At 44.6% G+C, this 72,089-nt stretch overlaps 1 pseudogene; it reads right to left on the bottom strand.

The window, feature by feature from the left end:
• Positions 1 to 31,652: 31,652 nt before the first annotated feature.
• On the bottom strand, positions 31,653 to 34,807 carry LOC123142495 (pentatricopeptide repeat-containing protein At4g01990, mitochondrial-like; annotated as a pseudogene).
• Between the last annotated feature and the right edge of the window lie 37,282 nt (positions 34,808 to 72,089).

Genomic DNA, 72,089 nt, shown 5'->3' with positions numbered 1-72,089 from the left:
CTTACGGATGGCATTGGTAGATAATTTTTACCAACTTGGAGGGTAATTTTAATAACGGACGACCAGAAGCGATAGCCGCTTTATCAGTAGGTAAAGATTTGATTAGCTTATAATCATCATTTCAAACGAATTAGAATTCTGCACTATCTAACAGTCGCAGGCGTGTCATCGAGCAAGTAAAAGCTGATAGTTCACATTCAGGCCGCCCAACTCGCTAGCCATATCCAGTTAGTGGCACGTACCCCCTGTTAATTTTTTAGTAATTCTATGCCCTCTAGTTTGCTTCACTCAACTGATAGCGTCAAACTAATTTCTGATAAAGAAAAACAGAACTTGGGTTGATGTAACTGAAACCATTATTAGTCGTGGCCGTTCTAGTCCCGGCCTCCCATGTTTTCAGTCCGTTACTGCATCGGCTGGGTAACACAAAAACATTCTTTCTCAAGATCATTAGTCATGGCGGTTCTTCGAAAAGAACCTAATGTGATCAATCTAATCCATTCATGTCTAAGTCGAAATGGAGTAGCTACGAGGTTGCATTGCTGCATGAAGAAGAGGTAGGATCGATACAGGGTGGACATGCATCGGCACTGGCGGCGGTTAGAAGGACGTATGCGACCGGGACACCGGGTGCTCGCTCCCGCACTTGTCGAAGCTCTGGCAAGGATGCGTATCTTATCTTCCACAGCTTCCGGTACCGGTCGTAGTATTGATGGACATTAATAGCGCGCGTACATATGCAGGAGAGACCTAAAGCTGTCAGATGCCACCATGATGCAGCTCTTGCACGCCAGGAAGCAGCAGGATATCATCAGTGTGATTTGAGCCAATAAATCCGAAGCCTTTTTTTCCCTCAAAGGCAGCTACAAATAATTATACCCCCTTCTATTACTCGGTGTATAAATAAGATATACCATGGGTTGGGCTTGTGCTACCGCGTTCAACGCAAATTCTAAAATGTGCCGAAGCACATCTCCTGCTCACCCACTCAAAAGATAGTAGTGTTGGAGTGGTGGTAGTGGCCCGTGGTGGTGTTTGTGAGCTCTACATCCATCATACAAACCAAAAGAGAAGCCCGATGCATTTCTTTGAGCCTTTTTTTTCTGCTTTGGGTATTGAGCTGCAACTCTTTGTCGTCAAAGAGTCTTTTTCCGCGTAGGAGTCAGAGGTACCGGAAAAATATGTCACAAAGACATGTACCACGGATCTATTGCGCAGCATTGTTTTGACACGGCTATCTCGTCTCGCACTGAATCTGTAGGTTTGGGTTCGGAGAGTATCTGGTCCTATGAGAGCACCTAAGGTCAGGTGCTCCAGGAGCTCCCCGGCTGTTAGATCTCAGATCCAAAGGCCACAAAGAGAGCTCCCACAAATTTGTCAAAGAAAACCTTAAGGAGTCAGGTTATTACGTCCAGGTCCAACACATCCACAGATAACCATTGGATCTTAGATTAACGATCGGAGAGCTCCTAGAGCTCCTGACCTTAGGTGCTCGTGTAGCACCCGAACTTTCATGTTTGATGTTTGGGTACGTGCCATGTTTAGCTGTGTCTGTTCGATTAGGAACAACATAGAGAAATGAAGTTATCATATTTAGTTAGATCATAATAATCATTTGCGATTGGATTAGACTGCTGCACTATCTTATAGTCGCAGACGTGTCATCGAGCAACTAAAAGCTGATGGTTCACTTTCAGGCCGACCAACTCGGTAGCCATTTCTAGTTAGTGGTATGTACCCCGTGTTGAATTTTTGATAATTCTATGCACTCTAGTTCGCTTGACTCAATAAATAACGTCAACCTAATTTCTGGAAAAAAAACATAACTAGGGTTGACGTAACTAAAACTTTATGCGACCATATAAACCACATCGGGTGGTACAAGGTTGATCTAGGTATGAGCTAAACACATAACTACATACGCTAAGCCACTTAGGAATGTTGCTCTCTCGGCTCCTCCGCACTCTGCCTATTTATGGTCATCCGATCTGGACACCACAAAATCTTGATCTTTTGATCAATTTCATGGATGAAGTTACATTCGCTTTGACTTCGCCTCTCCTTTGACAATCACCGGTCCTACCAAATATTAGATCTGCGGCGTAGTTACCAAGCATCCTGCCACATTGTAAACAAATAATACCGGGGTGGAAACACGGCCTAGGCCCCAAGCTCTTCTTTTCCCAATCTTTTGCGTAGCTTTGGACCGATGCTTGGCCCTCACCCCGTGCCACTGTGTTATCTACTCTTGCACCCCTTCAGGCGATCACTCTGATATTGAACCTGAAGTTGTTGGTGGTTCCTTTTTTAAATGGATCCATGGATGAGTCTCCAATTTCCTAAGATTTGTCTCACCATAACTTATGATGACTAAACGCTGCTTCTAACTTATTTATCTGTACACGCCGATAATCAATCAATTGAAATTAGGGGCAGGGCGGCATGGCGCACACCTCCTCCTCCATCCCTAACCGTATGTCGGTGCCACGATAGAACAGACAAAACGGCACGATGAAGGCGCACATTCCCTTCTAGTATACATGAAATGCCACACTCAACTTCAGATTCATCCGGTCATTAACCATGCATGAGTTGAGAAAATTTAATCTCCACTGGCATTATAAAAGACTAATTGAACTGTACCTAAAATCTTTTGATAATACATTAAAGTACACAAGCATTGCCACATTTTCCCATCACCTTGAGCTTTTCTTTTTATAAGTTTAATTTTTGTCGGCTAATCATATCAAGGTGATACAATCGTAAAGAGTTTACGCTGCTCTCAGCATAACATGATGCACACAACCTTTACAAACAAAACACCCCATCTTGAAATAAAATAATATAGACTATGGTGATTAATGCCGATATCCAAAGACCTATCTCTCATTCATGTTGGGTAAAAAGCGTCCTTAGTAACCAGCTCCACTCTGATACACGTCGGTATAAATAACTCCATGTGCTCCAACCACAGAAGTTAGGGCCAACTATTACTACAGTAAGGACAAAGATACGGAGCCAATGAGTATACAACTGACAACCTAATGTCGGTGAGTAAGGATTACCTAGTCGAAGGAGGGTACCTTGCGGGCGTACCTGGTCCAAGTCACCTGAAAAAATGCCTAAGGGCTCTAGAGTCCTAGGCATTTGCTGCGCCCGAGAAGGAACTCGAAGGGATAAGGACGGGAACACTAAGTCACAGATTCTTACGTTACCAGAGATATTTTCACAATATTGGTGGGATTGCCCGATTATATGGTATCCCTGAAAGATATGTACACAATCACCGGCACACGTCAATGTGTATAACAGAAAGGGCATGCTACTCTCAGTTGAAGGATCAGCTGCCTAAACAGATTTGGTGCTCGTGAGGCTTAAACAGATTTCGTCTGCAACTCAAGACAGAGGTTTCTCATGGCATTCTCGCATCTGGACTATGATGATTATTGAACATATAATATTACCTTACCTACAACCTTCGTGAACTCTTTGAGTCCGAGGAGAGCCTTAGGGGGAGGCGTGACAGTTCCAAGTTGCCTAGACCTCTTAGTCCCCATGGACGAGGATGGTGGCTAGGGAGAAACAAGTGGAACTCGCTCATAAGAATTTTGTATCACCATATTGAGTGGAAATCTTTTGCTCATAAGCATGAAATAATCAATAAATTCAAAAACAAAAACAAAATCCCTCCTTTAAATTTGAGCAAATCATGTTTTTCTTACATTAAAATGTCCATACTAACATTGGACCATGAAATATTTTTATTTGTGGGTTAGACAAAAAAATACTAATGTGCGGATCCAAAATACAAATAATAGTACTCCATAGTCCAGATGTTACGTAATATAGTTGGTAAACCCCACATATATTACAAACAACACTTTATTGAAAATATATCCTTTCTGTCACATTGTAACCAATATGCCTTGTTGTATGTTGTTTGCAGCAATCATTTACATTTGTATTCTAATTATTTCTCTATTTTAATTTCCAACAAATATCACATGCAACAAATGTTAATAGAATTTCAACTTATATACATATATCTAAAAGTCGAACCCGTGTGAGTACACGGTACTTTCTTTTTGGATAAAATGTACATAAGTTATACTTCTATGAATATTTGTTGCATGGATAAGATGCACATAAGTTATGCTTCTATGAATATTTGTTGCATGGATATTTTTTAGAAATGCACATAAGCTACATGTACAATTTGTCAATAAGTTTCTATTAGAAACTGTTTGTATTTCTAAGTTCAATTTTTTTGTAACTCACAAATAAAAACATGTTTTAGTCAAATCTTACATATATGTAATAACAATAGTTGTGAAAGGTATACGAGCACCATGCATGGTTGTTGGTTCTTATAGCACCCATACACACACAATGCAATAGTTTTGAATATCAAATAGTACAACTAGGATATCTTCAAATTGGTTAGAGCTAGTAAGTTGGACGCCTCGCTCCCCCACAAAGTAATTGGTAATAATTGCTCACCCTTCCATTTCTTGGCGATAAAAGGGGCGCGTGCAGTTCTATTGAGTTACAAAAATTCTGGAATGTGCTGAAGCAAATATTGAAGGAAATATGTCCTAGAGGCAATAATAAAGTTGTTATTTATATTTCCTTATATCATGATAAATGTTTATTATTCATGCTAGAATTGTATTAACCGAAAACTTAGTACATGTGTGAATACATAGACAAACAGAGTGTCCCTAGTATGCCTCTACTAGACTAGCTCGTTAATCAAAGATGCTTAAGTTTCCTAGCCATAGACATGTGTTGTCATTTGAGGAACGGGTTCACATCATTAGAGAATGATGTGATGGACAAGACCCATCCGTTAGCTTAGCACTATGATCGTTTAGTTTATTGCTATTGATTTCTTCATGACGTATACATGTTCCTATGACTATGAGATTATGCAACTCCCGAATATCGGAGGAACACTTAGTGTGCTATCAAACGTCACAACGTAACTGGGTGATTATAAAGATGCTCTACAGGTGTCTCCAATGGTGTTTGTTGAGTTGGCATAGATCAAGATTAGGATTTGTCACTCCGATTGTCGGAGAGGTATCTCTGGGCCCTCTCGGTAATGCACATCACTATAAGCCTTGCAAGCAATGTGACTAATGAGTTAGTTGCGGAATGATGCATTACGGAACGAGTAAAGAGACTTGCCGGTAACGAGATTGAACTAGGTATGGTGATACCGACGATCGAATCTCGGGCAAGTAACATACCGATGACAAAGGGAACAACGTATGTTGTTATGCGGTTTGACCGATAAAGATCTTCGTAGAATATGTAGGAGCCAATATGAGCATCCAGGTTCCGCTATTGGTTATCGATCAGAGATGTGTCTCGGTCATGTCTACATCGTTCTCGAACCCGTAGGGTCCGCACGCTTAACGTTCGATGACGATTTGTATTATGAGTTATGTGATTTGATGTATGGAAGGTTGTTCCGAGTCCCGGATGAGATCACGGACATGACGAGGAGTCTCAAAATGGTCGAGACGTAAAGATCGATATATTGGAAGGCTATATTCGGATATCGAAAAGGTTCCGAGTGATTCGGGTATTTTTCGGAGTACCGGAGAGTTACGGGAATTCGCCGGGGGAAGTAGTGGGCCTTAATGGGCCATACGGGAAAGGAGAGAAGGGCCTCAAGGGGTGGCCGCGCGTCCCCCCATGGCAAGTACGAATTGGACTAGGGAGGGGGCGGCGCCCACCTCTCTTTCCTTCTACCTCTCCTACTCCTTCCCTCTCTCCCCTCTTGGAAAAGGAAGGGGACTCCAACTAGGATTTGGAATCCTAGTTGGACTCCCCCTATAGGCGCGCCCCTCCTAGGCCGGCCTCCTCCTCCTCCCTCCTTTATATATGTGGCCAAGGGGGCACCCCAAGAAACACAAGTTGATATTAGCCGTGTGCGGTGCCCCCCTCCACAGATTTCCACCTCAGTCATATTGTCGTAGTGCTTAGGCGAAGCCCTGCGTCGGTAACTTCATCATCACCGTCACCACGCCGTCGTGCTGACGAAACTCTCCCTCGGCCTCAGCTGGATCTAGAGTTCGTGGGACGTCACCGAGCTGAACGTGTGCAGATCGCGGAGGTGCCGTGCGTTCGGTACTTGATCGATTGGATCGCGAAGACGTTCGACAACATCAACCGCGTTGCTTAACGCTTCCGCTTTTGGTCTACGAGGGTACGTGGACACACTCTCCCCACTCGTTGCTATGCATCTCCTAGATAGATCTTGCGTGATCGTAGGATTTTTTTTTAAATACTGCGTTACCCAACAGTGGCATCCGAGTCAGGTCTATGCGTAGATGTTATATGCATGAGTAGAACATAAAGAGTTGTGGGCGATAATAGTCACACTGCTTACCAGCATGTCATACTTTGATTCGGCGGTATTGTTGGATGAAGCGGCCCAGACCGACATTACATGATCGTGTTCATGAGACTGGTTCTACCGCCGTGCTTTGCACATAGGTGGCTAGTGGGTGTCTGTTTCTCTAACTTTAGTTGAATCGAGTGTTACTACGCCCGGTTCTTGTTGAAGGTTAAAACAGCACACTTGACGAAAAATCATTGTGGTTTTGATGCGTAGGTAAGAACGGTTCTTGCTAAGCCCGTAGCAGTGATAACCCACAAGTATAGGGGATCAATTGTAGCCTCTTTCGATAAGTAAGAGTGTCGAACCCAACGAGGAGCTAAAGGTAGAACAAATATTCCCTCAAGTTTTATCGACCACCGATACAACTCTACGCACGCTTGACGTTCACTTTACCTAGAACAAGTATAAAACTAGAAGTACTTTGTAGGTGTTGTGGGATAGGTTTGCAAGAATATAAAGAGCACATAAATAAAAACTAGGGGCTGTTTTAGGTAAAGAAGCAATAAAGTTAGTATAGCGAGTGTGGAAAAGTGGTGGTAGGAGTTGCGAAATTGTCCCTAACCAATTGACTACTTTACTAGACCGATAACAAGTTTTATGTGGGAGAGAGGCCACTGCTAGCATGTCATCCCTGACTTGGAATTCTATGCACTTATGATTGGAACTATTAGCAAGCATCCGCAACTACTAACGTTCATTAAGGTAAAACCCAACCATAGCATTAAGATATATTGGTCCCCCTTCAATCTCGTATGCATCAATTTCTATGCTAGGTTGAAGCTTCTGTCACTCTTGCCCTCCAATACATAGTCCTATCAACATACAACTAACCCTATGGTGTGATCCATGCGCGCGCTCATATGACGGGCACCAAAGGACAGCAACATAACCACAAGAAAATTAAATCAATCATAGCAATTCACCAATTACCGATAGGACAACGAAAATATACTCAGACATCATAGGATGGCAACACATCATTGGATAATAATATGAAGCATAAAGCACCATGTTCAAGTAGAGGGTGCAGCGGGTTGCGGGAGAGTGGACCGTTGTAGATAGATGGGGGAAGATGATGAAGATGTTGGTGAAGATAATGGAGGTGTTGGTGTAGATCGCCGTCTCACGATGATGGCCCCAGCGGCGTTCCGGCGCCACCGGGAGAGAGGGGGAGAGGGCCCCCCTTCTTCTTCTTCTTCTTCTTCTTCCTTGACCTTCCCCCTAGATGGGAGAAGGGTTTCCCCTCTGGTCCTTGGCTTCCATGGCATGGGAGGGGCGAGAGCCCCTCCGAGATTGGATCTGTCTCTCTGTCTCTCTCTGTTTCTGCGTTTTTTGGATTCTGCCCTTTCACCGTTTCTTTTATAACCGGAGATCCGTAACTCTGATTGGATTGAAACCTTTGCCACGATTTTTTTCTTCTGAAAATTAGCTTTCTTGCGGCAAAAGAATAGCAGCAACCGCCTTACGGGATGCCCGCGAGGGTCAGGGTTTCGCCTGCCCCCCTGGGGCGCGCCCCCTGCCTCGTGGCCCCTCAGGCACCGTCTCGCGTTGATTCTTCTTCCCAGATATCACAAATATTCCAAAAATATTCTTCGTACGTTTTTATCCCGTTTGGACTCCGTTTGATATGGGGTTTCTGCGAAACATAAAACATGCAACAAACAGGAACTGGCACTGGGCACTGGATCAATATGTTAGTCCCAAAAAATAGTATAAAAAGTTGCCAAAAATATATGAAAGTTGTATAATATTGGCATGGAACAGACAAAAATTATAGATACGACGGAGACATATCAGCATCCCCAAGCTTAATTCCTGCTCGTCCTCAAGTAGGTAAATGATAAAAAGATAATTTTTGATGTGGAATGCTACCTAGCATAATCTTGATCATGTAATCTAATCATGGCATGAATATTAAGACACGAGTGATTTAAAGTAATAGTCTATCATTTGACATTAAGACAATAATACTTCAAGCATACTAATAAAGCAATCATGTCTTTTCAAAATAACATGGCCAAAGAAAGTTATCCCTACAAAATCATATAGTCTAGCTATGCTCCATCTTCACCACACAAAATATTTACCTCATGCACAGCCCCGATGACAAGTCGAGCAATTGGTTCATACTTTTTAACGCGCTTTAGCCTTTTCAACCCTCACGCAATACATGAGCGCAAGCCATGGATATAGCACTATGGGTGGAATAGAATATGATGATGGAGGTTGTGTGGAGAAGACAAAAAGGAGAAAGTCTCACATCGACGCGGCTAATCAACGGGCTATGGAGATGCCCATCAATTGATGTCAATGTGAGGAGTAGGGATTACCATGCAACGAATGCACTAAGAGCTATAAGTGTATGAAAGCTCAAACTGGAAACTAAGTGGGTGTGCATCCAACTTGCTTGCTCATGAAGACCTCGAGCATTTGAGGAAGCCCATCATCGGAATATACAAGCCAAGTTCTATAATGAAAATTCCCACTAGTATATAAAAGTGATAACTCAAGAGACTCTCTATATGAAGAACATGGTGCTACTTTGAAGCACAAGTGTGGTAAAAGGATAGTAACATTGCCCCCTTTTCTTTTCTTCTTCTTTTTTTTTCTTTTTTTTGCAGGCTTCTTTGGCCCCCTTTTTTTATTTAGGCTTCTTTGGCCTCTTTTTTTTCTTGGGGCAATGCTCTAATAATGATGATCATCACACTTTTATTTACTTACAACTCAATATTACAACTTGATACTACAACAAAGATATGACTCTATATGAATGCCTTCGGCGGTGTACCGGGATGTGCAATGATCTAGCGTAGCAATGACATCAAAAAACAGACAAGCCATGAAAACATCATGCTAGCTATCTTACGATCATGCAAAGCAATATGATAATAAATGCTCAAGTCATGTATATGATGATGATGGAAGTTGCATGGCAATATATCTCAGAATGGCTATGGAAATGCCATGATAGGTAGGTATGGTGGCTGTTTTGAGGAAGATATAATGAGGCTTATGTGTGATAGAGCGTATCGTATCACGGGGTTTGGATGTACCGGCGAAGTTTGCACCAACTCTCGAGGTGAGAAAGGGCAATGCACGGTACTGAAGAGGCTAGCAATGATGGAGGGGTGAGAGTGCTTATAATCCATGGACTCACATTAGTCATAAAGAACTCATATACTTATTGCAAAAGTTTATTAGCCCTCGAAGCAAAGTACTACTACGCATGCCCCTAGGGGGATAGATCGGTAGAAAAAGACCATCGCTCGTCCCCGACCGCCACTCATAAGGAAGACAATCAATAAATACCTCATGCTCCAACTTCGTTACATAACGGTTCACCATACGTGCATGCTACGGGAACCACAAACTTCAACACAAGTATTTCTACAATCCACAACTACCCACTAGCATGACTCTAATATCACCATCTTTATATCGCAAAACTATTGCAAGGAATCAAACATACCATATTCAGTGATCTACAAGTTTTATGTAGGATTTTATGACTAACCATGTGAATGACCAATTCCTGTCATCTCTCTAAATAGATATAAGTGAAGCAAGAGAGTTTAATTCTTTCTACAAAAGATATGCCCACGCTCTAACAAATATAAGTGAAGCAAAAGAGCATTCTACAAATGGCGGTTATCTATGTGAAGAGAAACGGGCAATCCAAACTTCAAATGATATAAGTGAAGCACATGAAGCATTCTATAAAGCCATACTCAAAAGATATAAGTGAAGTGCAATGAGCATTCTATAAATCAACCATGGACTATCTCATACCAGCATGGTGCATAAAAGAAAAGTGAAAACTAAATGCAAAAGACGCTCCAAGATTTGCACATATCGCATGAACGAAACAAATCCGAAAACATACCGATACTTGTTGAAGAAAGATGGGATGCCTTCCGAGGCATCCCCAAGCTTAGACGCTTGAGTCTCCTTGAATATTTACTTGGGGTGCCTTGGGCATCCCCAAGCTTAAGCTCTTGCCTCTCTTCCTTATCCTCATATCGAGACATCATCGATCTTCGAACACTTCATCCACACAAAACTCAACAGAAAGCTCGGTAAGATTCGTTAGTATAATAAAGCAAATCACTACTCTAAGTACTGTTGCAAACCAATTCATATTTTGATTTTGCATTATAGCTACTGTAATATAACTTTCCATGGCTTAATCCACTGATAGGAATCGATAGTTTCATCAAAACAAGCAAACTATGCATCAAAAACAGAATCTGTCTTAAACAGGACAGTCTGTAGTAATCTGAACATTAACCATACTTATGTTACTCCAAAACTTCTACCAAAATTAGCAAAAATAAACAATTTGTATAGAAAGACAGTGCAAAAAGTTTCAGAACCGTTTGACGTTCCAGTAAAAAATGTAAAATCGTGCAGTACAGCCAAAGTTTCTGTCCTGCACCGCACAAACCAACAAGTAATCTAAAACATCCTAAAGGCAAACCTTGGCACATTATTTTTATAATACAATGGAATTGTACAAGGGGATAATTATTTTTGTTGAAAAGTTTCTGTAATCAAGATTCACAAAGTTTCCGTGAGCATGAACAAAGTTCAAGGAGCTCCCCCACTTCAACAATGCTTGTCTCTCTCACTTTCACTTTCCTTTTTGAAAAGTTTTGGGTTCCCCTCTTTATTTTTTTGTTTTTAAACTATATGAAAGCACTCAACAGAAATAAATGACTCTCTAAAACTTCCGGGTTGTCTCCCTGGCAGCGCTTTCTTTAAAGCCATTAAGCTAGGCATATAGTGCTCAAGTAATGGATCCACCCGGATCCCAAGCTATATCAAAGCCAATTTTAATTAACAATGATTTGTAATTTAATGGTGAGCAAAAAGTAACATATATCATGTAATGACGAAGTCTAACTCTCTTCCTATGCATCGGCATGTCATACAAGAACAATTCATGCACACAAAGTAAAGGCCAATGCATAGTATAAACAGTTTCTTGCAATTTTATCATGTTGGAAACATAGAGAGGTGGAGATATAGTTCCTCTCTCATAATAATTGCAAGTAGGAGCAGCAAGCACATGCATATTATATCTATCAAAATCATCATGTGTAATAGTAAAATGCAACCCATCAATATAATCCTTAATAAGGGCAAACTTCTTCGATATAGTGTAGTCGGGAGAATTCAAAAAGATAATAGGACTATCATGCGTGGGTGCAATAGCAACAATTTCATGTTTAACATAAGGAACTATAGCGAGTTCATCTCCATAAGCATAATTCATATTGCCATCTTGGCCACAAGCATAGCAAGCATCATCAAAAAGGGATATTTCAAGAGAATCAACGGGATCATTACAATCATCATAGCAATCATCCTTCGGTAAGCACGATAGACAATGTATGAATTGGAGGGTTACTCTCATTAGAAGGTGGGCACGGGTAGCTAACCCGTTCTTCCTTCTTTTGTTCTTTGCTCTGCTCATCATCTTTTTCATCCAATGAGCTCACAGTTTCATCAATTTCTTCTTCCATAGACTCCTGCAAAATGTTAGTCTCTTCTTGGACAGCGGAGGGGTCCTCAATATATGGTTTAACATAGGCATTAGAAGCATAATTATCATAACAATATTTAAGTATGGAAAAAAATTCATATTTGTAAAGAGTAGCATCATACTTTCCAATCAAAGAAGTAATTTCATAAGCACCCTTAAAAGCAACAAATTCTTCAATTTCTTGAACATCATAGTAATTATAAACACCCTTAGCATATGAAGATACGATTCCATTATCACTAAACACACATTGGTAGGGAAGATGTTTCTTAGGGTCTTCAGACCAACAAGTAAAATCATATATTTCGCATAAATTCCAAGCATAGCATTGCAAACGATGAATTTGATCCAGCAAAAGTTTCCCTTTTTGAGATAAGCGGTGTCGCACATAACAAGCATGCTCATCTAAAGATTTTCCCTCAACTAAGCTAGTTCGGGTTTCAGCACGAGCACATAGGGATCGAAGATGATCCAGGTAAAAAGCTTCAGGAGTGTGATAGATTTTGAGTGATTCTTCAACCATTGGTGTAGCAGGTACAACTAATTTTTTTGGTATTTTGCATTTCCTAACCATAACTAAAGATATAAAACAACTTAGAACAGCAAATAAAAATTACTTAGTGATAAAGCAAACAAGCACACACGAGAATATTCACCCCACGCTACGACTCCCCGGCAACGGCGCCAGAAAAAGGTCTTGATAACCCACGAGTATAGGGGATCAATTGTAGCCTCTTTCGATAAGTAAGAGTGTCGAATCCAACGAGGAGCTAAAGGTAGAACAAATATTCTCTCAAATTTTATCGACCACCGATACAACTCTACGCACGCTTGACGTTCGCTTTACCTAGAACAAGTATAAAACTAGAAGTACTTTGTAGGTGTTGTGGGATAGGTTTGCAAAAATATAAAGAGCACATAAATAAAAACTAGGGGCTGTTTTAGGTAAAAAAGCAATAAAGTTAGTATAGTGAGTGTGGAAAAGTGGTGGTAGGAGTTGTGAAATTGTCCCTAAGCAATTGACTACTTTACTAGACCGATAGCAAGTTTTATGTGGGAGAGGCCACTGCTAGTATGTCATCCCTGACTTGGAATTCTATGCTTTTATGATTGGAACTATTAGCAAGCATCCACAACTACTAATGTTCATTAAGGTAAAACCCAGCCATAGCATTAAGATATATTGGTCCCCCCTTCAATCCCGTATGCATCAATTTCTATGCTAGGTTGAAGCTTCTGTCACTCTTGCCCTCCAATACATAGTACTATCAACATACAACTAACCCTATGGTGTGATCCACGCGCGCGCTCATATGATGGGCACCAAAGGGCAACAACATAACCACAAGCAAATTAAATCAATCATAGCAATTCACCAATTACCGATAGGACAACGAAAATCTACTCAGACATCATAGGATGGCAACACATCATTGGATAATAATATGAAGCATAAAGCACAATGTTCAAGTAGAGGGTACAACGGGTTATGGGAGAGTGGACCACTGTAGATAGATGGGGGAAGATGATGAAGATGTTGGTGAAGATGATGGAGGTGTTGGTGTAGATCGCCGTCACACGATGATGGCCCCGGCGGCGTTCCGGCGCCACCGGGAGAGAAGGGGTGAGGGCCCCCCTTCTTCTTCTTCCTTGACCTTCCCCCTAGATGGGAGAAGGGTTTCCCCTCTGGTCCTTGGCTTCCATGGCATGGGAGAAGGGTTTCCCCTCTGGTCCTTGGCTTCCATGGCATACGATCCCACTTCCACCGGTGCTTCTTCGAGTCGGGCTCGGGGTTGACCCCGCCTCTGAATTGTTGGACACGCCGTTTCTGAGCCGAGTCGCCGTCTCTTGAACCGCCTCGCTGTTGGGGAAAACTTTGAACCGACCCCGGCTCTGAGCCGCCGTGCCCGAGCAGGAAAGCGACACCTGTGAGCCGTCTCCGCTCCACTGTCGTTGCCGCCGAGCCGCTGTGGCCGGTTTGACGCGCCGCCTCCGTCAGCTCGTCACCCATCTTCACCGGCGGGTCTTACTACTACCTCTGCTGCATGGCTATAGCTCCGTCAAAATCGTCGCCTCGCCTTGCCTCCAAGACATCCTCCGCGACTATGCCTTGAGCGGTCGAGCCGGGTGCCCGTTTCTTAGTGCGCTGGCTTCAGTTGTTTGCTTCTACCTCTGGGAGCCTTATCAAATTACAGTTTCCGCTATGGTCACCCGGGTCACTGGAGCATCTGCTCGCCTCCACCAGTACCTGATTCCAAGTCGCCCACGCCCGTGTGCCCGTGCGGTTGCCTCCGCCTTGGCCGGTGTCGACCCGCCGCTGCGAAGCCCCGCTGTGAGCCGCCGTAACGCGCTGGCCGCCGTGAGCCGTGAGTCGCCTCGAGCGCCACTACATCCAGCCACCGCGGTGTTGCTTCCGAGTCGCCAACGCCCCTGCACGAGCCGGAAGTTGACTTGTTTCGCCTGTGAACGGCCCCTGCCTTGCGTAGAGCCGCCACCATCTTGTTGGACCACCGCGGCCACCTCGAGCCATCGTTTTCCTGAGCCGCCGCCTTCATTGACACCTCATGAGCTGCTGCGGTCAGTAAGTTGCCTCTTGCTTCGAGTTGCCCCAAGTACCGTGAACCACCCGGTGCTGCGGGTCAGGCGTCAGCTCCGCCGAGCCGTCTCTACGCCGGGTCACCTCCGTCAAAACCACTACTGTGGGCCTGCCTTGGCCCGCCGTCGATGCGTGGTCCGGTAGCCCGATCCGTGCCTGCAAGCCGCCGCAGACGCTCGCCCCAACTGTAGTCGGGAGGAGCCGCTGGCCGCCTCGCTGACCTTCAACCTCAGGCCGGCTTCCGCACAGCTCCGCCCGGCGCCCGGTGGTTGCGGCTCGCCTCGCGCCACCGCTTCTCTGCTGAGGCCTCGCGCCATGGTTGCACGAGCTGCTGCCTGGGCCTGGCGCCTCTCCTTTGCTCCCGCCTCTACCAGGTCGCCGCATGCTCGTGTCCCCTTGTGTGTTTGCCTGAAAGTGATACTGGTTGTTGCCTAAAAAAATCGTGGAAGCAGTAAAATTGAGATCAGTTGGAAAACCAACGACATACATGACTGGCTCGACGTCCCAGGAAAAGATCAGGTGCTATCCACCTTATTTATTTTTCAATATACTTTAAATTCCTCCGGGAACAATTATCCTCCCTTTAATATGTTTGTCCCATGTTCATGGCAGAGATGGCAAGATCATCTATCATCCAGATGCATCAGGAGAATTATTCACCGCCGAGGTGGAGTTATATCGCGGATATGGAGTGCATAGCCTTGTCATTTTGCACTGACATTTATCCGTTCTACCGTGCTCAACGGAAGCGCTTACGTTGCCGCCCTTGCGGTCTAGTCTACATCAACACACCGGAGCTGCACCCGTCTGCACGAGCTGCTTAATGAGTGCACGCAAGTTACCGCTCCTGCGGCCCGGTTTATTTTAGCAAATCTGGAGTAGATCATAATATATTATCAGTTTCCACCGGATGGCTCAATGAATTGGAGTACACATCGTTGCCACTGCAGTTTGGGTAATTTCAACAACCAGCATGGATGACCCACTAGCTGGGTTACTGACACAAATCCAATGGGATCATTTATAACCCGCCGAGATTCAACATATTACAGTAATTTACTGGTCATATCATGGTCAAGCATGGAGAGTCTCACGCCAAACTCCTCTAGTAGTCTTAAGACTCGGGGGCTACGATGACATGGTTCAGCAAATGTTGCCAACTTCAGTAAAATTCCAGAACTCCGGGTCGTTGGAAGGAAAAAATAACCCGGACCCGGAGGCTACTGCCTTATTGGTGAAAATTTGAAAGCCATCAGAAAATTTCCGGCTTAAAACAGTGATTGACAATCATAAAAGTTCCGACTCAATAGAAGAACTCCGGGTCATCAGAAAGGATTCCGGTTTACAATCCGGCTCAAGAGACATCTCTCTCCCATAAAGTGTTGAAGCTCTCAAATATCCGGTTTGAAATCCGGCTCAAGGGAAATCAGTCCCACTGAAGCTTTCAAATAACCGGTTTACAAGCCAGTTCAAGGGAAATTTAGCTACCACAAAGCTTTGAAGCTCTCAAATCCGGAGCAAAATCCGGCTCAAGGTAAATTTGTCTCTCACAAAGCTTTGAAGCTCTCAATATCTGGTTTAAGAATTTCTGGTTCAAAAAGAATTAATCTCTCGCAAGTTCGAGTTCTCAGAAAAATTAAAGGGACTAAAGAGAGTCTGTTGCAAAGCACAACTCAAACATAGGTACTCGCTGAGCACATCTCAAAAGTTTTGCTTGGGGGCTCTTTTGTTCTAAAGAATAAGAGTTGTTATAACCCTTGTGATAGGCTTAAAACCCAGGCTTGGAAGCCAGGTGTATACACCTAAAACCCCGGGTTATCCTGCCTTTTTAAGTAAGCCACTCCACCCAGGTATTCCTGGAATGACCCACCGAACGTTTGATAAGTCAATCTTATGCAGACCCTGAACTTGTCAAAGCTAAAATGACGAGTGGTTAAAGTGAGGTCCATCTTATAAGGTTTGTAAAACGGTTTAACTCAGTGGCCTGGCAGCCCGTGAAAAGCCTCGATTTTTCGGCCTGGCAGCCCATGAAAAGCCTCGTTTTTTCGGTTGTTTTTATTTGACAGATATTTTGAGGTTTATTTGATGAGGCCTATAATGTTTTATGACTCACCGGTGTTTATTGACCCGACCTGGCTTTTGACTATAAGTCGCCAGTATGAGATAAAATAATATCCAGTGTTTATTAACTCGGCCTGGCTTTATTCATAAGCCGGCAATATATGACAATTACCAGTGCTCAAGTTTTGGTTTATCACCCTTACTACACTGGCTTGGTAAACCAACAGTGTGATCGAATATCACAGGAACCAGTTATCAAACCGGGTTATATTATTCAAATCTTTAATAGCCAACATGGCTGGATTTTTATTATGGTTATCAATAACCAGTATTATGATTGAGGTTTTCAAAGTTGCTTTAGCGCAATGGCTATTATTTTATCAATTGATATGATTTATTCTACAATGGAAGGAATAGTCCCGAGTCGCTGCAGGCTTACGACCCGACACTTGGGGGCTACATTATTCAAATTGAGATTACATTAAATATACAAGTCCCATGTCACTGCCAGCATGCACCATGGTACTTGGGGGCTAATGCAAAGTCATTTTTTGCTCACTTTATTGAAGACCCGACTCATTACATTGTAATAAGCCAGCCCTTAGGGGCTACCAATTGCTCCTGTCAACAATTCAAGGTACACAAATCTTAATCCATTATATGGAAGGGTCCGCTGCTCAGTTGATAAAGCACAAAGCTCTTAACCTTATGGACATGGGTTCAAGCCCCATGATGGAGGTTACATCATAAGATGTTCTTTTCAAAGAAGTATACATAAAGTCCCAGTTCAATATTATCTTACTGAGCCGGCCCTTAGGGGCTACACGTTGCTGCTCAAATCTACATGATCATATCTACAAAGTCCCTGCTCATTATTGTATAATGACCCGAACCTTGGGGGCTACATATGTGGAATACTCAGTTCTGACTACTGATTGAGATGAACAACATGGATTTCTTCAAAGTGGTAATATTTATGTTGAAGCAAGTCTGAAGTCATCACTTTGTTCTGCTCAAGACTTGGGGGCTATAGGTAATATGGATATGAGGGAGAGAAATATTCAAAACTCTCAGTTTTGACCCGGCGTCGGCAACAATTATGACTCGTCATCATCTATTTATAACCCGGCAAGTTTTTTCATCTTTAAGCCAGTTGAAGGTCAGATGAGTATTTCAAGACCAATATTTTTAAGCATTGGGAGCTGAGTCAAATGAATTATTCTTCACAATTTTTCTATGTGAGAAACCAATGTCAGCAAATTGATTATGAAGTTGGCTTATTAACCTGGATTTTCTAGAAGAAAGAAATACCAAGGACTTAAGGATGTTCAGGTGCCGGCTTACAAGAATGTTTAACCCGGAGCATAACCTGCTAAAATTGTTCTTGTGTTTTGTTTACAGGATCATTTTAACATGGATGAATCCAAATTAAACTGGGGGCTCATGTCGGGGATATACCCCGCGGTATGACCCGGCCGGAGATATGACCCGGCTGGGACTTGGTGTTTCATTGGTGACCCGGCAGATTGTTTAAGCAGGGTAAGCGGACGGACAGTTAAGCAGGGTAAGCTGACTGACAGTTAAGCAGGGTAAGCCGGCGGAGACAGTTAAGCATGGTAAGCCGGCGGAGACAGTTAAGCCAGACAGTTAAGCATGGTAAGCCGGCGGAGACAGTTAAGCCAGACAGTTAAGCAAGACAGTAAAGCCAGACAGTTAAGCCAGATAGTTAAGCAAGACAGTTAAGCCAGAGAGTTAAGCCAGTAGATTGTAAGCCGACAGATTGTTTAAGCCAGATGTTTAAGTCAGACTATGACATGGTCGCCTGGGGTTATTAATCCCAACATGTTAAGAAGCCCATGGAGAGAAGCCCGTGAAGAGAAGTCAGAATAGTTAAGTCTTAAGTCCGAGTTGGACTCTACATGTAACCCGTCCCTTCAGCTTATATAAGGAGGGGCAGGGCATCCCAAGAGGGACAAGTTGAATAATCTCGAGGTTAGACACAACTAGGGGAGCCGGCTTACGGTGACTCCCTCATGAGTATAATGAGACCTAGCCACAAACAACATGTAGGGTTGTTACCGGATGATGTTTCCCGGGGCCCGAAGCTGTCTAAATCCTTGTCTTCTGTGTTGATCCGCCTCGCGTCTCTCATCCCGATCAACCCCTCTCAAGCTACCACATAGATGCGTTGGCCTCACGACTAAGTCCTCACACTAGGACATCTGCCGTGACAATTCCACGAGTACTTGTAGTATTGTGTTTCCGCAGTGCCCAGGGTATTTTAAGTGCATAGTTATGTATGCGCGGTACAGATGCCGCAGGTATATGAGGCGGACAGCGGAAGCCAAAATTGGTCGGCCTGTTGAATGAAGACCGGCGGCTTAATGGCCGACAAGGTATGCAGTTTAATAAGACCGCTTTGTACTTCGGCTGAAGTAACCATAGTTTGATCCTCTGTCCGGAGGGAGCGCTTATTATGCTCCCCTGTAGAGGTGTGTGTCACGTATACCATGTTCACTGATTTTACTTCGGGGGAAAATTGCTTCTGACCCCCGGTATTTGGTTAGTGAGTCTCTTCGTCGTCGCTATCACCGGGCGGCCTCCTCCCCTTGTGTTGAGCTTGCCGGCCTGTTTGAAGACCCAACAGCTTCTGTTGGTGTGATTAGCTGGTTTTTCGGGGTTGCCATGAATCTGGCAGGGCCGATCCAATATCTTGTCTAAATTGGATGGTTCGTCTCTGCTTGCCTTGAATGGCTTGTTCCATTGACCGGATTTGGGGCCGCTGAATCCGGCGTTGGCCGCTGTGTCGTGCATTCCCTTATTATCGTTGCGACCTTTGTGTTGCGTCATGGCTTGCCGTTGCCGTCTCAGACTTCGGAAGTGCCCGGATCGCTGGCGCTATTGCTTCTACGAGCGAGCCAGCTGTCTTCTCCGACGAAAAACCGGGTCATCAGAGCGGTAAGGGCTGACATGGATGTTAGTTTTTCTTGTCCGAGGTGGCGGGCGAGCCACTCGTCTTGGACGCTGTGTTTGAAGGCCGCTAGGGCTTCCGTGTCCGGACAGTCCACGATTTGGTTCTTTTTAACTAAGAACCAAGTCCAGAGCTTCCTGGCTAACTCTCCGGGCTGCTGGACGATGTGACTTAAGTCATCGGCATCTGGTGGCCGGACATATGTACCTTGGAAGTTGTCGCAGAAGGCGTCTTCCAAATCCTCCCAGCTGCCAATAGAGTTTTCAGGCAGACTGTTTAACCAGTACCGAGCTGGCCCTTTGAGTTTTAGTGGGAGTTATTTGATGGCATGAAGGACATCTCCGCGGGCCATATGGATATGGAGAAGGAAATCCTTGATCCATACCGCGGGATCAGTTGTTCCATCATATGATATGATATTCACGGGTTTAAACCCTTCTGGGAATTCGTGCTTCATTACTTCATTTGTGAAGCAAAGAGGGTGTGCGGCGCCTCTATATTGGGCCACATTGCGACGTAGCTCCGATGGAGTTCATCTGCAGTTTTCGGCCCGGGTGTGACTAGGCTTCTCACGTCCGAGTAGATAGTCGTTGCCGCGTGTCGGGGCACGTCCTCGCGGTCCGTAGATCGATCTGCTGTGTTCTGCTCTACTGTCCAGGTCCTGCCGAAGGTCGTATGTATAACCCCGAACTGTTTTATCTCTGCCTTTACGGTGAGGAGGGGCGGGCTGGTGTTTGGCTTGAGTTGCCGCTCTGTCTCGACCGCGTGGTGGTCGGTTGGCCGCATTATGCGATGATGGTATGGGCTCCGGCGCCTCATCGTCGAACTGAGGTAGCAATTTGCGATTCGGGTAACTTTTGGCTGGGCGCTTGAGGTCGTATTCTTCGGCTGCTAGGACATCAGTCCATCTATCGTTTAGCAGATCTTGGTCAGCTTGAAGCTGCTGTTGCTTCTTTTTCAGGCTCCTTGCAGTGGCTATTAGCTGTCACTTAAAGCACTCCTGCTCGAGAGATTCCTCGGGCACAATAAAATCCTCGTTGCCGAGGCTCACCTCCTCCTCGGAGAGCGGGAGATAATTACTGTCCTCCGAGTCTTCGTGTATGGCATGTTCATCAGGGCTAACTTGCCCATCTTCCCGTTCTTCTTGTTCGGAAGTTGCCTCACCGGGGTCTTCGTTATCTTCGGCACCGTCCGGAGTGTTATCTTCTCCCGTGCCGGTGTTACTATCTTTGCTGCGGCGTGATTTAGAGCGGCGTCGTTGACGCCGGTGCTTTGGTGGTATCTCAAGGGGTTTATCCTCAACTGGATCCTTCTTGTTGTCGCCCTTGTTCTCTTCAGGTATGTCCACCATGTATACGTCATACGAGGAGGTGGCCGTCCAACGTCCTGTAAACGGCGGGTTTTGGGCCTCCTCTTCTCCGGCATGTCGTCCATACCGTCGATGTCTTCAGAGCCGTAATCGAGCATGTCAGTTAGGTCTTCGACAGTGGATATGAAGTGGGCGGTGGGTGGGAAGCGAAATTCTCCGTCATCAGCCTCCAGTTCGAACAGGATAGTATTCGGCTATGAGCTCCCCACTAAGGATAGTGCTCTTAACAAGTTTAACACGTCGCCCAAGGGCGAGTGCCGAAAAATGTCCACGGAGCTGAATTCAACGATGGATAACCGATCTAGCTCAACACTCGTAGACGCACATGGCCTGGAACCTGTAGCCGGAAACGAGTCCGAGGCTCCGTGACATAGATCCCACTCGAGGTTGGGTCTGTGTGCAGTTCTGAAGCCGCTGGGACTGCGGCATCCGTGGCGGGGTTGAGCTTCCCGTCTTCGGATGGCGCGATCTGCTCCGGATCTAAGGCCAGAGCAGTCGCAGGCGCTATCTCCTGGATGCGGTCCGATGACAAATTTAAGTCGTGTTCATCGTGGTGATGGGGAGCGGCTGTCGTGGTCTCGAATCCGTCGAAGATCAAGTCTCCGCGGATATCCATGACGTAGTTCAAGCTCCCGAATCTGACCTGACGGCCAGGGGCGTAGCTATCGATCTGCTCCAGATGACCAAGCGAGTTGACCCGTAGTGCGAAGCCGCCGAACACAAAGATCTGTCTGGGAAGGAAGACTTCTCCTTGGACATCATTGTTCTAGATGACTGAAGGGGCCATCAAACCTTTTGAGGATGGCATAGTGGAACTCTCAATGAAAGCACCAATGTCGGTGTCAAAACCGGCGGATCTCGGGTAGGGGGTCCCGAACTGTGCATCTAAGGTCGATGGTAACAGGAGGCAGGGGACACAATGTTTACCCAGGTTCGGGCCCTCTCTACTGAGGTAATACCCTACTTCCTACTTCATTGATCTTGATGAATATGAGTATTACAAGAGTTGATCTACCACGAGATCGTAATGGCTAAACCCTAGAAGTCTAGCCTGTATGACTATGATTATTATTGTTCGCCTCTACAGACCTAGCCGTCCGGTTTATATAGACACCGGAGGGAATTAGGGTTATATAAAGTCGGTTACAGAGAAAGGAATCTTCATATTTGATCGCCAAGCTTGCCTTCCACGCCAAGGAGAGTCCCACCCGGACACGGGTAGAGTCTTCGGTCTTTGTATCTTCACAGCCCATCAGTCTGACCCATGGCTAACAGGCCGGACGCTCGAGGACCCCTTAATCCAGGACTCCCTCAACGACAATGATGCTTCGATGGAGATCAAGGTGTCAAGCCGGTGACGATGGTGATCATGACGGTGCTTTGGAGATGGAGATCAAAGGCACAAGATGATAATGGCCATATCATATCACTTATATTGATTCCATGTGATGTTTATCCTTTATGCATCTTATTTTGCTTAGTACGGCATTAGCATTATAAGATGATCTCTCACTAAATTTCAAGGTACAAGTGTTCTCCCTGAGTATGCACCGTTGCGACAGTTCGTCGTGTCGAGACACCACGTGATGATCGGGTGTGATAAGCTCTACGTTCACATACAACGGGTGCAAGCCAGTTTTGCACACATAGAATACTCGGGTTAAACTTGACGAGCCTAGCATATGCAGATATGGCCTCGGAACACTAAGACCAAAAGTTCGAGCGTGAATCATATAGTAGATATGATCAACATAGTGATGTTCACCATTGAAAACTACTCCATCTCACGTGATGATCGGACATGGTTTAGTAGATATGGATCACGTGATCACGTAGATGCTTAGAGGGATATCTATCTAAGTGGGAGTTCTTAAGTAATATGATTAATTGAACTTTAATTTATCATGAACTTAGTCCTGATAGTATTTTAACTATGTTGTAGATCAATAGCTCGCGATGTAGCTCCCCGTTTATTTTTGATATGTTCGTAGAGAAAAACTATGTTGAAAGATAATAGTAGCAATGATGCGGACTAGGTCCGTGATATGAGGATTGTCCTCATTGCCGCACAAAAGAATTATGTCCTTGATGCACCGCTAGGTGACGGACCTATTGCAGGAGCAGATGCAGACGTTATGAACATTTGGCAAGCTCGGTATGATAACTACTTGATAGTTTAGTGTGTTGGGGATCGTAGCAGAAATTTAATATTTTCTACGTATCACCAAGATCAATCTATGGAGTCATCTAGCAACGAGAGAGAGGGGAGTGCATCTACATACCCTTGTAGATCGTGCGCGGAAACGTTCAAGAGAACGGGGTTGATGGAGTCGTACTCGTCGTGATCCAAATCACCGATGATCCTAGCGCCGAACGAACGGCAGCTCCGCGTTCAACACACGTACAGAGCGGGGACGTCTCCTTCTTGATCCAGCAAGGGGGGAGGAGAAGTTGATGGAGATCCAGCAGCACGACGGCGTGGTGGTGGAAGTAGCGGGATCCCGGCAGGGCTTCGCCAAGCGCAAGCGGGGAGGAAGAGGTGTCACGGGAGGGAGGGAGGCGCCAGGGCTTGGGGTGCTGCTCCCATGCGCCTCCCCACTATATATAGGGGTGGAGGGGGCTGGTTTCTTACCCTCCAAGTCCATTGGGGCGTTGGCAAAGGTGGGGGAAAGAAATCCCATCATTTCCCTTCCCCACCGATTGTTATCCCCCTTTTTTAGGGATCTTGATCTTATCCCTTCAGGATATGATCTTATTCCTTCTAAGGTGGGATCTTGGTGCGCCTTGACTAGGGGTGTGGGGCCTTGCCCCCACTACCCACGTTCATGTGGGTCCCCCCATGCAGGTGGGCCCCACTTCGGAACCTTCTAGAACCTTCCCGGTACAATACCGAAAAATCCCAAACATTTTCCGGTGGCCAAAATAGGACTTCCCATATATAAATCTTTACCTCCGGACCATTCCGGAACTCCTCGTGACGTCCGGGATCTCATCCGGGACTCCGAACAACTTTCGGTTAACCGCATACTAATATCTCTACAACTCTAGCGTCACCGAACCTTAAGTGTGTAGACCCTACGGGTTCGGGAGACATGCAGACATGACCGAGACGACTCTCTGGTCAATAACCAACAGCGGGATGTGGATACCCATGTTGGCTCCCACATGTTCCACGATGATCTCATCGGATGAACCACGATGTCGAGGATTCAATCAATCCCGTATACAATTCCCTTTGTCTATCGGTACGATACTTGCCCGAGATTCGATCGTCGGTATCCCGATACCTTGTTCAATCTCGTTACCGGCAAGTCACTTTACTCGTTCCGTAATGCATGATCATGTGACTAACTACTTAGTCACATTGAGCTCATTATGATGATGCACTACCGAGTGGGCCCAGAGATACCTCTCCGTCATACGGAGTGACAAATCCCAGTCTCGATTCGTGTCAACCCAACAGACACTTTCGGAGATACCTGTAGTGCACCTTTATAGCCACCCAGTTACGTTGTGACGTTTGGTACACCCAAAGCACTCCTACGGTATCCAGGAGTTACACAATCTCATGGTTTAAGGAAATGATACTTGACATTAGAAAAGCTCTAGCAGACGAACTACAAGATCTTGTGCTATGCTTAGGATTGGGTCTTGTCCATCACATCATTCTCCTAATGATGTGATCTCGTTATCAACGACATCCAATGTCCATGGTCAGGAAACCGTAACCATCTATTGATCAACGAGCTAGTCAACTAGAGGCTCACTAGGGACATGTTGTGGTCTATGTATTCACACATGTATTACGGTTTCCGGATAACACAATTATAGCATGAAACAATAGACAATTATCATGAACAAGGAAATATAATAATAACCATTTTATTATTGCCTCTAGGGCATATTTCCAACAGTCTCCCACTTGCACTAGAGTCAATAATCTAGTTCACATCGCCATGTGATTAACACTCATGGTCCACATCGCCATGTGACTACACCCAAGGAGTTTACTAGAGTCAATAATCTAGTTCACATCATCATGTGATTAAGACTCAATGAGTTCTAGGGTTTGATCATGTTCTGCTTGTGAGAGAGGTTTTAGTCAACGGGTCTGCAACATTCAGATCCGTGTGTACTTCGCAAATCTCTATTTCATATTGTAGATGTTGCTACTATGCTCCACTTGGAGCTATTCCAAATGGTTGCTCCATTATACGTATCCGGTTTGCTACTCAGAGTCATCCGGCTTGGTGTTAAAGCTTGCATCGACGTAACCCTTTATGCCGAATTCTTCATCACCTCCACAATCGAGAAAACATTTCCTTATTCCCAAGGACAATTTTGACCGCTGTCCAATGATCCACTCCTGGATCATTCTTATACCCCCTTGCCAGACACGTGGCAAGGCACATCGCAGTACACAGCATGGCATATCATATAGAGCCTATGGCTAAGGCATAGGGGACGACCTTCGTCCTTTCTCTTTCTTCTACCGTGGTCGAGCTTTAAGTCTTAACTTCACACCTTACAACTCAGGCAAGAACTCCTTCTTTGACTGATCCATCTTGAACTCCTTCAAGATCATGTCAAGGTATGTGTTAAAGCTTGCCTGATAAGACTTTCACAGAACACCATTGTGGGATGACATTCCAGGGGTGCAACTCAGCCTTGTCCATAACTTCCTCAGCTTTCTTTAGGGCAACTTCTGCCTTGCCAGCAGCTCTAGTTTAATGTAATTGTTTGCCATTAGAGTGTACAAGGACCAGTGAACTGGAGCCACCTTCTGCAATTCTTCCAGGATCTTCTCCGCAGTGTCCAGGTCATTCATTGTGATATAGAGCTCCAGACCTTTGTATGCCAACCCGTGTTGACCATAGCAGTTAAGCAAACAGGAATAAGTTTTTACTGACTTAGATATATCTGGAAGGCTCCAGAGATATTCTTCAGCTGCCTGTATCCCATGTACTTTTGAAACGAGGTCAAGCCGCACTGCCTGATGGCCAGGACTCAAGTTTGCTCCACGAGCTTCCATCCAGTCCAGCAACTGGGTACATAACAACATGGGCGAAAATTATACAGTGAAAATAAGAAGATACTTTGCTCAGAAAGAGATTGCACCAGAAAAGCACATGCACGCTTGGTACCACAATATTATAGTGAACATAAAAAGAACATTACGACAGACGAATGTCATCACCATCTGAACCTTCTGCTGTTGGAACATAATAAACCTTCATTTTCTAATGTTAAGTCTTAGTTTTCTTCCCTCCAGAACATTTCTTCTCCAAGTTTTTTTGCCTATTCATGTGTGAGAATCGAGATCCCCGCTAAGCAGTAGAGTGTGTTATGGGCAAGCAACCAATGACAGATGAATTCCACGAAATTGGAAATTAACTCTGTTTAGGACCATTCTTAACCATAAATAGTTTTTGTGGTAGACATTATTGGTCAAACCTCCTCAGACTGTATATGTTTGATCTGCAGTTATTTGTACCGAACATGAAAATACATGTTTGTTTGAGACAAATTATCCATCAAAATCTTTCCAGCAGTCTGTTAGAAGCAATAAAGCCTGTTAACTACAGCACAACATTCATTGTTCCAACTGAATCATTTTTTCTCTCGTTTTTCTCTCTCTTTAGCATCGGCCTTCATGATTATCAATAATATTGAGTACTACTCGTAACTGATTGCAAATGGTAGTAGCACAAGAATCATTTTTGGGGAGGAAAAACATGCTTCGCGCACGAGCGTATCGAAAATACGGTGACCGGTAAATCGCTAATGCAGCATCGAACAACAAAAGGAAGAGATTTGGGGGAGGGGTGGCACCTCGAGCGCGCCCTCGTTCTTCTTAAACCTGGTTAGTTCGCGGACGTACGCGAGGATCTGTTGCCGCGAGAGCCGGGACCTCTGCCGGAGACATTCGTCCATCTCCGCCGCCACTATCCCCGGCGGTCTGCCGTCGGACACCTTCGAGATCCTCTTGTACAGCGGGACCCACGACGGCTCAAAGCCGCGCCTATCGGAATCTGCCGACTGGGCCTGAGGCTGCGCGAGCTCGTGCGCGAGTCTCGCCGGGGCAACGGAGATGCGCCTCCGCGCCTCCGCGGCGACCGCCCTGCGCAGCATGGGTGGCTGCCTGCCTGTGTTGTTGAGATTTTTTTTTGTTCGGTGGGGGTGGTTCTATAGGTGGCCAAACGGGCCGGGCCAAACAGGCCAGCCCACGAGCACGCCGGCACGGCCCGCCATGGGCCAGGCACGGCATGGGCTTTTTTTAAGGGGTGAGAAAACCATTATTCATCACCAAAATCCACATGTTGTGGGATACATCTAGGGTCATGGGAGTGTCAAACCAGACGTGGCGACCCGTACCCTGAGAAAGAGAAAATCGAGCTAATCTATGTGCTTCATAATTAACAGCACGTCCCTCGAAAATGAAAACAGAATTAAATAAAGTAGCTTTTGCCCTAATCTCGGTGATGATTGCCCCATGAGCCCCTAATGTTCCTTTAGAGATGTCGGACACCACTTGCTTGCAGTCGCTGGAGATAACACAGTTCGTCAAATTTAGATCTTCCGCACGAGCTAGCGCCTCCCTGCATGCTATAGCCTCCAAAGTGGTTGGGTTGCACACACCATAAACGACCAGCGCCGAGCTTCTCAGATAATTTCCTCTATCATCCCTACAGACCGATGTTGCCGCTCCCCCTCGCTCATTCCTAACAGCGGCGTCCACATGGATTTTAGCGTAACCCTGTGGTGGTGCCTTGGCTCTAGGCCGGGTAGATGTAGGAGGTATAGTTGCCCGGGCTGCTGGTGGGTTTTGATGTCCTACTATTATCTGTAGGTCGTCGATGAATCTGCGAATGAAGGCTTGAGTTGACTGTGGGCCAGGCATGGCACGGGCTAAACGGGCTGTGCCCGGCACGCGGCACGCCTTGGGCCGTGCCTGAGCCTGGAGCCTCGGCACGGCCCGTTTATTTTTTAATATAATTTTCAGAATTTTTTTCTATATGTATATCTAAAATATAGCCCAGTAGGCCTAAAAATCAGCCCAACAGGCTGAAAAAATGCAGCCCAGCGTGCTAAACGGGCCAACGTGCCGGCACGTTTACTAACTGGGTCGTGCCTGGGCCTGGAGGCGCAGCACGTGGGCCGGCACGACACGACCCGTATAATAATCGTGCCCTGGCGGGCCGTGCCGGGCCAGGCACGATTATGCTGGGCCGGGCCGGCCCGTTTGGCCAGGTATAGGTGGTTCTGCGGGCTGCTCAACTTTTTTTTGAGACAAGCAGGCTGCTCAGCTGGTTCGGCGAGATTCTGATATGCGATGGCCCTCGGCCCTCGCTGTGGCGACAAGGCCATGGTGCACGAGCCCAACCAACGGGGAAAGGCATCCCCCAATTGCTCTAAAAATCTAGAGCGTAATTGGTTTTGGTGCCAAAAATTGGCATGCCAATGTTTGACATTGTGTCAAATATTGGCTAATACTTGGTTGGTTATCAAGTTATCATACCTATCTCATACAGACCAATCATGCTCTACTATAAATTTCTGCACGCTCTTGGAAAGGCCACCCCCAAATCTTCTCTGCTTTTGCCAAATGGCGGCACAACATTGTATGTGCGTCACTTGTTGTAACCTGAGAGTTCTTTTTTTCAAAATGTTTTATTCTTGAACCGTGCATCTAACACCAAACCGTTTTCACTGTTATTTCTCGTGTTGACATCTTCGAAATTAGATCCCATGTTAACAGGTTTTGATAAACATTTTTTTCACAAAAATAACCAGCAATAAAAAAACTGAAAAAAAACTAATAAAAATAAAAATAAAAATGAAAACAGAAAAACTAGTTCATGCAAAAAAAATATGAAAAAAGGGAAGAAACAAACCAGAGCCCAAAAGCACGGTTGCAGTTTTTCATCTTCTTCGGAAGCACATGTTGTGTTTTTTATTTTATTCGGAAGCAAAACCGTGCTTCCACTAGAAGCAAATCTATACTTCTCGTGAAAGCACTTTTTTTCGAGGAGCATAGATGTGCTTCACAAGGAAAAAATCCAAAACCTAAGAAAAATAGGTGAAAACGAAAAAACCCAAAAAAACATTTAAAATTCGTAAACACGTACAAAGAAAGCGTAATCCAGAGAGAGTACCCAACACAAAACATGTGATGACGGATGGATGCACCACTTGGCACGTTCCCAGGCCACCACAAGTGACCTTTGAAGATCTTTTATTCATCCCTATATGACGCTCACTGCGTCAAATTGCTGGTGAAATCCACACGGGTCGACCGAGTGGGCCGGCCCACGTCATATGTCCAATGCCATCTAGTTTTGTTTTTCTTCACTTTGTTTCTTCTTCTTTTGTTCTCATTTTTTCTGTTTCTCTTTTTAGTTCATTTCTTCTCTTTTTTCCAATTCTTTTTTACATAAATTCACAAAATTTCAAAAAGTTCAGATTTTCAAAAATTACTTGGAATTTAAATTTCTTTATTCATTTTTCAAAACTTGTTCAAACTTTGAAAAAATACTCAGGATTTTGAATTTTGTTTAAAATTACCATGAAATGTTCCCAAATACAAAAATTGTTAGGCATTTCAAAATTTTGTTCACATTTTCCAAAAAATCATGTCTAAAAAAGTTTGCATTTAAAAAATTTATTTGTCTTATTAGAAAATTGTTCGGCATTTTTGAAAAGTGTTTGTTGATTTTGAAAAACCATTCACGTTTTTAAAATTTGCTCATGTTTGCAAAAACAAATCTTGGGAATACCACCGAGTTTTGTTTTTCTTCACTTTGTTTCTTCGTCTTTTCTTTTCGTTTTTACTGTGTCTTTCTTCTTCTCATTTTTTTCTTTTTTCATAAATTCAAAAAATCAAACAGTTCAGAATTTAAGTATTTTTTCATGCTTTTAAAAAAAAATCATTTATAAATGTTCAAATTTTGAAAATATTATTTGAAATTTTGATTTTTGTTCACAATTTTTCAGAGATGGTTGAAAGTTTAAAATTTTGTTCCTATTTAAGAAAATCGTGTTTTGAAAAAATTGTTTATAATTTCTGATTTTTTTCATAAGTTTTAGAAAGTAATTGCACCTTTAAAACTGTTTGGGGATTTTGAAAAACTACTTATAGTTTTAAAATTTGTTCATGTTTCAAAAATGTTTGAAATACTTTAAGAAATTCGGAATTGCAAAGTTTGTTCACATTTAAAAAAAATGGAATTTCAAATTTGTTCCCAATTTGGAAAGATGGTTTTGGAATTTTTCAAAGATGTCCAAATCTCGACACTATAGTATGTTCTTAAACTTTTCGCGCTTCCTACAAATCACCAGAAGTCATAAGGTGTTGTGGCTAGGAGCGGGCGTTATGGTGTTTCGATTTCTCGATTCCTCCATAGGGCAGGGTGATTCTGGGAGTATTTTTTCGTGCTAAGAAAACATCTCGCTAGCGCAAGCCCCGACCCAGTCGTGTGACTCATGTGTGTTATGATCCTATATGACGCAAATCGTGTGACTCATGTGTGTTATGATCCTATATGACGCAAATAGGTTCAAACCTCCTTTGGTTCATAGGATAGGAATTTTATAGGAATAGAAAAAATCATAGGGAGTGAGATGACATACATCTCAATTCCTATATAGAAAGAGATGTCATTTAGTTCATAGGATAGGAATTTTTCCATTGAGTCTAGCCTAATATTTTTTTCTCCAAAATGTGAAGGATATATTCCTATCCTACATAGTAATAGGAATCCTTTCCTACAAACCAAAAGGCTTCAAAGGAATTTTTCCTTTGCAATTCCTATCCTAGGAATTCCTACAAACCAAAAGAGGCCTCAATGGAATCTTTGTGGGAGGTGCCAACTTCCCCATGAAACATTCTGAAATGGATGAAGTGCATCTTAGAGACCCTTGTGCGAACTTCGTATAATGGGCCCTTTTAATAGAATCAAAATTTTCCTCCAATAAAGGATGCATCACCATTCGGAGATTCAGTTGGTGGATTTAGATGTTAGCTCTTTTTTCTTCTCTCGGAACTAGATAATTGTTTTCTCCTGGCCCTTTGAAGTTAGAGAGACATTTTGCTTTATTTTTCTCATGTTGTATGTGAGCGAGAGAGCACCTGTGGTTTGGGCTCTCAAGAAGGGGTATCCTTGGAATTTCGTGTGCCCTTCTCGTCCTCTTCGCTCAAGTCATACGTGTCTGCAGACTGATGGTTTATCCAGGACGACCAGAGCTACAACTCCTCTCTGGCCGACAAGTAGAGCCCCTCCTCTTATTTGCTTCTACCTATCTTTTCCTCCCCCTACCGTCATTCCACTACATCTTCCACTTCACCTGATGCCTCCTTGTAAGACACCAATTCATTTAATTGGTTTCAGGTGTGCAAGCCTAGAATCGTATCTTGTGGCACACCGAAATTTGATAACAAATATCAAACCAACATATATTACAAGTGCGATAATTAGAGAGGTTCGAGAGGGACTCTATTGAGCATTCAACTCGAATGATCAAGTATCTTCAGAAGCCAAATATGTCCATCCCTTCGATCGGTACATCATTGCACTTGCTATGTGGGTAACACAAATAAAAAGCATGACCTAAGACTTAATCAGGATCTCCCATGAAGAATGGTTGCACTGGTTAATAGTCGGTTTGGTCGCACTTATTACTCGATCAGACCGATGGGGGTTATTTATTCATGAACCAAAATCTCTTAATCAGGATCTCTCATAAGCGTCTGGATCAAGGCATTCAAGCTTCTTCAGGCACTCGAGGAAAGACTCCGCACCAGCAACATCCTATGACTCTTCATAGTGCTTCAGAAATCTGCTCACAAGCTCTTTCGATGGCACCCATTTGTGTGTCGTCACCATGTTCTTTGCATCTCTCAAGATCTCCAGTGCCGTGTTAACATCAGATTTATCCAGATAGAACTTTGCAAATATGTAAACCGTCCGCTCGTCGCAACGGCCCTGAGCCATTGTACTCTGACGGATAGCCTCAGCTTCGTCTATCATATTCTTATCAAGGTAAGCTTTGATCATAATATTTGTTATCCTCATGTCATAATGTTCATGATTCGATTGCCACTCCTGGAAGATTTGCTGCAAAGACTCAAAGTCATCAATCATACTCAGACCTTGAAGCATCACAAGGTAGCTTCTGTTCAAGCATTTCTTGAATGTGGACTTCAAAGACTTCCAGATCCTCTTCACCTCGGTTGAATTGCCACAATGGGCATGTAAGGAGAGGAGGGCATACCAGGAGCGCAAGTCAGCCTTGTCCATAACTTCCTCAGCTTTCTTTAGGGCAATTTCTGCCTTGCCAAACAACTTTAGTTTAATGTAATTGTTTGCCATCCGAGTGTACAAGGACCAGTGAACTGGAGCCACCTTCTGCAATTCTTCCAGGACCTTCTCCGCAGCGTCCAGGTCATTCATTGTGATATAGCTTTCTATCAAGGTGAAGTATGTAAACTTATTAGCACTTACACCACTTCCTCGCATTTCTTCAAATGTGGAGAGAATTTTCTCTGGCTGGCCTGCCTTTTGGTACAAAATCATCAAGTTGTTGTACACCAGTTTATCTGGAACAATGTTTTTGGCCTTCATCTTCTCATAGAGCTCCAGACCTTTGTATGCCAACCCGTGTTTACCATAGCAGTTAAGCAAACAGGAATAAGTTTTCACAGAGTTGCATATATCTGGAAGGCTCCAGAAATATTTTTCAGCTGCCTGTATCCCACACACTTTTGAAATGAGGTCAAGCCGCAGTGCGTGATGCCCAAGCCTCAACTTTGCTCCATGAGCTTCCATCCAGTCCAGCAACTGGGTACAAAACAACATGGCCGAAAATTATACAGTGAACATGAAAAGATACTTTGCTCAGAAAGAGATTGCACCAGAACAGCAGATGAACACTTAGTACCACAATATTACAGTGAATATAAAAAGATCCTTAGGAGAGACGAATGTTATCACCATCTGAACCTTCTACTGTTAGAACATGAACCGTCATTTTCTGGTGTGAAGTCTTACTTTTCTTCCCTCTAGAACATCTTTTCTCCAGGATTTTGCCTATTCACGTGCGAGAATCAACATCCCCGACTAAGAAGTAGAGTATGTTATGGGCAAGCAACCAATGACAGATGAATTCCGAGAAATTGGAGATTAACTCAGCTTAAGACCATTCTTAACCATCAGCAGTTTTTGTGGTAGACCTTATTGCTCAAACCTCAGACTGCATACGTTTGATATGCGGTTATTTGTAAAGAACATGAAAAGACATGTTTGTTTGAGACAAATTATCCATCAAAATCTTTCCTGCAATTGTCTATTAGAAACAATAAACCCTGTTAACTACAGTACAACATTCGTTGTTCCAACTGAACTAGCTCATGGCAAATGCATATTTTTTATCATTTTTTCCTTCAGCAACTTCGTTCATGATTATAAATCATAATTGAGTATGTCAATGATTGCAAATAGTACTAGCACAAGAATCATTTTGGGGAGGAAAAAGCATGCTCCCATACTATCTCTTTATCATAATGACATTTACTATGAAAGATCATGGCAAACACATCTTTATGTTGCTATTTAGGTGGGGATGGAGCTGTGAAACAAATAGATCACAAATGCTAGTGTTGTTTTCCACAAGTAAACATAACAAAACGTATTTAGGTGGGGTTTTCATAATTCAACTCAATTGCTAAATCTCTGCAGATAGATAGGCATCAATATGCATGACCTCATATCTCAACCAAATGCAGATTACCGTAATAGCAATGGAACCTTAAGTCATTGACTCACTACGATCATTTAAGTAGAAAATTTTCAAATGTTTATTATTAAGCCACTTTAGTAAAATTCACCTCAGTACACCGAGTCTGAGGCTCAAAACATCTTATACGCAGTCATTGTCTTCAATTCTTCATAGACTATATCCTATGACTATCAAATAGTGAGAAGTGAAAACATATGAGCTATACTCACTAAAAGCACAACACTTATTTTGGATCGGAGGGAGTAATATTCAGAAAGAATAGGAAGCTGCAGCATCTCTTCATATATATTCCAAAAATTACAGGGGTCAAGATACTGCGCACCACCTTCGCTAAAGATAGAGAAAAACAGAACAGGGTATCATAATTACGATCATGTTATGACCAAAGCAATGTCCAGTATGGCACCTATTTTCACTTAGCATCAGACACCAAAATACCATCGTGGCGGTTGGCAACACAATCATTTGACCCTGCCCTACCCTTCAGTAGTTCAGTTGAAAAGGAACTTCAAGTTTGCGCCGTTCATTTCCAGTAGCGACCTTAAATTAAGATGATCCACAAAGAGAACACACATAGAGGTTGAATGAAAACCCTAGTATATCAATCCGTTCCCTTTCCTCGCTTATCCCGAAGAAAACTTCAAGCCCGCTACTTTTCGCACGAGCCTATCGAAAGTACGCTACCGCTAATGTAGCATCGAACAACAAAAGGAAGAGATTTGGGGGTGGGGGATGGCACCTCGAGCGCGCCCTGGTTCTTCTTGAACTTGCTTAGTTCGCGGACGTACGCGAGGACCTGGTCCTGCGAGAGCCGGAGCCTCTGGCGGAGCCATTCGTCCATCTCCGCCGCCACTATCCCCGGCGGCCTGCCGTGGGACACCTTCGAGATCCTCTTGTAGAGCGGGACCCATGACGGCTCAAGACCGCGCCGCTCGGGGACTACCGACTCAGCCTGAGGCTGCGCGAGCTCGTGCGCGAGTCTCGCCGGGGCAAGGGAGATGCGCCGCCGCGCCTCCGCGGCGACCGCCCTGCGCAGCATGGGACTGGCTGCTTGAGTTTTTTTTGAGTGGAGACTGGCAGGCCGCTCAGCTGGTTCGGCGTGATTCTCCTATGAGATGAGATGGGCCCTCCTTGGGCTGCGGCGAGGAAGCCATGGTGCGTGCACGGGTCGAACCAACAACAGGCCGAACATATTTTGAAATCCTAAAACAATTTCCAAATTCATGAACCTTTTGAAATCCGGAAACAATTTTGAAATTTCTGGAATCAATCTTTTTGAAATTCTGAATATTTTCAAATTAAAAAGGAAAACACGAAAAAGGGGCACGAGGCGCCCGCACATGGGCCGGCGAAATCGTGCGCGATGGTGGGAGGGGGGGGGGTGTTTGCGCGTCACCCAGCATGTTGTGCGCTAAATAAGAGGACCCCTTCAATCAGTTCACAAGAAATTACAGAAAAACTTCACAAGAAATTACAGAAAAAAAAACACCAGGTTCAATGGAATCCTTGTGTGAGGTGCCAACTTTCCCATGAAACATCCCGAAATGGATGAGTTCCAGGCCTGACATCTTAGAGGCCCTTGTGCGAACATTGTATAATGGGCTCTCATAATAGAATCAATTTTTTTCTTTTAGTTAAGGACGAACATTGTTTGGAAATATTTAGATGTTAGCTCTTTTTTTCTTTTCTCGCAACTAGTTAATTACTTTTTTGGCAACATTGTTGAAAAAACAGGAGAGAACACTTGAATTCTCGAATCTTGATCTTGGAGTAAATAAGAAGAAATCCCACGCTCCATGATCTTGGAGTAAAAAAGAAGAAATCCCACACTCTAGCTATCCAATAATCCAAATTCAGTCAATGCGACAACCAGCAGAATTTACCTACCTATGATTCTTACAAAAAGGGAGGAGGCAGGTAGGTCAAACATCATTACATCCACTCATCATAACAAAAATAAATGGACAAGGATCAAATAATTGAAATCCAATAATTACATGAACGGGAAATGGCTTGGGTGCTTCGCATGAATTGTGCCTTGACTCCACGTCTCCATCACCTACCCTCTGATCCAATGGCTAAGACTATGGAAGGCCACACTATGGGTTGCTACTCTCGCGTTACTGCCAGGGGACCAGGGTGTATAGTTGGCTTGCCTCTGCCCGTCGAGGTCCCCGGGGCAATTTATAGGATTCAGGGAACCAAGGAAATCCATCGGAGTGTGATACTATTAGTGATACAACTAAAAAATCACTAAATAGCTTTGGGAGTTGGGGTCCTGACCTCTTAGGAACTCGAGGCAGTCAATTTTGCAAGAAGATGGAGACCAAGATACAAACGAGGGTGTGTTGCTAGGAGCGAGCAAAGGCGGAGGATTAAGGATTGTTGTTCATGGTGACTTGCTTCCTTCTTAATGGGTTAGTCTTGCATCTCTTGGTGTGGGCCCCTGCTCGAGTTGGGCCCTAGGCCATCACACTCATCGCCATGGCCCAGAGCTAGCCTTGGATAAACCAACTCAGCATGGTAATGAAAAAACAAGGAAGAACTCCAAAAGCAACAAATGTATTGTATCATTAGTCATCATTCCCATCGGAGCCGTCAAAACAAAATCTAGAAGTCATAAGATTTAACCAACGAAACAAATGTTTGCACTATTCTCTCAATATGGATTTTGTTTACTTTTTCGAAAAGGAAGGATCAACCTCTCAGCCTCCGCATCGTTTGCTAACAGTGGAGATCGAGTCCAAGAAATAAGTACATGCTTGATCCGCTGATAGAAGATCGACTAAACCAAGCTACGAACAACAACATGGAGCTAAAGAAAGTAGAGAATAGCATCAGCCAAGTGTTTTAAGTTGCACGAGCAGATTCAACTGAGAAATTAATACAAGCAGTTGTCGAAGATACATTGAATGAATCATCTTTAATGCCGCCACATGATCATCCAATTACCTGGCATTGCTGCCTAAGTTTTCATCAACCGCTCACAGTGGAGATCGAGTCTAAGAAAGAAGTATATGGTCGATCTAGAGGTGCATCAAGCAATTGAGTGTTTGTAGTTAAGTAGTGCAATTCACGTGGTCAATTCAACTAACTGCAATGGAAGTTCGAAAATCATGCTGAATACTCTTCTTTTTGGTTCTGCTAATAGTTAACTGTCTAGTTTTCAATCTATTTACTCTAGATAAAGTAAACACAAATCAAAGTGCTAACAAAGATAATCTTGGGAGGTGTACTACAAGTTTTATATAGTTTATATGCACGCTCTGAATTTCTGATGTCTCTCAAGCCCGAATGAAGGAACAAGAAAGGACACACTATGTAATATATATATTGTTGGAGATCGTTGCAGAAATTAAAAAAATTTCTACGCATCACCAAGAACAATCTATGGAGTCTTCTAGCAACGAGAGGGAAAAGAGTGCATCTACATACCCTTGTAGATCGCGCGCGGAAGCGTTCAAGAGAACGGGGTTGATGGAGTCGTACTCGTCGTGATCCAAATCACCGATGATCCTAGCGCTGAATGGACGGCACCTCCGCGTTCAACACGCGTACGGAGCGGGGACGTCTCCTCCTTCTTGATCCAGCAAGGGGGGAGGAGAAGTTGATGGAGATCCAGCAGCACGACGGCGTGGTGGTGGAAGTAGCGGGATCCCGGCAGGGCTTCGCCAAGCGCAAGCGGGGAGGAAGAGGTGTCACGGGAGGGAGGGAGGCGCCAGGGCTTGGGGTGCTGCTCCCATGCGCCTCCCCACTATATATAGGGGTGGAGGGGGCTGGTTTCTTGCCCTCCAAGTCCATTGGGCTGTTGGCAAAGGTGGGGGAAAGAAATCCCATCATTTCCCTTCCCCACCGATTGTTATCCCCCTTTTTTAGGGATCTTGATCTTATCCCTTCGGGATATGATCTTATTCCTTCTAAGGTGGGATCTTGGTGCGCCTTGACTAGGGGTGTGGGGCCTTGCCCCCACTACCCACGTTCATGTGGGTCCCCCATGCAGGTGGGCCCCACTTCAGAACCTTCTAGAACCTTCCCGATACAATACCGAAAAATCCCGAACATTTTCCGGTGGCCAAAATAGGACTTCCCATATATAAATCTTTACCTCCGGACCATTCCGGAACTCCTCGTGACGTCCGGGATCTCATCCGGGACTCCGAAAAACTTTCGGTTAACCGCATACTAATATCTCTACAACTCTAGCGTCACCGAACCTTAAGTGTGTAGACCCTACGGGTTCGGGAGACATGCAGACATGACCGAGACGACTCTCCGGTCAATAACCAACAGTGGGATCTGGATACCCATGTTGGCTCCCACATGTTCCACGATGATCTCATCGGATGAACCACGATGTCGAGGATTCAATCAATCCCGTATACAATTCCCTTTGTCAATCGGTACGTTACTTGCCCGAGATTCGATCGTCGTATCCCAATACCTTGTTCAATCTCGTTACCGGCAAGTCACTTTACTCGTACCGTAATGCATGATCCCGTGACCAAACACTTGGTCAGATTGAGCTCATTATGATGATGCATTACCGAGTGGGCCCAGAGATACCTCTCCGTCATACGGAGTGACAAATCCCAGTCTCGATTCGTGCCAACCCAACAGACACTTTCGGAGATACCCGTAGTGCACCTTTATAGCCACCCAGTTACGTTGTGACGTTTGGCACACCCAAAGCACTCCTATGGTATCCGGGAGTTGCACAATCTCATGGTCTAAGGAAATGATACTTGACATTTGGAAAAGCTCTAGGAGACGAACTACACGATCTTGTGCTATGCTTAGGATTGGGTCTTGTCCATCACATCATTCTCCTAATGATGTGATCCCGTTATCAATGACATCCAATGTCCATGGTCAGGAAACCGTAACCATCTATTGATCAACGAGCTAGTCAACTAGAGGCTCACTAGGGACATGTTGTGGTCTATGTATTCACATATGTATTACGGTTCCGGATAACACAATTATAGCATGAACAATAGGCAATTATCATGAACAAGGAAATATAATAATAACCATTTTATTATTGCCTCTAGGGCATATTTCCAACAGTCTCCCACTTGCACTAGAGTCAATAATCTAGTTCACATCGCCATGTGATTAACACTCATAGTCCACATCGCCATGTGACTACACCCAAAGAGTTTACTAGAGTCAATAATCTAGTTCACATCATCATGTGATTAAGACTCAATGAGTTCTAGGGTTTGATCATGTTCTGCTTGTGAGAGAGGTTTTAGTCAACGGGTCTGCAACATTCAGATCCGTGTGTACTTCGCAAATCTCTATTTCATATTGTAGATGTTGCTACTATGCTCCACTTGGAGCTATTCCAAATGGTTGCTCCATTATACGTATCCGGTTTGCTACTCAGAGTCATCCGGCTTGGTGTTAAAGCTTGCATCGACGTAACCCTTTACGCCGAATTCTTCATCACCTCCACAATCGAGAAAACATTTCCTTATTCCCAAGGACAATTTTGACCGCTGTCCAATGATCCACTCCTGGATCATTCTTATACCCCCTTGCCAGACACGTGGCAAGGCACATCGCAGTACACAGCATGGCATATCGTATAGAGCCGTGGTCGAGCTTTAAGTCTTAACTTCACACCTTACAACTCAGGCAAGAACTCCTTCTTTGACTGATCCATCTTGAACTCCTTCAAGATCATGTCAAGGTATGTGTTCTGTGAAAGTCTTATCAGGCGTCTTGATCTATCTCTATAGATCTTGATACCCAATATGTCAGCAATTTTTCCAAGGTCTTCCGTTGAAAAACTCCATTCAAACAACCCTTTTTGTTTTCCAGAAATTCTACATCATTTTCGATCAACAATATGTCATCCACATATACTTATCAGAAATGTTGTAGTGCTCCCACTCACTTTCTTGTAAATATAAGTTTCTTGCAAACTTTGTATAAACCCGAAAACTTTGATCACCTCATCAAAGCGTATGTTCCAACTCCGAGATGCTTGCTCCAGTCCATAGAGGGATAGCTGGAGCTTGCATACCTTTTAGCATTCTTAGGATCGACAAAAACTTTCTGGTTGTATCACATACAGCCTGGTTGTATCACATACAGCCTTTCCTCACGGAAACCGTCAAGGAAACTTTTGTTTTGACATCCATCTGCCAGATTTCGTAAATGAAAATTCAGCAACTGCTAACATAATTCTAACAGACTTTAGCATCGCTATGATTGAGAGAGTCTCATCATAGTCAACTCCTTGAACTTGTCGGAAACTTCTTTGAGACAAGTTGAGCTTCATAAATGGTGACATTACCATCAACGTCTGTCTTCTTCTTAAAGATCCTTTTATTCTGAATGGCTTGCCGATCATTGGGCAAGTCCACCAAAGTCCATACTTTGTTCTGATACATGGATCCTATCTCGGATTTCATGGCTCCTAGCCATTTGTTGGAATCTGGGCCCACCATCGCTTCTCCATAGCTCATAGGTTCATCATTGTCCAACAACATGACCTTTAAGACAGGGTGACCACTCAGAAGTTGTATACACCCTTGTCGACCTACGAGGTTTGATAGTAACTTGATCTGAAGCTCCATGATCATCATCATTAGCTTTCTCTTCAACTGAGGCAAGTGCCACAGAAACATCTTTCTGTGCTGCGCTACTCTCTGATTGAAGTGAAGGTTCAACAACCTCATCAAGTTCTATCTTCCTCCCACTCAATTCTTTCGAGAGAAACTCTTTCTCGACAAAGGACCTGTGCATAGCGACAAACAATTTGCCCTCAGATCTGAGATAGAAGGTATACCCAATCGTCTTGTTTGGGTATTCTATGAAGACACAATTTTCCGCTTTGGGTTCGAGCTTTTCTGGCCGAAGCCTATCGACATAAGCATCGTAGCCCCAAACCTTAAGAAACAACAACTTAGGTTTCTTGCCAAACCATAGTTCATACGGTGTCGTCTCCACGGACTTAGATGGTGCCCTATTTAAAGTGAATGTAGCTGTCTCTAATGCATAACCCCAAAACGATAGCGGTAGATCGGTAAGAGATATCATAGATCGCACCATAACCAATAGGGTGCGACTACGACGCTCGGACACACCATTACGCTATGGTGTTCCAGGTGGCGTCAACTGTGAAACGATTCCACCTTGTCTTTAGTGATTGCCAAACTCACAACTCAGATACTTTTCCCTTGATCAGATCGCAGGAACTTGATCTTCTTGTTATGATGATTCTCAACTTCACTCTGAAATTGCTTGAACTTTTCAAACGTTTCAGACTTATGCTTCATTAAGTAAATGTACCCATATCTACTCAATTCATTGGTGAAGGTGAGAAAATAACGATATCCACCACACACGTCAACACTCATCGGATCACACACATCAGCATGTATGATTTCCAACAAGTCACTTGCCCGTTCCATTGTTCCAGAAAACGGGGTTTTAGTCATCTTGCCAATGAGGCATGGCTCGCATGTGTCAAGTGATTCAAAATCAAGTGACTCCAAAACTCCATCGGCATGGAGGTTCTTCATGCGCTTTACACCAATATGACCTTAAGCGGCAGTGCCACAAAAGTGGTACTATCATTATCAACTCTACATCTTTTGGCATCAATGTTATGAACATGTGTATCACCATGATCGAGATTCAATAAACCATTCACATGGGGTGCATGACCATAGAAGGTGTTATTCATGTAAACAGAATAACCATTATTCTCTGACTTAAATGGATAACCGCATTGCAATAAACATGATCTAATCATGTTCATGCTCAACGCAGACACCAATGCAAACAACATTTATCTAGGTTCAACACTAATCTCGAAGGTAGAGGGAGCGTGCGATGGTGATCACATCAACCTTGGAAACACTTCCAACACGCATCGTCACCTCGCCCCTAGCTAGTCTCCGTTTATTCCGTAGCTTTTGTTTCGAGTTACCAATCTTAGCAACTGAACCGGTATCTAATACCCATGTGCTACTAGGAGTACTAGTAAGGTACACATCAATAACACATATATCAAATATACTTTTGTTGAAGTTGCCAGCCTTCTTATCTACCAAGTATTTGAGGCAGTTCCGCTACCAGTGACAGTTCCCCTAATAGAAGCACTTCGTCTCGGGTTTGGGTTCTTGGGTTTCTTCATTGGAGCGGCAACTGGCTTGCCATTCATGAAGTTTCCCTACTTGCCCTTTCCCTTCTTTGAAACTAGTGGTCTTGTTAACCATCAACACTTGATGCTCCTTCTTCATTTCTACTTCCGCGGCCTACCGCGAACTGCTCCGGGATCATCTCCATCCCCTGCATGTTATAGTTCATCACGAAGTTCTAGTAGCTTGGTGATAGCGACTGGAGAACTTTGTCAATCAATCTCTTATCTGGAAGATTAACTCCCACTTGATTCAAGCGATTGAAGTACCCAGACATTCTAAGCACATGCTCACTGGCTGAGCTATTCTCCTCCATCTTGTAGGCAAAGATCTTGTCAGAGGTCTCAAACCTCTCAACATGGGTATGAGCCTGAAATACCAATTTCAGCTCTTGGAATATCTCATATGTTCCATGGTGTTCAAAACGCTTTTGGAGCCCCGACTCTAAGCCGTAAAGGATGGCGCACTAAACTATCAAGTAGTCATCAGAACGTGTCTGCCAGATGTTCACAACATCCACAGACGACGCTAGAGGGGTTGGCACACCGAGCGGTGCATCAAGGACAGAAGCCTTCTGTGTAGCAGTGAGGACAATCCTCAGACTACGGCCCTAGTCCGCACAATTGCTCACAATAACTTTCAACTTAGTCTTTCTCTAGGAACGTATTAAAATAGGGAGCTTAAGCACGAGCTATTGATCTGCAACTTAATTTGCAAAGACAATTTAGACTATGTTCATGACAATGAGTTCAATTAATCAAATTATTTAAAGAACTCCCACTTAGATAGACATCCCTCTAGTCATCTAAGTGATACATGATCCGAATCGACTAGGCCATGTCCGATCATCACGTGAGACGGACTAGTCATCAACGGTGAACATCTCCATGTTGATCGCATCTACTATACGACTCATGTTCGACCTTTCGATCTCTTGTGTTCCGAGGCCATGTCTGTACATGCTAGGCTCGTCAAGTCAACCTAAGTGTTTCGCATGTGTTCCGAGGCCATGTCTGTACATGCTAGGCTCGTCAACACCCGTTGTATGCGAACGTTAGAATCTATCACACCCGATCTTCACGTGGTGCTTCGAAACAACGTACCTTCGCAACGGTGCACAGTTAGGGGGAACACATTTCTTGAAATTTTAGTGAGGGATCATCTTATTTATGCTACCATCGTTCTAAGCAAATAAGATGAAAACATGACAGACATCACATGCAAATCATAAAGTGACATGATATGGCCAATATCATCTTGCGCCTTTTGATCTCCATCTTCGAGGCACGACATGATCACCTTCGTCACCGGCATGACACCATGATCTCCATCATCATGATCTCCATCATCGTGTCTTCATGAAGTTGTCTCGCCAACTATTACTTCTACTACTATGGCTAACGGTTAGCAATAAAGTAAAGTAATTACATGGCGTTTTCCTTGACACGCAGGTCACACAATAAATAAGACAACTCCTATGGCTCCTGCCGGTTGTCATACTCATCGACATGCAAGTCGTGATTCCTATTACAAGAACCTGATCAATCTCATACATCAGATATATCATTCATCACATCCTTTTGGCCATATCACATCACATAGCATACCCTGCAAAAACAAGTTAGACGTCCTCTAATTGTTGTTGCATGTTTTACGTGGCTGCTATGGGTTTCTAGCAAGAACGTTTCTTACCTACGCAAAAGCCACAACGGTGATATGCCAATTGCTATTTACCCTTCATAAGGACCCTTTTCATCGAATCCGATCCGACTAAAGTGGGAGAGACAGACACCCGCTAGCCACCTTATGCATCAAGTGCATGTCAGTCGGTGGAACCTGTCTCACGTAAGAGTACGTGTAAGGTCGGTCCGGGCCGCTTCATCCCACAATGCCGCCGAATCAAGATAAGACTAGTAACGGTAAGCAAATTGAACAAATCGTCGCCCACAACTACTTTGTGTTCTACTCATGCATAGAATCTACACATAAACCTGGCTCATGATGCCACTGTTGGGGATCGTAGCAGAAATTTAAAATTTTCTATGTATCACCAAGATCAATCTATGGAGTCATATAGCAACGAGAGAGAGGGGAGTGCATCTACATACCCTTGTAGATCGCGCACGGAGGTGTTCAAGAGAACGGGGTTGATGGAGTCGTACTCGTCGTGATCCAAATCACCGATGATCCTAGCGCCGAACGGACGGCACCTCCGCGTTCAACACACGTACGGAGCGGGGACGTCTCTTCCTTCTTGATCCAGCAAGGGGGGAGGAGAAGTTGATGGAGATCCAGCAGCACGACGGCGTGGTGGTGGAAGTAGCGGGATCCCGGCAGGGCTTCGCCAAGCGCAAGCGGGGAGGAAGAGGTGTCACGGGAGGGAGGGAGGCGCCAGGGCTTGGGGTGCTGCTCCCATGCGCCTCCCCACTATATATAGGGGTGGAGGGGGCTGGTTTCTTGCCCTCCAAGTCCATTGGGGCGTTGGAAAAGGCGGGGGAAAGAAATCCCATCATTTCCCTTCCCCACCGATTGTTATCCCCCTTTTTTAGGGATCTTGATCTTATCCCTTCGGGATATGATCTTATTCCTTCTAAGGTGGGATCTTGGTGTGCCTTGACCAGGGGTGTGGGGCCTTGCCCCCACTACCCACATTCATGTGGGTCCCCCCATGCAGGTGGGCCCCACTTCGGAACCTTCTAGAACCTTCCCGGTACAATACCGAAAAATCCCGAACATTTTCCGGTGGCCAAAATAGGACTTCCCATATATAAATCTTTACCTCCGGACCATTCTGGAACTCCTCGTGACATCCGGGATCTCATCCGGGACTCCGAACAACTTTCGGTTAACCACATACTAATATCTCTACAACTCTAGCGTCACCAAACCTTAAGTGTGTAGACCCTACGGGTTCGGGAGACATGCAGACATGACCGAGACGACTCTCCGGTAAATAACCAACAGCGGGATCTGGATACCCATGTTGGCTCCCGCATGTTCCACGATGATCTCATCGGATGAACCACGATGTCGAGGATTCAATCAATCCCGTATACAATTCCCTTTGTCTATCGGTACGATACTTGCCCGAGATTCGATCGTCGGTATCCCGATACCTTGTTCAATCTCGTTACCGGCAAGTCACTTTACTCGTTCCGTAATGCATGATCCCGTGACTAACTACTTAGTCACATTGAGATCATTATGATGATGCACTACCGAGTGGGCCCAGAGATACCTCTCCGTCATACGGAGTGACAAATCCCAGTCTCGATTCGTGTCAACCCAACAGACACTTTCGGAGATACCTGTAGTGCACCTTTATAGCCACCCAGTTACGTTGTGACGTTTGGTACATCCAAAGCACTCCTACGGTATCCGGGAGTTACACAATCTCATGGTCTAAGGAAATGATACTTGACATTAGAAAAGCTCTAGCAGACGAACTACACGATCTTGTGCTATGCTTAGGATTGGGTCTTGTCCATCAGATCATTCTCCTAATGATGTGATCTCGTTATCAACGACATCCAATGTCCATGGTCAGGAAACTGTAACCATCTATTAATCAACGAGCTAGTCAACTAGAGGCTCACTAGGGACATGTTGTGGTCTATGTATTCACACATGTATTACGGTTTCCGGATAACACAATTATAGCATGAACAATAGACAATTGTCATGAACAAGGAAATATAATAATAACCATTTTATTATGGCCTCTAGGGCATATTTCCAACATAGTGCACCATGCTTTACGGCTTAGAACTGGGACTTCAAAAATGCTTTGAACACCACGAAGCATATAAGATGTTCCACGAGCTGAAATTGATATTTCAGACTCATGCCCGAGTCGAGAGGTATGAGACCTCTGACAAGTACTTTGCCTACAAGATGGAGGAGAATAGCTCAACCAGTGAGAATGTGCTCAGATTGTCTAAGTACTACAATCGCTTGAATCAAGTGGGAGTTAATCTTCCAGATAAAATAGTGATTGACAGAGTTCTCTAGTCACTATCACCAAGTTACTGGAACTTCGTGATGAACTATAATATGCAAGGGATGACGAAAACGATTGCCGAGCTCTTGGTGATGCTGAAATCGACGAAGGTAGAAATCAAGAAATGCATCAAATGTTGATGGTTGACAAAACCACTAGTTTAATGTAAAAGGGCAAAGGAAAGAAAGGGAACTTCAAGAAGAATGGCAAGCAAGTTGCCACTCCCATGAAGAAGCCCAAAGATAGACCCAAACCTGAAACTGAGTGCTTCTACTTCAAAGAAAATGGTCACTGGAAGTGGAACTGCCCTTGATACTTGGTGGATAAGAAGGATGGCAAAGTGAACAAAGGTATATTTGATATACATGTTATTGATGTATAGTTTACTAGTGTTTATAGCAACCCCTCAGTATTTAATACTGGTTCAGTTGCCAAGAGTAGTAACTCGAAACGGGAGTTGCAAAATAAACAGAGACTAGTTAAGGGCAAGGTGATGATGTGAGTTGGAAGTGATTCCAAGGTTGATAAGATCACCATCACACACTCCCTTTACCTTCGGGATTAGTGTTGAACCTAAAATAAATGTTATTTGGTGTTTACGTTGAGCATAAATATGATTGGATCATGTTTATTGGAATACGGTTATTCATTTAAGTCAAAGGATAATTGTTGTTCTATTTACATGAATAATACCTTCTATGGTCATACACTCAATATAAATGGTTTATTGAATCTCGATCGTAGTGATACACATATTCATAATATTGAAGCCAAAAGGTGCAAAGTTAATAATGATAGTGCAACTTATATGTGGCACTACCGTTTAGGTCATATTGGTGTAAAGCGCACGAAGAAACTCCATGCGGGTGGACTTGTGGAATCACTTGATGCTTGCGAACCATGCCTCACGGGCAAGATGACTAAGACTCCGTTCTCCGGAACAATGGAGCGAGAAACTGACTTATTGGAAATAATACATACTGATGTATGCGATCGGATAGGTGTTGAGGCTCGCGGCGGGTATCGTTATTTTCTGACCTTCACAGATGATTTGAGTAGATATGGGTATATCTACTTGATCAAACATAAGTCTGAAACATTTGAAAAGTTCAAAGAATTTCTGAGTGAAGTGGAAAATCATCGTAACAAGAAAATAAAGTTTCTACGATCTGATCGCGGAGACGAATATTTGAGTTACGAGTTTGTTCTTCATTTGAAACAATGTGGAATAGTTTCGCAACTCATGCCACCTGGAACACCACAACGTAATGGTGTGTCCGAACGTCATAACCGTACTTTATTAGATATCATGGGATCTATGATGTCTCTTACCGATTTATCACTATCATTTTGGGGTTATGCATTGGAGACAGCTGCATTCACGTTAAATAGGGCACCATGTAAATCCGTTGAGATGACACCATATGAACTGTGGTTTGGCAAGAAACCTAAGCTGTCGTTTCTTAAAGAGGGCTGCGATGCTTATGTAAAAAAGTTTCAACCTGATAAGCTCGAACCCAAATCGGACAAATGCGTCTTCACACTACAAAAAAAAGACACTTCCATGATGATACGTGTTTGTCACAATAGGTCAAGTTTTCTGTCATGCATGTACATGCATGACGCTTTTATGATAGAATCAAGATAGTCATAGCTGTGATGTCGTAGAAGTGTTCCATGACATTACCAAAATTATCATCACAGAAGTGTTCACTTCCATGACGATAAATGTCGCATCATGGAAGTGCTTCCTTCAAGGGTGACCGACACGTGGCATCGACCGTTACGGGTCTCCGTTAAGCTATCGGGTCCGGTTTTGGATCCGATAACCCGTTAACAGCCATGACCAATGAAGATTTTCCACGTGTAAAATTTTCATTGGTAGACGGAACCACGTGTCAGCTCCGCGTTGGCACAGGTGTTACTCATCCAATGGGCGAGATGCGCCTATGATATGTCGACACGTGGACCGGCCCAACAGTGGCCCATTCAGGTTAAAAGGCTGGGCCTGTCAAAATAAGCGGGCCGGCCCATTACCTGCCTACTTGAGTCAAGCCCATTTACAAGCACGGCCCATACAAGTTACACAGAATCGGCCCATCAAAGGCCCATTATACATTTGACAATTTCCAACCCATCGTCAGTTTTAGCCCGTTAACAGCCTGCTATGTCTTTGGGCCCAATTGCGGCCCGAGCTTCTTTCGGCCTGTTAGCGGCCCATCGTCAGTTCCAGCCCGTTAACGGCCCGGAACGTCTTTCAACCTTTTCTCGGCCCATTCTGCAGTTGGGGCAATTGTAGCCCGCTGTGACTTTAGGCCTATAATCGGCCCATTCGGTAAATGGGCCAACTCCTTGCCCATTTTGTCTCTCGGCCGGTTAACGGCCCACACAACAGTTGGGCCTTTGACTTTAGGTCCATAGGGGCCCATGTTCTGCAGGGCATCATTTCAGCCCAGCGAGACTTTCAGCTTGTTAAAAGCCTAGTTTGCAAATTGGGCCTCCTATGCCCCATAACACTTTCGGCATCTTACTTGCCCATAAATTAAAAGGGCCGAGACAAAATTGACATCTATTTCGGCCTGCTAGAGGCCCGCGGGCCATTTCCATTTATACAGCCCTATCGAGCTTTTGGCCTTTTAACGGCCTGCTAAGAGCCGTTGTTACAGTGGGCCACATCTTTTGGGATCCACTTAATATTATTTTGACCAACCCAATTAAGTCCCACTTTGACTACACATGTTTGTTCGTTTGAATGGCGTCCAGGAAATGTTTGGGCGTGTGGGCCCCCGTTTCAACGATATAGCATATTCAAGAATTATCCTACTCTATACTATCGCCTCTAAAAACATACACTATACAATAAAAAGAATAAGGCATAGAAACGTAGAATAATCCTACACTATATAATAAAGAAATTACAACCGAATATACCCAGTGGGCATTATAGTTCGGCACTAGTGATAATAAAGCGTACACAAACAACAAATTACATACACTGGACAAATAAAGCTCATACATCATGGACACGCATCAACAGAACTTACCATTTGAACTATAGTCTCTTCCGAAAATAGGATTGGCCGGATTCAGATAGCACAAATTTTAGTCTGCAAAATCTCCAATTCCTTCGTGGTTACCTTAGTGTGTTGTTTCATTTTTTGACTCCTGCATCTAATACCTGCATGTCCAGTCTCAACTTGTTGATTGTACGTTGAGAATCATGTACACGTTGTCTTGCCACCTCTAGTTGATGCTCGAGAATATTAGCACATTCTAATTCCAATCCATAATCATTTGGTAACGGCCATGCCGCACTGCTCGCAGATCTTTGTGTTGATGTCACTTCATCCTGAAATGTTTCTGTAAGTACACATGACTAGGGCAAAAATATAGTTACAACAGTGAAGCGCGCAAGACAGACTATTTTGTACATGGCAAAATAGGAATAACAATAATGTTACATGTCATGAAGCATAAGCAGGTGATATTTTAAAAATTATAAAAATGGTAGTCAGTGCAACGTGCATACAGAAATCTCTCTTAGCTCACCAGAGGAGCATGATGTTGGGGCCAAATCCAAAACACAGACAAGTTACAAATTTAGACAGCATGTTGCGTATAAGTAAGCAAGTAGTTGGCCATTCTGTAGCTCAATTAAAGTCTTAGGGAGTATAATGAACAGCAGAGGGATTCATACAAACCTACTACAGCAAGCAAAGCTATGCAATCATTAGCCTAGTATAAACTAGATTGTGAGCCTCATGCAGTAATAGTTGGTTAATAGACTTCAAAGCTTCAGGCACACTTCGCCAGAGTAATTAAATGGTAAGGCATTTAATTATGTCAACTAATAGTTATACAAGTACGCAACATCAGGCATCATTGTTTGGGCATCTCATTAACCGAGGACAAATAAAGCAATTGAGAAGAGCAAATTAACTATGCCTGAAACAAACAAGGAATTGAACTATTGAGTTGGATACAATGACTTACCTTAACTGGTTGAAGAGGCTTAGCACTGCTCCTACTTCTCTTGCAAGGATCCTTCCTAACATCTTGTACTTGGAAATCCTCAATCTTATCTTCATTGCACCCCCTCTGCAAGGTGACACAAATTAGTTACTCGTCTCCTTGGAAGATAAATATATGCATACTTTCCAGTCTGTGAACAACACAAAAGGATGAGATTATAACAAAACAACACCACATTATGAAACATGCCACATCTCTTGCACTTGCACACAATGAAATGAGCATTTACTATGTGTGCACTATGTAAAAACTAGGCATACCTTCGAACTGGATCTCCAGGTACTCTTGGAGAGACTACTTTAGTGTACAGCCAAACCTTTATGTCACCTATGAGTTAGACAAGCCCCCACTACAGCAGCCCTTACACTACAGGAAACAGGTAATTTGCCCTCTGTGGATCACAGACGGCAAAGACCTAAATCCAGACGGCAAAGATTTTGTCGTCAGGAAGCAGACGACAAACTCAGACGGCAAAGATAAGTCGGCAAAGAATACTTTGCCGTCAGCTTTTCATCAGGAAGACGGCAGACTTTGCCGTCTGCCAATCCCAATAACACACGTCAAAGCAATATCTTTGCTGTTAGCCGAAACACAATCTTTGCCGTCAGCTGATCTAATTTACAGACGACAAAGATTTTTTAATTTTAAAAAAATCACAAGACATTTTCTAAAACATTTATCATGGCATTCTTCATAGATCAATTTACACGACAAGTCTATTACAATTGGTTCGCAGAACACCTGACCATCAAAAATTGGCAGCTACAACATTGTTTGTATATCAATTTACAGAATTCAACATCAATATTTTCGATAATCAATATATACATTCATGCTACAGAGAAAAAGGGCCAAGAAACTCTGCAGGCCGCACCGGGCACGGGGCAGCGCCCGTCAGTAGCCGCTCGGTGTCCTGCACCCGATGGAGACGAGCTGCAGTGGCCCTCCGCGCCTGGCGCTGCTCCCTGCGACGGCCGGTAGGCGAGTGAGGAGGGCTCCGGCAGTCGGACAGCATGGGCGGAGGCGGGCACACGTGGCGGAGGGGGGCGGCGCTCGGTGGCGCGGGCGGAGGCAAGCTCCGGCGGGCGGCGCCCGGTGGCCCGGGCGGAGGCAAGCTCCGGCGGGTGGACACGGGTGGAGGCGGTGGCGCCCGATGGCGCGGGCGGACGTGGGGGCGCTGTACCTCCTTGTCCTCCTGGCCGTCGACATCGTCGTTGGAGAGCGCCGCTTCGGTTGGCCTTGGCCAGCGCGGCGTCGAGGAGCGCCCTCATTCTGGCGAGGGGACGCCGCGGGGTCCAGCAAGGGGACGAGGCGGGGTCCAGCGAGGGGATGTGGCGTCGGTGTCCAGCGAGGCAAAGGAGTAGTGGTGGTGGTGCGGTGGGGATGGAGAGAAGGGAGGCAGGAGAAGGGATCGAGCAACGGTGGATGGGTGGGGATTTTTGTGGATGGGGCGTGGGTGGGGTCTCGGGAGGGTGGGCTACGTGGGTTGGTTGATGGGACGTCGGTGGGGTTGGGCGTGGGTGGTGCCATGGTGGGGGACTGCGTGGTTGGTAGGGGCTGCCACATCATCGATCCATGTGATCGATCCGTGTGATGTGTTTCTTCTTTGCCGTCTGCGTTTTGTTCTACAGACGGTAAATGGCACACTTTGCCGTCTGTAATAAAAAATGTAGACGACAAAGTTTTTGCCATCTGTATTTTTTATTACAGACGGCAAAGTATACTCTTTTCCGTCTGTAAAAAAAAGACAGACGGCAAAGACTCTTTGCCGTCTATAATAAAAAATGCAGACGGCAAAATATTTTTTTGCTGTCAGTCATTCTTTGCCATCAGCAGTTGACGGCAAACGTGCTCTTTGCCGTCTGACCCGACGAAAAGCTGACGGCAAAGATGCCTACTGACGGCAAACTAGTTGTTTCCTGTAGTGTTAGTGTTTAAATCGTTGACAAACTCTGTTAGAGTGTTAAGTCAAGAACAACAAGTAATCAAAGCAAACAGTTCTGGTATGGCTGGTTGATGAAAACAAGCAATTGAACAGTTGTATCAAGGAAAGAAGCAAAGAAGGAGGCTTAAAGACGATCACTTGACTGACCAGATTTAAGGGGCATTTAAACATCATGTGCAACGTATGAACTAACATAAACATTGCATATTCCAGATTCTACAATGGAATGCACATTTATTAGGTTATGCCATGTATGATGATGCCTAAATGTACACTATAGCAGGCAGGACTGATTCATCTCCTCTCCCCTTTCCCTCTACCTCGATCCCCTGCCTGCAGCGCTAGGGTTCCTCCAGCGAGCCATCGCCACTGGTCCCATCTGGCCTGGTCCTCGACGATGCTCTGTCCAGCTAGGCTACATGGCCGGCGGGTAGGGCTAAATCTCCCCGGCTGCTCCTCCGTCTGGCGCCGCCCCTCATTCTCATGGTCTCCAGCAGCTGCTCCACTGTGGTCCGTCCAATGCAATACTCCGGCGGGCGCCGCACAACTACGACTGGTGCCACACTACGGCAGAAGGCACCTTATTCCCCCTCCCCTCCTCCCAGGTTGTGGCCTTGAGGTGCTGTTGAAGGATGAGCTCATCCAAAAAGGTGAGGATCTCCTCCGATTTTTTGCGAAATTTTCATTCTGATCCACTATACGATGAATTGCTATGAGTTGCTTCTGCTGCTGCTATGATGCATTGCTATGAGCTGCTCCTGCTGCTGCTAAATGATGAATTGCTATGAGCTGCTGCTATATGATGAATTGCTATGAGCTGCTGCTTGCTGCTATATGATGAGTTGCTATAAGCTGCTCCTGCTGCTGCTATATGATGAGTTTCTATAAGCTGCTCCTGTTGCTGCTATATGATGAATTGCTATGAGCTTCTTCTACTACTGCTATATGATGAATTGCTATGAGCTGCTCCCGCTGCTATATGATGAATTGCTATGAGCTGCTCCTGCTGCCGCTATATGATGAATTGCTATGAGCTGCTGCTGGTATATGATGAATTGCACACTGCTGCTGCTGTTGTATTTTGATTTGCTATGAGCTGCTGCTGCTATTGCTATATGATGCTTTCAGGTGGCTGCTATATGATAATAACCAGCCACTTGGACCATCGAATTTCAATAAATAATTGTTCTTCATTTAAATGTGGGTCATGTGTTCTTCATTTAAATTAGGTAATGAGATCTCTATGGAAGACATTGACCAAAGTAGATTGTGCCAAGTAGATGGTATCTTTGTATTTGCATGTTGAACAAGTAGTGATGGTCTGTTTTTCTATCATATTAATTACTGCAGTGGGTTCAATTTGTGATGTTTGCAAGTCAAATTAATTTTCATATGGGCAGAAAAATGACAAAATATAATGCAATCTAGACTTTTCACTGATCATACCAAAGATAAGCTGGAAAGGAAGGCAATGAAAAGAACTGGTTGGCTTATTACCTGGAGCTTATATTCAAATGTGCTTATTTTCTTAGGATAACTCGTAATTAATAACTGTCCCCATGAAACTTGGCCAATAGAACTGACATTCAAATAACATGTCACGATGATTGCAATGGAGGAGTGACCTACCATAGCACATTGTATAGGCTCACCGCTGCCTCTCCTTTTTTGGCGATGTTCCACGAAATTGCCACATACATCTTGTACTTTTTCATTGTGTAACCCTATCTGCAAGTTGACCCGGCTAATTTCAGACATCTCTACATGATAATACATTGCATATCCCTTGCGCATATTTAAACCACCAATTAACAATTGTGTGTGTAGCATAAACTAGCCATGACTCTGTGTGCTGGACTAGCAGGCACTCTAAGGGAGCCTAATGTAGTGCACTAGAATTCCTACATGCCACCTACGATTTTGTGTAATGTACTACCTCTGTTCCTAAATATATGTCTTTGTAGAGATTCCAGTATGGACCACATATAGATGTATATAGATGCATTTTCGAGTGTAGATTCACTCATTTTGCTCCGTATGTAGCCTATAGTGGAATCACTAGAAAGACTTATATTTAGGAACGGAGGTACGAGGTAGTATCATGTATGACATCTACATATCTAATTAAGCAGCGAGTAGTAGAAATAATTGTCTGCACAAAGGGATTACTGGTCGAAAATCCTAGCAAAGAACGCTGGCAGGCACACAACAATACAAGAGAGAGAGACGCACTTACAAGATCATAGCAATGCCTCAATCTAGGATGTTGGTTGGCCAAGCTGTTAGATCCAGAAGAAACATTGTCCTTGTAGTTTTTGCCAGCTGCATAACAGGTAACAGTGACATGTTAGTATATTTGAAGTACATCGGGCAGGTAATGTTGGACGGGTTTAAAGGTGAAGTACCTAGGCCATGGCGGGTGCTTGGCATCTTGCCAGACGGTGGGAATCAGGTTAGACACGTCAAGGGTGATGACGCTGCGCTTGCTATCTCGGGGTCCGATAAGGAGATCTAGAACCGTCGAGTAGAGTGTTTGTGGAGCGGCTCTGGTAGGGTGGACTACGGTGTGGGCGAAGCGGATCTGTGGCCGTGGACGAGGGTGTCGTTGAAGCTGCTCCGGTGGTTGGTTTAAGGATGGTGTCGATGATGCGGATATGCAGCCGTGGATGGGGCGTCAGAAGCTCCTCCGGTAGGTTGGATGAGGGTGCGACGAATCGTATGTGTGGCCGTGGACTTGTGAGTTGAGAATGGTATAGGCGAAGCTACTCCGGTAGGGTTGACGATGGTGTCGGCGAAGCGGCTCCGGCAGGGTTGAGGAAGGTGTCGGCGAAGAGGATCAGAGGCCGTCGACGGGGGCGTCAGTGGGGCGGCTCCGAGGGGTGTGGACGAAGCGTCTCTAGTGGGGAGTACGAATGAGCCACTGCAGATGCGCTGCGGTTGACGAGAGTACCGGCGAAGCAGATCCGGCGCCGTGGACAAGGCCGGCACTGAATGGGCTGTGGTATAGTGGTGGATGAGCAGTCTACTTGTTTCTAATGGAGGTGGGAGGGGTAGATGCGGCCGCAGGAGCAGATCCGGCGAGGTGGACGCCGCTGGCAGTGAATGGGCTCTAGTACGCCGGTGGATGAGCAGTGTAGGGTTTCGAGAGGGGAGGGGTAGAAAGGCTGATGAAGTACGGACAGCGTGATGTAAGATGCTCTAGTGCTCTGGAGTTAGTCGTTTTTGCGGGAGGGGGAGAGGAAATGGGGGTGCCGTGTGGTGGGGGGAACCGGAAGTTACCAAAGCAGACCCGACCTATTATGTAGATGAGGGCGGTATTGTTACTGTTATTCTCCGTGCACCAAGGACAAAAGGGGAATTTCGCATGCTAAAGACTAGGTGGCGGAAATTTTAGAAGGAGGCGGGAGATTTTGCTGCCTGCGGGATCGTTCGTATCCAGTTTCAACTAATTTTTGACCGTGCTAGCGGGAAGGTCATGCGAGACTATGTTGGGGCACGCGTCAGCAGTTAATAACTGGTGTGAAGTCCACCGCAGAAAAAAGACAATAACTCAGGATGATGCGCCGATAACTTGGACGATCACATGGACGCGGCCAATCGTATGGGTGTAGAGGCGCGTTCACAAAAAAAGGGATCAAACACTCAGCCTATGTATTTCTCGTGTAAATAGATAATTTAGTGCCATTGGTTATTTACTTTAAACATAATGCATTGACGTGTTAGTGTAGAGGCGCACAAAAAGAAATGGATATTGTAGTCCGCTACTTAAAAGTGTTACCTCATATGATTACATAGCCTCCATTACCCGTTGAATTCATATATGAATATTACATATATTACTTCATAATAGAACCTTAAATCATCCAAGACTAATGAATTTGAATGCAAGAGTAACAATGGTGCATGTACATGATAGCTACATTGGTTGTTTGAAGAAACATCACTGTAACTTTGGCATGCACAATTGAAAAGGTTTATTTAGATAGAAAAAATGTGATATGTGAGTGTCCAATCTTCATAGCGTTGAATCGATATTGTACCTTTGGCCACGATACGAAGTAGATATCGATTTATGTTCACGCGATGCACGTCCACGATCGCTAGATAGTGAATGAATTATGCAATCTCTCTCACACGCATACATATCTCATTTCCCCGTGGGCATCGGAATCACACACGCGCACTTCGTTTATTTCTCTCCCTCCGTCAAGTTTAGAATTCGTCTTTCTACCCCGTCCTACAAGTCTCTCACACAGAAACACATGTGCTCTCTCTGTCGAACACGCCCACCCCTTTAATTCCGCCCACCCACAACCACTAATGTCTCAAAGGATAATTATGTCTCTCACACATATGCCTAAGGTTAACTCGAGTTCTGGAACCATATGAATACATACAATGGGATTCCAGGAGAGCGCCTTTTGTTTTGAGATTTCACTCTCTCTCTCTCTCTCTCTCACACACACACACACACACACACACGCGCGCGCGCGCGCGCATAGACATTGTTTAGCGCTTCATTTTTTCCGGCACTTGCATGCACACTGTTTGTTTATCTCCGTGATGCTTTAAGTATGCCTCGCACACATCCTATCTACCTATCCCTTAATATAGATATGTGTCACACAAACTCCTTCTCCCTACTAGCAAGATGCCCATGCGTTGCACGGAACATCAAGATGCATTTGTATGAGTAGTTTATCTTGTGGGAGAAAAGGATGAACGAGGGAATGCCTTATTTGAAAATGTGGAGAGGGGTGTGGGTATCTTTTCGCAAAGTTGCCATAGTTTCCTTCCTATCCATTAGATATAAATCGAATGGCCTATATTGTAGGATGGCAGGAACACCATCATCACCAACTCTGTTTTTTATAAGAGTAGAGATATGTAAGTGTCACTACCCCCCCCACCCACCCACACAAACACACTTCCCGACACCGAAGGAGTAGGGTGACACCTCGATCTTGATAGTAATCTATCTACTCCTCTTTCAAACACACACACATATCATGAGAGACTAGCAAGATACCCATGTGTTGCACGGAACATCAAGATGCATTTATATGAGTAGTTTATCTTGTGAGAGAAAAGGATGAACGAGGGAAGGCCTTATTTGCAAATGTGGAGAGGAGTGTGCGTATCTTTTTGCAAAATTGCCATAGTTTCCTTCGTATCCGTCAGATATAAATCGGACGGCATATATTGCAGGATGGCAGACACACCATCATCACCAACTTTGTTTTTTATCTCTACTAGCAAGATGCCCATGCATTGCACGGAACATCAAGATGCATTTGTATGAGTAGTGTATCTTGTGGGAGAAAAGGATGAACGAGGGAATGCCTTACTTGCAAATGTGGAGAGGGGTGTGGGTATCTCTTTGCAAAATTGCCATAGTTTCCTTGCTATTCGTCAGATACAAATCGGATGGCCTATATTGCAGGATGGCAGGAACACCATCATCACCAACTTTGTTTTTTTATAAGAGTAGAGACTCCTATAAAAGACTTAGTTGGTGATGGTGGTGTGTCTGCCATCCGTCATTTCTGACCATCATATCTGCATCTAACGACTATGATGTAAGTCGTGGCATTTTTGCAACAAGACCCCACTTCTCTACTCTAATTTGCAGAAACCCCTTAGTATCTTGAAACCAACCACATCCCTCCCCCACCTCATCAAAACAGGCAGAAGGAATATATTTTGAGTGAAACCTAATACGAGTATATTTTTAGTGATATATACACCAAACTAGAGTGTTTTTCTTTCAAGTTTGTGAACATGTATTATTATACTCCCTTCGTCCGGAAATACTTGTCATCAAAATGGATAAAAGGGGGTGTACCTAGACTTATTTTAGTTTCTAGGTGCATCTCTTTTTTTCCATTTTGATGACAAGTATTTCCGGACGGAGGGAGTATTTTGGATCCGTTGCAACGCACGGGCACATTGCTAGTAAGAGTAGATGAAAGGATGAACGAGGGAAGGCCTTATTTGCAAATGTGGAGAGGGGTGTGGGTATCTTTTTGCAAAATTGCCATAGTTTCCTTCCTATCCGTTAGATATAAATCCGACGGCCTACATTGCAGGATGGCATGCACACCATCATCACCAACTCTGTTTTCTACTCCCTCCGTCCTAAATATTTGTCTTTTTAGAGATTTCAAAAAGTGACTACATACGGAGAAAATGAGTGAATCTACACCCTAAAATATGTCTACATACGCATCCGTATGTGGTAGTCCATTTGAAATCTGAAAAAAAGAAATATTTAGGAACGGATGGAGTATAAGAGTAGACATGGAGATATATCTCCAGCATGGTCTACAACAAAAATGTGCTGGACTGGTTAGCGCCGGATGCTCGCAATGCGATGACCTGAGCTCGAATTTTGTCTTTAACTTTAGATTCTTATGTTATATATTACTTATTTAATATATACTTCTTTCGCTACTGTACTGACAGTGGAACCCACAGAGTACTTAGAATACAAGACTAAGGATGGACTTGTTTCTGTTTAACTTTCTGTACGAAGTTGTAGCCACCCTGCAAGTCACGTGTACACTGTATATGCAATTAACTTTTTATAGAGGGAGAATCATACACGCAATTAACTCAAATGGATTGGATGTGACTCTATTATTTCCAGCATAAGAGCATCTCCAATGGCAGCCGGCAAATTCCCTCCCGCTTCCTTTCGCGGAGGGCGACATCAAACGCCAATGGCATACATTTTCACAACTCTAACCAACCAGATGAAATTCGTGCAAACACGGACTTTTTTCATATAAGCATGCATGATTTCGTATAAAAAAGCCGGATCTTTATATAAACATGATCGATTTATTACATTTACATGAACTAAGCGGTGCTAATCCGGCTCTCTTGGTATAGTTAATACTCCCTCCGTCTGGAAATACTTGTCCTAGAAATGGATGTATCTAGACTTATTTTAGTTATAGATACATCCAATTTATCCATTCTTAGAACAAAAATTTCCCGCCAGCCGGAGAGGGAGTACCTAATCTAAATGGCCGCCCGCGGATCCCTTTGTCTTCCTCATGTCCGGCAGACACTTACAGGGTCGACGAAGGTCCTCAGAAGAGACGAAACAACAAAGAAACCACCTGAATGCGCAGTCGTCGCCTCAGCGGTGGCCTTCATGGGACCCAAGTGGCGGCGGCCTCCCGTGTTCTACTTCTCCTCGATGATGGCGGCGGACACGGAGAAGCTGGCCACTGACTCGTCGCTCTCCACGCACCTGGCTTCTGTCTTTGCCTGCATGGCGTTCCCGCAGGCACAGGAGGCGTGACCGCAGGCACGGGAGGCGCGCCCACAGACACGGTGGGCGCGTCCAACGTAGACACTGGTGGCGCGGTACGATGCGGCAGCCACGACTCCCGTGCAAGCGTGCTAGCTGCCGTGCCAGCGTGGAGCAACTCGCCACTCCTCATCGAGCTGAACTGGAGCAGCGAGTTGCAGAACCACGCGCCGGATTGGGGCGGCAACTGGCTCCGTCGGGCCAAGCGAGGTTGATGAAGCACCGAGCGGCCTCGCCCGTATCCGGAGGGCTCGGCGGGCCACCCAGCCGGGTAATATGCCGGAGAAAGGCTCCTTGGAAGCCATCGGAAGAGTGAAGAAAATGCTGAAGGAGGATATGGGGGAGCGCCGGAGGGGTGCGATTCTTGCCCGTTGTCTGTCTGGCCTCATTTAAATAGAGGGCGGACGGTAGGAGCTTGGCCGACGTCTGGCCTCGTTTAAACTGAGGGCGGATGGGAGGAGCTCGGCCGGTGTTGCGTTTAATTCCGGCCCGCTTATGAACGGACCTGTGGCCGGAGTAGGTTTCTCGGTTTGCATGCGAGTTTAACAGAGGGGTTTGATGGATGTGAGGAGGCGTGTTCAGCCGGGGGTGCAGCGGGCGGCGCAATACTATTCGATTTGACAGCGGGCAGCGCAGTTCCCGATACAACTGTAATGCAGACAAGGGAGGGGTAGCGGTTCCCGAAATGTTGAACGGCCAATGATGCATCCTCCTTCAATTAGCATCATGCATGCATGAGGGAAGTAATGGGAGGAGGACCGGGAAAAGAGGCTGCACGATGTGAATGCAGCGCAGTTTGCACTCATATAAAGGCGCCCCTCCATTCCAATGCATCTACCACATCGTATGTGATACGTCTCCAACGTATCTATAATTTTTTATTGTTCCATGCTATTATATATTATGTTTTGGATGTTTAATGGGCTTATTTATACACTTTTATGTTATTTTTGGGACTAACCTATTAACCGGAGGCCCAACCCAAATTGTTGTTTTCTTGCCTATTTCAGTGTTTCGAAGAAAAGGAATATCAAACGGAGTCCAAACGGAATGAAACCTTCGGGAGAGTTATTTTTGGAACGGAAGCAATCCAGGAGACTTGGAGTAGACGTTAGGGAAGCTTCGAGGTGGCCACGAGGCAGGGAGGCGCGCCTGCCCCCCTGGGCGTGCCCCACCCTCGTGGGCCCCTCGTGGCTCCCCTGACCGACTTCTTTCACCTATATACATCCATATACCCTAAAAACATCAGGGGACAGAATAGATCGGGAGTTCCACCGCCGCAAGCCTCTCTAGCCACCAAAAACCAATCGGGACCCTGTTCCGGCACCCTGCCGGAGGGGGGATCCCTCACCGGTGGCCATCTTCATCATCCCGGCGCTCTCCATGACGAGGAGGGAGTAGTTCACCCTCGGGGCTGAGGGTATGTACCAGTAGCTATGTGTTTGATCTCTTTCTCTCTCTCTCTCGTGTTCTTGAGGTGGTACGATCTTGAACTATCGCGAGCTTTGCTATTATAGTTGGATCTTATGATGTTTCTCCCCCTCTACTCTCTTGAAATGGATTGAGTTTTCCCTTTGGAGTTATCTTATCGAATTGAGTCTTTAAGGATTTGAGAACACTTGATATATGTCTTGCATGTGCTTATCTGTGGTAACAATGGGATATTCACGTGAACTACTTGATGTATGTTTTGGTGATCAACTTGCGAGTTCCGTAACCTCGTGAACTTATGCATAGGGGTTGGCACACTTTTTCGTCTTGACTCTCCGGTAGAAACTTTGGGGCACTCTTTGAAGTACTTTGTGTTGGTTTGAATAGATGAATCTGAGATTGTGTGATGCATATCGTATAATCATACCCATGGATACTTGAGGTGACATTGGAGTATCTAGGTGACATTAGGGTTTTGGTTGATTTGTGTCTTAAGGTGTTATTCTAGTACGAACTCTATGATAGATTGAACGGAAAGAATAGCTTCGTGTTATTTTACTACGGACTCTTGAATAGATCGATCAGAAAGGATAACTTTGAGGTGGTTTCGTACCCTACCATAATCTCTTCGTTTGTTCTCCGCTATTAGTGACTTTGGAGTGACTCTTTGTTGCATGTTGAGGGATAGTTATATGATCCAATTATGTTATTATTGTTGAGAGAACTTGCACTAGTGAAAGTATGAACCCTAGGCCTTGTTTCCTAGCATTGCAATACCGTTTACGCTCACTTTTATCATTAGTTACCTTGTTGTTTTTTATATTTTCAGATTACAAAAACCTATATCTACCATCCATATTGCACTTGTATCACCATCTCTTCTCCGAACTAGTGCACCTATGCAATTTACCATTGTATTGGGTGTGTTGGGGACACAAGAGACTCTTTGTTATTTGGTTGCAGGGTTGCTTGAGAGAGACCATCTTCATCGTACGCCTCCCACGGGTTGATAAACCTTAGGTCATCCACTTGAGGGAAATTTGCTACTGTCCTACAAACGCCTGCACTTGGAGGCCCAACAACGTCTACAAGAAGAAGGTCGTGTAGTAGACATCAATACGCAAAAGTGCTCATTCCAGTCCCATGGCGGCGATGCGCGCGAGCAGCAACCGGCTGTGCCAGACGGTCCACGACGCCGGCCTGCGGCATGGCGCCGAGGATCGTCTCCGGACGGTGTTCGCGACCGGCTGGTGGATGGCCACCGTCGACGCCAACTACGACTCTCAGTTGGATCAGATGATCGTTTCCACCACCAAAAATTTCACTGTCCTCAAGAAGCTTGGGGACAAAATTGCCGTACTCCTCCAGCCCGCGGGCCCGGGCTCCTCATTGCCTGCCACCCTAATCAGCCTCCATGGCCGGAACCTCTTTCAAGCACTGGTGGCCCTGCGACTGCCCGCCGACGCCACGAAGAATGTCCACCTGGAGGTCGCGCTCGCCGCGAGGCGCCTCACCCTGCAAGAATTCGTCGACCTACACATCCACATGTATGAGCAAATCGTGTACATAGGTATCTACAAGGCCATTGAGGACGCTACGACGTTGGCCTTCCTCAACCAGCTGGAAGCCTTGGGTGCCTTTGCTGAGAAGCACCTTGACCTCGCCACAAAAGCCGCCGCTCCTTAGCCGCCGGTCAGTGGCCCAGATCACTAAGTTGAGGAGGAGGAGGTCGTACGTTGGTGGATGCATCTTTCTTCTTTCCTCCTGTAATCACCACCGCGATCGCATCATCGTGGCCTTTATTCTTATTGTGCTATTGCATTCTCGTTCCAGTCAATACTGACATGTGCGATCCCTTTGCTTAATTATATGCATCACTGTAACTAGTACTCCATCCATCAATTTATTAGTTGTTCTTACCTTTTCCATCCACTTCGTGCAACGCACGGGCATCTTGCTAGAAACACTAGAACATGTCGGACCGCATGTGACCAAACCGACGATGCGCCAACCTGGCTACTACGTACCCTTCTTATCTGGCGGAAATAGCCCCGCCCTAGCGTTTCCAATCGTTATTTCTATATATCGATCGTGCCAAGGAGCAGAACCAAATGTTACAATTTATACATTTTTATCTACTCCTACTACTCCTATAAAAGACTCAGTTGGTGATGGTGGTGTGTCTGCCATCCGTCGTTTCTGACCATTAGATCTGCATCTAACGGCTATGAGGTAAGTTGTGGCATTTCTCTACTCCTATAAAAGACTCAATTGCTGATGATGGTGTGTCTGCCATCCGTCATTTCTGACCATCAGATCTGCATCTAACGACTATGATGTAAGTCGTGGAATTTTTGCAACAAGACCCCACTCCTCTGCTCCAATTTGCAGAAACCCCTTAGTATCTTGAAACCAACCACATCCCTCCCCCACCTCATCAAAACAGCCACAAGGAATATATTTTGAGTGAAACCTAATACGAGTATATTTTTAGTGATATATACACCAAACTAGAGTGTTTTTCTTTCAAGTTTGTGAACATGTATTATTCTATTTTGGATCCATTGCAACGCACGTGCACATTGCTAGTTTGCAACAATAGCGCACTTCTCTGCTCCAATTTGCAGAAAACCCCTTATTATCTTAAAAGCAACCACATCCCTCCCTCACCTCATCAAAACAGCCTGAGAAATATATTTTGAGTGAAAAGTAATATATTAGGAGTGTATCAAAACAAGAGTGATTTCTTTCAAGTTTGTGAACAAGTACTACTATTCTATTACTTTGGATCTGTCGCAACGCACGGGCACATTGCCAGTAAGAGGAAAAGGCCTGCCGCGTTCGGGTCACACCCCCACACGCCCGGGAATCAGGAGTACTCCACGGCCCGTCCGGCACGCCACAGAGCTAGGGAAGGCGTGTTGCCTAGCATTTTCACTTTCATCTGAGACTGCCGTTGAGCAAACCGACTATTGGCAAACCGCACCCTGCCCGCTGCCGGGTTGGAAAACAGAAACGAGGGGAAGATCTAGTTGTAGCACGGAAGCCAAGAAATTTGGTGTCTTATGGGGCTCGTTGATAGAGTGTTATTTATTCATAACTAGCAAGATGCCCATGCGTTGCACGGAAAATCAAGATGCATTTGTATGAGTAGTTTATGTTGTGGGAGAAAAGGATGAACAAGAGAAGGCCTTATGTTTGCAAATGTGGAGAGGGGTGTGGGTATCTTTTTGCAAAATTGCCATAGTTTCCTTCATATCCATCAGATATAAATCGGACGGCCTATATTGCAGGATGGCAGGCACACCATCATCACCAACTCTGTTTTTCATAAGAGTAGAGACACGTAGACAGGATGCACATAGAGGAATTTTGTTACTGCATGTTGTTATGTACTACTAGTACCTACTCCCTCCTTCTGGTTCACTACTAGTACTCCCTCCATCCTGGCTTATTGGTCCCCTTTGTACTCAATTCTTGAGCTCGTTTTCCTCAAGAAATTGTCTTTACCAATGTAATAATATCGGGAATGCATGCGTGAACAACGAATGATTAAACCTTGCATGCAACGTTTTGACAAAGCATTGACTTACGAACATGTGAATGTGAGGGACTACAACCTCGTGCATGCATGCAACAGTCACACATACACATGGACGCAAAAACGCGCGCGACGCCCTAGTGCATGCATGTCCGAGCACATGATGGAACACACACGATCACGCTCAAGTGCTCAACCTACACGTGCATGCACACACATACTCAGCCAGGGTGTGCTAATGACTGTATAAACACCGGAAAATGTATATGTTGACCACAATGAGCGTATTATGAAGTCCACTGACCGTATTTTTACAAATATACAGATATAGAGAGTAGAATGCGTGCAATGCACATGTACCATACTAGTTGGTTACCAAATCTCATCTGGGTTTGGCACGAGCTCGTACTGCGGGAGCACCACAAGGCTTGCCGCAGGAGTTACATTTCCCTCTCGGGGCCCACGGGACCGAGCTTCGGTGGCTTACACTACAAAAAAGACACTTCCACGATGATACGTGTTTGTCATAGTAGGTCACGTTTTCTGTCATGCATGTAAATCCATGACAAATTTATGACAGAATCAAGATAGTCATACATGTGCAGTCGTAGAAGTGTTCCATGACATTACCAAAATTATCATCACGGAAGTGTCCACTTCCATGACGATAAATCGTGCGTCATGGAAGTGCTTTCGTCAAGGGTGACCGACACGTGGCATCCACCGTAACGGGACGCCGTTAAGCTATCGGGTCCGGTTTTGGATCCGATAACCCGCTAACAGCCCGGACCAATGAGGATTTTCCACGTGCAAAATTCTCATTGGCCAGAGGAAACACGTGTTGGCTCACCGTTGGGACAGATGTCATCCATTCATTGGACAGGAGGCGCCTATGATACGCCGACACGTGGCACGGCCCAACAGAGGCCCATTCCGGTGAAAATTCTGGCCCGTTTGACTTGGTCAAAAGGTAATGGGCGGGCCCACGGAAAGCCTGTTAACGGCATATTCGTATATAGCCCATTTACGACCCGCTAACTCACAGCCCGTTACGGCCTATCCGAATTAAGCCCAGTAGCTTCATCTGGGCCTTCCAATATGATTCCAACCCATTGTAACTTCCGGCCCATGTATGGCCCATGATGTCTTTTGGCCCATACGAGCGCATTTGTAACTCTTGGCCCATTAACGGCCTGTGGTGAATCTGGCCTGCAATGAACAGTGTACCCCTTTATACCCATTAACGGCCCATTATTCCTTTGGGACGTTTCCAACCCGTGTTATCTTTCGGCCTTCTCAGGGCCCATTTATTCTTGGGCCCATTTCCAGCATTCGGTTACTTACGGCCCATCATTGGCCTTTTCCGCCTGTGGGCCAAATTCAGCCCGCGGTTACAATCGGCCCATTTGCGGCCCATTACTCCTTTGGGCCGTTTTCATAACATCATCAAATACGGCCGATTAACGATGGCCTGTTATTGTCGGCCTATGAACGAACGATTCCAAATCTAGCCTGTTTACGACCCATAATGCGGTCTGTTATTGGCCCATGTTTGGCATATCGATCATACGGCACGTAGAAGGCCCGTTGATGCTACGGCCCGTAGAAGGCCCATTCTTTCTACGGCCCTAAGAAGGCCCATTGTTTCTAGGGCCCGTAGGAGGCCCATGGTAACTACAGTAAATATGTAGCCCGTGGTTATTGTGGCCTAGTTTTAAAAAATAGGTTATTGCGGCCACTAGCAAACCGCGGAAAAGAACTGCACTGACTACAAGCAAACAAATAAACAAGACAACAAGGAAATAAATAAGCAAGCAACTTACGCTAGGCTATCACGGCTATTACACATATTACATCCACTGGGCATCAAAGTTCGCCACCAGTGCAAATATAGGGAACGAAGCAGCATATCATATACACTGGTTGTCAAAGTTGGCGACCAGTGCAAATAAACGCCGCAGCAAAACAAGTCCAGAACTGAAACCACTTCAGAAGAGCTCAGGAAACAATATCCTGGGTACCCATAATGCTGGCAAGATGCTTAGCAAGCTTATTAACTTTCTCTTGTTTTGCGCATAAATCCTCTAGCACTTGCTGTTGCACCAGAAAGTATGCATCTGAATTCTGCAGGGACTTCCCTCAGTCCTTCGGCTTCCTGTCGCATAACATCTGATCGATGTCTTTCAACATGAAGTTGAGACTCAAGAAGCCGAACTGATTCAGGCAACGAGTTCGAAGAGCTGGTGCCAGCAGTAGTAGCCAGTAACTCGAACACTACATCAAGACAAGACTTTGGGGTTGTCTCAGTGTCTTCAATATAGTTTTTATTAGCTTTCTTGGAGACCAACGGGGATGTCTCACTATCTTGAACCTTATCTGCATTACTTCCTTTACCATTGCATAACGGGGTACTCTTCTCCAATATTTTATCCGCGTTCTAAAAGAGAAACAAACAAACACATCACATGTTTACAATGTAGCATATGAAACTCATTTTGGTAAACCAGTTCAGTAGTAAGGTGGGCAGGATAACAGCATGAAACAAACATATATCTATGTAGTATGGTCACTGTATGGTCTATATCATTCTAGTTTATGTTGCCAAATCAAGATAGATACAGTTTGAATCATATCTATTTAAGACAAAGCAGCATAGACAGAATATAAGTGCGGGAAACTACACAGCAATAACAACACTTGTAATGTGCATGGCATGAGAACATAACTATTTATTCAATTGAAACCGAAATCAACATAGAGCAAGTTACAACAGCAAACACGTTAAAGAAACAGGTTTAAAACATACTTGTTGCGCCATTGGAGTTTCAATTGCATCCTTCAATTTGAAATTAGTTGGTATGAGTAAATACAGTGATGCAAGAGCAAAGTAGTATGAACCATAGCTACGGAACCTGACCTGAGAACAATTCTTCTTCTGCTTTAAGCGTTGACTTGGGGTTCGGAGTGGTGGTCCTCGTGCTTTGGGCACTGTAGTTGCCTTACTAACTGCTCGTGTTTGGGTGCTCTGTGGTGGAGACGGTACTGTGTCAACTGGAACTGGGTTACTATCTGCTAGGGTTGGGGTTAGAAGGGGTGTAGCTGGTTCTCCGTCCAACTGGGTAGGGGTACAATCTGCGTGAGTCTGAGTTATGTGTGGTGGGGCTGGTTCTTCGGCAAGTACAACCATGTTTCTATCTGCATTGACAGGTAGCACAATATTTTCTGAAGACCGTGTTTTTACTCCCACAGGTACTGCCATCACCCCCTCCAATTGAAATGGCTGATAAACAAGAAAAGTAATTGAATGTACAGACATTGTAAGATAGACAGGTGCAATGGATAGTAGGGAAGAAAACAGGGCATGAAATAATTCACATTTATGTTGTCTAACCAAACAGAATAGCAGGACATAACTTCACATATATGATGGCTAATTAAATAGGATAGCATGACACAATTTCAAATGTATGATGGCTAACTAAACAGGATAGAATGACATAATTCAAAATATGAGGACTATGTAAACAGGATGAGACGATATAACTATATTATGTCTTTAGAAAATGGGTTGGCATGCCATAATTCAGATACATGCTGTCCATGTAAACATCTTGGCATGATATAATTCAAATATATGATTTATATACTAAGCAAGTGAGCAGAGGGAAATCGCATATATGATGTGTCAACTAAGGAGATGGCATTCAATATTGTGCATATGATGTAAAACTAAGCATTGCAATACAACATATGCATGATATGAGTAATATAACCCTGCCAAGTTTGAGCATACACCTCAGGGGGATAATAGGACTGGTCATCTACCTCTGAATCCTCCTCTGGAGAGCTATCTGTAATCAGCAAGATATCTGCTTCAGCAGGTAGCATGTCTGCTCTGAAGACCTTGTTTTCACTCCAGATTTCTCCATCACCAATTCAAATGGCTGATGCACAGAAAGAGCAGTTGAATATACAAACATTGTCGACAAATGCAACAAGAAATACAAAAAAAGGACGACATGATATAATTCACATATATGACGCTTGGCTAAACAGCATGGCATTGCATAATTCACATATATAATGCCTTGCAACAAGATAGCATTTCATAATTCACATATATAATATCTTGCAACAAGATGGCATCGCACAATTCACATATATGGTAATTAGACCGTAAACAGGTGGCATTCACACAAAGCATGTCTAAACTAAGCAAATGACATAGCAATGCAAGATACCATACGCACGATATGAGCAACATAACCCTGCCAAGTTAGAGCATGCACCTCGGGGGGGAAATAGGACTGGTCATCTGTCTCTGAATCCTCCCCTGAGGAGGTGTCCGTAACCAGCAAGACATGTGCTTCTTCAGATAGCATTGTCTGCTCTGAAGACCTTGTTTCCACTTCAGATATTTCCATGACCGTGCCGAATGGCTGATGCACAGGAAGAGTAATTGAATGTACTAAAATTGTTGACAAATTTAACACGTAATAAAAAATGATGGCATGATATAATTCACATATAAGATGATTGGCTAACCAGGGTGGCATTGCAAAATTCACATATATGATGCCTGGCTAAACAAGATGGCATTGCATGATTCACATATACGATAAAGAAACTAAACAGATGGCATTGACACAAAGCATGTCTAAACTAAGCAGATGACATATTTGATGTATCCAGTAAGCAATGCAAGGCACCATATGCATGATATTACGAACATCAGCATGCCAAGTTAGAGCGAAGACCTCAGGGGGTAAATAAGAGTGGTCTTCTCCTTCTGAATCCCCCTCAGAACAGTTATCTTCCTCTTGATTACGATCCGAAATGGGTGGAGGGGGGCTGCCCTTTGCGCCCTCCATGGAGCGAGGTCTGCATGAAATTTTATTGCCATGCAAGGCTCGTCTCTTTTGCTCTACATGTTCAGTTCCATTGTGTACAATAACTGACATGCATAGGAATAAAACATAGTGAGATTATGTAAGGAGTGCATGCACAAATCCAGAGTGATGGTAGCAAACTGTGGATAGACCCAAACCAATGATAGCAGGCAGATAATAGCTTTAGTTAAAAAATATAGATAATGGCTCCTTGAATGTTTGTTTGCACCCAACATGAAACTCATAGTAGACACCCGAGATTAACCAGATAGTAGATAGATAGTACTGAATGCTACCCCAATATGTACCCCACAACCATTTAAAAACTCAAGTTTCAGCATTAGTTTGGACCTGACTCAGAGTCTAATAGGTGAATATGACGATAAAGAAGCATGTCATCATATTAAGCGATGCATAACGTAAGCAGACACGGAAGAGTGCGACCTCTCTTGCGGACCCGTGTAGTCCTCAAGGTCATCTGCTCAGTTGATGATGGTAATGCAGTTGTCATGGCTGCCGGCGGCGGGGAAGAAGATCTGAGGCGGCGAAAGATAGTCTGGAGAGCGGATCCCTGCTATGGTGAACCCTTCCGTCGTTGGAGCAGCTGAGCTGGGGTGGAACACAGCGCAGCAGGAGCAGGACAAACCACACAAGGTTTTCTTTGACACATATCTGTAACAGAAGTAATTGTGTAAGGGCTTGTTTGAATTTGAGGATTCTAACAATGCAGGGATAGGAAATAGACAGGAATAGGATAGGAATGCACATGCAAAATAGAGAATTTAAAAACACAGGATTTATGCCAATCTGGGTGTTTGATTCACAAGAATTGGAAGATCGCAGGATGCAAAGAAGCAAGGTGAGATTAAGTCAAACCACAAGAAAATGTATGGTTATAATGCTATTATGCTACTATCTCTTAGTCTTGTGCTTCATGAATAGGATTTTGAAAAGGAGGACAAGTGGAAATTAAAATTCCTACGGTTTTTCTTTCAAGGAGACACTAAAGGAACAAGTCCTACAGTTTTCCTTTGCTCCATTCCTTTGAACCAAATTCATGAATAATAGTACCATAGGAAACTTTCCAATTCCTATGTTTTTCCTTCACTTTTCCTTTCAAGCACTGGCGATCCTAGTAGGCAGGCTTGAGCAAGGAAAATCCTACACTCAAAAAATGTTTTTGTGCTACTTCTATTACTTTGGACCCAGGCCACTGCCCTACTAGCTCAACTCCCAGGCCCATCGACAAATGCACAGCTCAAACACGTAGAGATTAATAATGATGGCGTTCAAGAGAGTCCATCACGGATAGCTAAGTTGCCTGGTACCTCACTGCTTGTCATATAGTAGGAGAAACTAATCGTATTTCACATTACTGCGTGTGCTCATTGGACAATATATATAACATGTAGAGTAAAAAAGAGATGCAACAAGTGTACAACCTATTTGGCGAAGCCATGTCGATATCAGCGTGATTGGGTTGGTCGGTGAGGATGATCCGGCTGACTTGGCTGTCGGAGGAGGGGAAGAAGATCTTAGGCGTCTGGAGATGGAGCCCGGGGTACTGCTCCGCTGTGATGGAGAGTTTCCGAAGGAAATATGCCCTAGAGGCAATAATAAAGTTATTATTTATTTCCTTATTTCATGATAAATGTTTATTATTCATGCTAGAATTGTATTAACCGGAAACATAATACATGTGTGAATACGTAGACAAACAGAGTGCCACTAGTATGCCTCTACTTGACTAGCTCGTTGATCAAAGATGGTTATGTTTCCTAGCCATAGACATGAGTTGTCATTTGATTAACGGGATCACATCATTAGGAGAATGATGTGATTGACTTGACCCATTCCGTTAGCTTAGCACTTGATCCTTTAGTATGTTGCTATTGCTTTCTTCACGACTTATACATGTTCCTATGGCTATGAGATTATGCAACTCCCGTTTACCGGAGGAACACTTTGTGTGCTACCAAACGTCACAACGTAACTGGGTGATTATAAAGGTGCTCTACAGGTGTCTCCGAAGGTACTTGTTGAGTTTGCGTATTTCGAGATTAGGATTTGTCACTCCGATTGTCGGAGAGGTATCTCTGGGCCCACTCGGTAATACACATCACTATAAGCCTTGCAAGCATTGTAACTAATGAGTTAGTTGCGGGATGATGTATTACGGAACGAGCAAAGAGACTTGCCGGTAACGAGATTGAACTAGGTATTGAGATACCGACGAGCGAACCTCGGGCAAGTAACATACCGATGACAAAGGGAACAACGTATGTTATGCGGTTTGACCGATAAAGATCTTCGTAGAATATGTGGGAGCCAATATGAGCATCCAGGTTCTGCTATTGGTTATTGACCGGAAACGTGTCTCGGTCATGTCTACATAGTTCTCAAACCCGTAGGGTCCGCACGCTTAACGTTCGGTGACGATCGGTATTATGAGTTTATGTGTTTTGATGTACCGAAGGTAGTTCGGAGTCCCGGATGAGATCGGGGATATGACGAGGAGTCTCAAAATGGTTGAGACGTAAAGATCAATATATTGGACGACTATATTCGGACATCGGAAAGGTTCCGAGTGGTTCGGGTATTTTTCGCAGTACCGGGGAGTTACGCGAATACGGGGGAAGAAGTATATGGGCCTTATTGGGCTTTAGGGAGAGAGAGGCAGGCCGCGCGGCCCCCCAATGACTAGTCCGAATTGGACTAGGGGGAGGGGCGGCGCCCCCTCCTTCCTTCTCTTCTCTCTCCCCCTTCCTTGTCTCCTACTCCTACTACTTGGAAGGGGAGGAATCCTACTCCCGGTGGGAGTAGGACTCCTCCAGGGCGCGCCATAGGGGCCGGCCCTACCCCCTCCTCCACTCCTTTATATACGTGGCCAGGTGGCACCCCATAGAGACAACAATTGATCTCTTGATCTCTTAGCCGTGTGCGGTGCCCCCTCCATCATAATCCACCTCGGTCATATCATAGCGGTGCTTAGGCGAAGCCCTGCATCGGTAGCATCATCATCACC

Source organism: Triticum aestivum, chromosome 6D, assembly GCF_018294505.1.
Source record: "Triticum aestivum cultivar Chinese Spring chromosome 6D, IWGSC CS RefSeq v2.1, whole genome shotgun sequence".
Taxonomy (NCBI): Eukaryota; Viridiplantae; Streptophyta; class Magnoliopsida; order Poales; family Poaceae; genus Triticum; species Triticum aestivum.
Note: the sequence above shows the minus strand (reverse complement) of the source record. Positions and strands in the feature narration are given on the sequence as shown.